Source organism: Borostomias antarcticus (assembly GCF_949987555.1).
Source record: "Borostomias antarcticus genome assembly, chromosome: 12".
Lineage (NCBI taxonomy): Eukaryota > Metazoa > Chordata > Actinopteri > Stomiiformes > Stomiidae > Borostomias > Borostomias antarcticus.
This window is the reverse complement of record NC_140245.1, coordinates 6,657,357-6,719,602: the sequence shown is the minus strand read 5'-3', so window position 1 is coordinate 6,719,602 and position 62,246 is coordinate 6,657,357. Positions and strand designations below refer to the sequence as shown.

At 44.0% G+C, this 62,246-nt stretch overlaps 5 protein-coding genes across 7 annotated transcripts; 2 read left to right on the top strand and 3 right to left on the bottom strand.

Annotated features, from left to right (window-relative positions):
* Positions 1-5,450: 5,450 nt before the first annotated feature.
* On the bottom strand, positions 5,451-11,467 carry pip4p1a (phosphatidylinositol-4,5-bisphosphate 4-phosphatase 1a). Its single transcript, XM_084447473.1, has 7 exons — positions 11,316-11,467; positions 10,192-10,385; positions 9,341-9,447; positions 8,942-9,047; positions 8,414-8,466; positions 7,967-8,057; positions 5,451-7,576 (listed from the first exon to the last, which is right to left on the bottom strand). Exons 1-7 carry the CDS (start codon positions 11,431-11,433, stop codon positions 7,433-7,435), a joined length of 813 nt encoding a protein of 270 aa, XP_084303599.1. The 5' UTR covers positions 11,434-11,467; the 3' UTR covers positions 5,451-7,432.
* A 2,322-nt stretch (positions 11,468-13,789) lies between these two features.
* Positions 13,790-15,402, bottom strand: dnaaf6 (dynein axonemal assembly factor 6; the record flags this gene model as incomplete). The annotated part of the gene is made up of 6 exons (XM_084447250.1): positions 13,790-13,922; positions 14,166-14,251; positions 14,339-14,435; positions 14,961-15,066; positions 15,144-15,216; positions 15,319-15,402. 6 exons carry the CDS (start codon positions 15,400-15,402, stop codon positions 13,790-13,792), a joined length of 579 nt encoding a protein of 192 aa, XP_084303376.1.
* Positions 15,403-16,940: 1,538 nt separating this feature from the next.
* On the bottom strand, positions 16,941-24,229 carry eif3f (eukaryotic translation initiation factor 3, subunit F). The gene is made up of 8 exons (XM_084446765.1): positions 24,110-24,229; positions 23,648-23,718; positions 23,305-23,384; positions 22,661-22,798; positions 17,977-18,068; positions 17,609-17,745; positions 17,286-17,399; positions 16,941-17,098 (listed from the first exon to the last, which is right to left on the bottom strand). Exons 1-8 carry the CDS (start codon positions 24,219-24,221, stop codon positions 17,021-17,023), a joined length of 822 nt encoding a protein of 273 aa, XP_084302891.1. The 5' UTR covers positions 24,222-24,229; the 3' UTR covers positions 16,941-17,020.
* Positions 24,230-31,162: 6,933 nt separating this feature from the next.
* Positions 31,163-35,280, top strand: kcnj9 (potassium inwardly rectifying channel subfamily J member 9; the record flags this gene model as incomplete). 3 transcript variants are annotated; one of them, XM_084446631.1, is made up of 7 exons in its annotated part: positions 31,163-31,460; positions 32,111-32,327; positions 32,905-33,106; positions 33,474-33,666; positions 34,258-34,455; positions 34,808-34,938; positions 35,011-35,280. In XM_084446631.1, 7 exons carry the CDS (start codon positions 31,163-31,165, stop codon positions 35,278-35,280), a joined length of 1,509 nt encoding a protein of 502 aa, XP_084302757.1. The 3 variants fall into 3 exon arrangements, with proteins under 3 accessions (XP_084302757.1, XP_084302759.1, XP_084302758.1); XM_084446633.1 differs by having other exon boundaries at positions 31,163-31,464; positions 32,121-32,327; XM_084446632.1 differs by having other exon boundaries at positions 31,163-31,464; positions 32,118-32,327.
* Positions 35,281-40,684: 5,404 nt separating this feature from the next.
* jcadb (junctional cadherin 5 associated b) lies at positions 40,685-53,625 on the top strand (the record flags this gene model as incomplete). Its single annotated transcript, XM_084447249.1, has 3 exons — positions 40,685-40,779; positions 46,844-47,376; positions 49,806-53,625. Coding segments are annotated over exons 2-3 (4,185 nt in total), but the record flags the coding sequence as incomplete, so codon positions are not given.
* Between the last annotated feature and the right edge of the window lie 8,621 nt (positions 53,626-62,246).

Here is a 62,246-nt window from a genome sequence, read left to right as displayed (position 1 = left end):
AATCCAGCAACTAAAGCCATTCAAATAAAATGTACTCAGAGTAGAGCCACATAATCTGAAAACAACAACCAAGAGCTAGTCAACCGATACAAGTAAGACAAGAAGCTCTCACGTCTCTCTTCCTACTCCCCATCATTTCCCACTCTCCTCTCTCCTTTACTCCCAATACCTTTCTCCTTCCCTCCAACAAACAGGCTTCTGTTGATATTGTTCAATCCCAACTCTATGCCAGCCTTGATTGGCCAGCTGTTTTGATTGACATGAAGGGCGGAGGTGGCAGGTGAGAGGCCTGACGATATCTCCCTCAGGCTTGTCCCAGGAGGAGGTGGGACAGACAAGAGGGGGGGGTGTCCTGTGGAAAGGAGAGGGTGTGACTGTGGAAACGGGAATGGCTTCGGGAGGCAGTAAGGCAGCATGAGAGAATGCGGGATTGGCTGGATAGCTGTCAATCAAAAGAGACACAAACAAAAAACACATTCACTTCAAGAAGGAGACACAGATGAAAAGTCAGGGTTAGACAAAAATAAATAAATCTTGTTCCAAATTAAGTGGCACATATTAAGCCATTAAAATGTTAATTTCCAGTCAATCAATCATATAGCTATGACCTGACAGTATGGTGTCATGATATTTGGGGGCGGTTGGGGGGGTTCTTACCTCTGTCCATCATGACCCCTCCCCCTCCCCACAGGGGGACCCCGCCATCAGAGGGGAGGAGGGGGAACGGGAAACAGGTGCTCTGGACCAGCTGAGATGGAGGGAACCATGACAATCAAGGATAAATTAATAAGAGGCATATATTGATAAACACTGGAACATTTCTGTGAAGTTGTGGAGTTCAAGAATAAACCTGAAACTTCAAGAATAAACCTCTTCTACGTAATTATGTATGATCATGCTTTCGTTTATTTCCAGATAGGTAAACTGACCTGGTGGCAAGGTGGGTATCCTGGGTAGTTAACCAGGATCAGCTTATTGAAGTTGAACTTGTAAGTGAATCTCTTCCCTTTGGTCTTATGGAGGATCCTTTTATTGTAGTAGTATCTGTCGGATTAAAGGTTTAAGTCAAGTTTATAGCTCTATAAAAATCTATGAGTGCCCTGTACTCAACCGTGCTGCTTCCACCAGGGTGCAGCCAGGGGAGGAGTAAATATTAGACACAAAATATAAGTGCTCCAGCACACACCAGGAGAGTTTGAATAGACTTCTTTAATATGTGGCAAACACGTGTGTGCTGGACCGCTTATATTTTAAGTTTATGACTTTATGTGTGTGTGTGTGTGTGTGTGTGTGTGTGTGAGAGAGAGAGAGAGAGAGAAAGAGAGAGAGAGAGAGAGAGAGAACCTGTAAATGTGTGTGCCTCATGTGTGTGCCTGTATGTGTTTGCATGTACGCAAGTGAGTGTGTGTATGTGTGTTTGTATGTTTCCCTGCATGTTTTTATTTGTTTGTTTGTTTGTTTGTTTACCTCAGGGCTCTGCTCAGCTTGTCGTAGTTCATGTGAGGTTTCCCCTTCCTCTCTCCCCACAGTCTGGCCAGCCTCTCCGGGTCCCGGATGACAAACTCCCCCCACTCCCCTCCCCATCCGATGGCCCCTCCCTCTCCCCGCCCCAGGAGCTCCAGCAGAAAGTGCCAAAGCTGCACCTGCCTTGAGCCTGGGGACCAGGCGGGCTTGTAGGCCCAATCAGGGAACAGCACTGCTAAGGAAACAGTCAACAAAGTGCGATTAGGGAACTAAGGAGGGTGATTCGAGATGCAGGCACAGCTCAAGACATGAAGAACTACACACACAGATGCACGTACATGCACATGCGTAGGCACGCTCGGGCAGACGCGCGCACACACACACACACACACACACACACACACACACACACACACTTCGAAGCTACACTTAGCACAACAGCACTTAATATGTATATATAACTTTATATTTATATATAATATACATACCTACATTCTGTAAATATATTTGTGAATATATATCAATAGACTATAAATACTCATACTTCCTTCAGACTCATACTGTATGTACAGCTATTTAACCCAACGACAGAACTTCACCTACTTCCTCTGCATCCCATCCCTTTCATGTATGTACTGTATATGCTTTTTATTTTATTGTTTCTTTATCCTTTTACCTCTATATTGCTTAATGTGTGCACAATCTAGGAGCTAATGGAAGAACATTTCACTACTCATACTGTACCTGTATGATGTACAGTAGTATGTGACAAACCTGACTTTGACTTACTGTACACACACACACACACACACACACACACACTCACACTTACTTCTGCTCCAACATGGTGAAGAGAGGGATCCTAATGAAGAATTACAGATACACTGCATCTGAAATCATCAATCATCAATGTCATTATCCATATCATCAATAGTATTTGGAAGTAAGAATCAAGAACACTGGAACAATTTTATCATAATAAAATGGGTAAATAATTTTATCATACTAAATCCAATATCGTCCAATATCAATAAAATGCTCTCTCCAGTGTTGTTGACAAATGTGTGTCACTTTTACAGACATTTCAAATAATGTTGAGACATTACTAAAGAAGGATTTATGAGTCAAAATGTATGTCATGTCGAAGAACCTGTGTGTTATTATAACAATTATTGAACATACAGGTTATTTGAATCAGAAACAAACTTATTGAAAAAGTTGTATCATCCTGTAGCCTGTAGGCCTTTCATCTTCACAGCAAAGCAAAGATTGATTGAATTACCATTGATATCCCACAATGATGTGAAAAGTAATGACAACAAAATAAAAACTTGAAAAATGGATTCATTAAAAAAGAACACACCACATTTGGTAAAATTCTACAAATATAAAGCATTTCTAACAAGATTCAATAAAAACACAAAACAATTCATAATGCCGCATCCCTTTTGGAGTTAAAGTGAGGATGGTTTTGAATTTCTTCACTCAGGATTTTCTCAACTACAAAGCGAAAATGTAATTGTTACCTCTGTAGCCGTGCTGCAGAAATGTAACTGAAGCTTCTTCAGATATGGCGCAATAATCAGTTTATCTATCAGTCCCCTTGGAGTCTGGTAAGGTTGAGGCACAGCTTGTTACAATCAAGCTTAAACTCCCATCCTCAATCTCTCTGCCTGTCTGTCTCTCTCTCACTCTCTCTCTCTCTCTCTCTCTCTCTCTCTCACACACACACACACACACACACACACACACACACACACACACACACACACACACACACACACACACACACACACACACACACACTCTCTCTCTCCACCTCCCAGCTTATTTTCACTATCTCAAGATCCAGAACTGGGACTCAATTTGATTGCCAATGAGGCTATATTTGGATGCTTCCAAATGTTATTCAACGCACAACACAAAAAAGATTGTGTATATTTCCAATGAGGGTACGAAAGATAAATGGGACTATAGGGGGTTCTGTGACAAAAACTGGGAAAATGGTGAGTTGGAAAAAGAAAGGAGAAGACAGAAGATAGCACCATTTAGGACATCATTGAAAGTAAGACAACTTGGTTTGCACACCATAGCACAACTTGACACCTCAATGGATGCCCATACTTATATAGAATATTGGCTCAAGGTGAACAAGTCAGCCTTGAGCTGTCATGAATAATGCTGGTATCCGGGAGATACACAGTCACCAGCTAAATTGAGGGCTGTAAAAATGATAGCGGTGACAAACACATTTACAGCAACACCTCCAGTAGATCAAGTTCAATTCATTCTCATCTCAGAGCACATTCAGGCCACTGCTCAGCTGGAAGAGAATGGGACACGACCGGTCTATACTTGTCTCTCTCTCTCCCTCTCTCTCTCTCTCTCTCTCTCTCCCTCCCTCCTTCTCTTTCACTCTCGCCCACTCTCTGTCTCCTCAGAAGTGATAGCTGACACCGGAGGCTTTTAATTCCAGTGTAAATACAAATACTCTTCCAGACAGCCATCAATTATGCATGCTGCTAATTGAGTTGAATGTTGTGCTTTTAGCAGCTCAGAGACCCTGGGTCACATGCAGATGACACACACACACACACACACACAGACACAAGTGACATGCACAGGCATGGGCACCGATGAGAGACACAAGATATTGATGTTGAAAAGAACAAAATGTGAAGTTTATTCACCGTGACCTTGTGTAGTATTGGGCCAATGATTGCCAGTCAGACTGAGAACAAAAAACACACACAAACCTCTGAGCTTCCTCTCCTTCTGCTATGACATTATCTTCACTGTGACAAAAAAGTGTTGCTGTATTCTGTGTGTGTGTGTGTGTGTGTGTGTGCGTGTGTGTGTGTGTGTGTGAGTGTGTGTGTGTGTTGGGGGGGATAAATCTGGATTAGGACTTCTAAAAGGACTGTTTGTTTTACTGACCGCCTACAAGCTTAATCTGTCTTCTTAGCCGTCCCTCAATCTCTTTCCCCTTCTCTCCATCCTCTCTGCCCACCCCCTCATCCTCTCTCTCTGTCCCCTCATCCTCTCTGCCCACCCCCTCATCCTCTCTCTCTGTCCCCTCGTCCTCTTTCCCTCATCACCCCTCCTTCACCTTGTTTTTCGACACAAGCAGGGAAAGCTACAAACACAAGTAAGGGTGTATGATGGTGATGGACGTCAATATGCACAACACAGGATAATGTCAAGAATCTGAGTGTTTGTGTGCTTGTGACTGTATGTGTGCGTGACAAGGACAACAATGAGTTTGACAAGATGATGGTATTGTGTCAGATGAGGGTCATGCTCCAGGTCTTAAGGGTCAAATCCTGTTATATGTAAGAGGGATGAAGGATTTGTGTATTTTTTCAAGGCCTAGTATTCAATTACATCATTGAGTCTAATAGGAACTCAGTGTGTGTGTGTGTCTGTGTGTGTGTTAACAGGACCGGATTACTGCCCAGCTATATTTCGCAAAGGGGCTAGCAGGCTATCGCTAATGCCCTCAGAGCTAAAGCCACTTAAACCCAGAAGGTTACAGGACCAGTTGTCTTTCCTCGGATGGTTTCCTCCGACTCCTCCCTCATTCTTTCCCACTCTGGGGAGCTGCGGTTTCTGAAAGGTTTCTCAATAATCCTAGTTACATCTCTTTGTGTCGAGGGGAAAAAAAATATCCGCATGGAACTAGAGATAAGAGCCCGAAAGGAGCCAAGTAGTGTGTGTGTGTGTGTTTGTAGGTCGTTATGGAAAAAATAGGAATAATACAAATAAAACATGTATTTGTTTGTAATCAACAGACAAACTGCATGTTCACATTATCATACATCATGTCTTTATTTGAGTGTAAACAAACTCTGTTCAGAGCATCAGCCAGTTTTTTATTTTTTTATTACTGGCATTAACATGATCAATATTATACAGTCATGAATAAAACATGATCATCATTATAATAAATAGCATATTTCAAAATAACTATCACAGTCTGCTACCTCAGTTCTGTCAAGCAGGCCAATCCTTTCAACAATATATGTTGAGTATGTCTTTCTGTGTGTGTGTGTGTAATATTGTCATTACTGTGGAATGTGATTTGTGGTAGAAATATGCTCAAATAAGTGTGTGCATGTAAGGTTAAGAATTGGACAATCTCTCATCCAAAGGCTTGATGGGTTAGTAATAATCAATCAATCATTAAACTAGCAGGTGAAGGGTTAAAAAAATAATCCATTTAACATAAACAAATAAAAGTTATCCAGGAACCCCATAGTGTTATGCACCACAGTGCAACATATCTGCTTAGTTATAGATCTTAAACAGACAACAAATATATTTACAATCAAACATAAAAACATTGTACAAAAAACTATTACCACATTTGGAACCACAGACAAGTGAATGTTAATCCGTTAGATTGTTTGAATATGCATGTACTGTGTAGGCATTCACTTCAATTACTTTTTCCACTGACATTGACTACGCTCACAAAGCGCCATCTTTGTTCTTTCTTTGTTTCTTTTGCTAGTTTGAAATGACGCTCCTCCCCTCAAAGAAGGAAAGTGGCTTCCATTAATGGAATATCACAGTCAGATTTGTTATGGCCCTACATCTTAAGGGAAGTAAAGCCAAATTAGAACGCTAGTTATCTACTGACGGCTATCGGTTAAGTTTGAGGATGTAAACAGAAGGCCTAGGGCGAGAGATAGGCAGGTTTACGAATGGTTAGTCTCAACGCCAGACCCATGAGAGTTCTTTCGCTGATACACTACGTAAGCTACGTTACTGCATGCTGCAAGTCTCTCTATGGATCTGGGACACTTCATGCAAAAATCTGATGCTCAAATCCTGGCAATTCATTGGTTTCGCAGGAATCCCCGCGACACCAATCAGTAAAGACTTTCGCGATCAGGCGTTCCCACCTCCCATAGATATGCCCCGCCCATCTAACCTGGGCTAGCATCTCTCATTTGCTGCTATGACCTGTCACTCTTTCAATTTTGAACCGTCGATACGTGCTCAGAATACCAGCTTGTGCGGCGAAGTGGCACAGACTCTATTATGTAGCAGCGATTCAATGTAATATTTGAGTCTGGAGAGAGACTAACAAGTGTTAAATATTAAGGTTCAGTTCAGAAAAGGGTAAGGAAAATGAAAAAGTTGCGCTTTTGCTGGGAATAGAACTCAGGGCGCCCAAAACCAAAGGCAAATCTTTTATATTCTCACTGATCCTCCCCAACCAGAACCCTTCTGAATGAAAGTCTCAAAATGTTTTGGTATGTTTGAGTATAAAGTGATAATGAGAAGGTGTGTGCGTGGCGTGTGTGTAAATGAGACTGAATATTTCTCTCCCAACTCTTTTTTAAGGCTTCCAAGCTGCTTTGGATCAAAGACAGTCCTGCAGATATGCAGCACAAACATCAACTTAAAAACATCCGACTCGCTTCACTCTGATGATGCCCTGTTTGAGGTTCAAAGGGGATACACCTTACACAGGCCAGTTTAAGCGTTATCTGACTTCATTTCATCATGCTCAAAATAATTTGTGGTACCAAAATGCCCAGATTAAAGCAATTTTCAATCAGGATTAGGGAGCTGTCTCATCTGAAATGAGGCCAATGTCATCAGACTTTCAAACAAGCCATGCCCTTATATGGGTTGCCCGTGGAGCGACATTTAAAACTAGGGGAAAAGCGAATTAAAAATGTTTAAATGAACTGCAACTCCTACTGGCCACAGTTACATATACACACATCATTATTAGTAATGTAACTGTCAAGCTACCACCATTTTGGCAGCATATATCAATCTCCATCCAGATTGGAAAAAACATTGAACAATGACTAAAAGCGGAGATGGGAAGGAGGGGAACTTCTTTCTAGGGGTTTAATTTTCAATTAAATAAATATGTTTTTTTTTCCCGTTTTCTTAAAAGCCATATTTCCTCCCATTCATCTGGGGTCCTGTGTGTGTGTGTGTTTGTCTATGTGAAGTTCTGCAGGGGCTCGCTGACACGCATGCAGGCCCAGTAGAAGGCCCGGCCCAGGGTGAGCAGGACCAGCAGGATCAGGAAGGCCCAGGAGGCGTAGATCCCCTTGTAGTCCTGGGCCTTGATCCATGTGCCGGCCTAGAGGGGGAGAGAGAGTGAAGGCACATGTTAGGGAACATGGTAACAGTGTACCGCCATGGGTAGTGTGTTGCACTTCCAGAGTGCACACCTTGTTTATTCAGTAGCTTGGTACTAGTGTAAGCTGTTTGAGGGAGTCACAAACAAAATGTGTATCCCAAGAAGTATAGAAAATAACTAAATCTTGAGGAGGTACACAAAACGCTCCTTGAAGTAGTTGACGGAGGTATACAAAACGCTCTTTGAAGTAGTTGACGTTCGTGTGCAGATTTCTGACCATTGCAACTTTCTTACACCAGTCAGTCTTCCAAGTCCAGTCACTGTCTTCTTTAGTCCAGTCAGCACAACAGTGAAAATGGCGGTTCAGTTTTCAGTATGAAGCTTCCTTACCATCAGCCCTGCAGTGGAGATGCCGAAGAGCAGGCATAGTAGAAAACACCACAAGCTCCGCCTCCGGGGGTACCTTTGACCAATCGAGGAGCTGGGGGGTCAAACGGGAGGAGGGAGCAAGTTGTTATTTAACAGCCACAGGCTGAGCAGAGATGCTGGCTGTTGCATGCGAGTTAAGGAGCTTATCATGAAGACTACTGCAGGGGCACAGAGCTCACGGTGTAGGAATCTGACACTGAGCATAGTTCAAAGGAATACCTACGGCTCTCCAACATAAATACCGACGGTAGAAAAGAGCCTTGTTACATGATTTGATTTTAAACAAGCAGAACCCATTTCCATGGTCTCAGTAACAGTATATTGACAGTAAGGCTACCGAGACAGAGAGACAGAGACAGAGGGATGGACAGTATGAGCCGGAAGATGCACGGGACAAAAGACACTCACACTTTCCTGCAGTGAGGGCATCTGGCGAGCGTCCGGTCAGTAAATTCTGTCCACTGAAACATTGGAAAGAACGTTCAGAAAACGCCACCCTGATGATGATGGAACACTTAGGGGAAATGTGATATCAGTTCATCAGGCTGATCATAACCAGACTAAAATAGCCCTGCTGCCAGACTAAGCAATATCCCAACACGATTAAAATCCACTATAGCTTCACGGTAGCCTAGCTACCCCAGGTGAATTAAAAGCCTTGACAGGATAGATAAGTGTAAACCAAGCAGTTGTACGTGTACTGTGATAAATTAGAATATATCAGTTGATCTGGAGCTAGATTACGACACACAGAAATAGGCTGGAGCATTACATTTTAAGACAACAAAACAGTTGTGTACATTATACTGTGGGGGATGGTACAGTCATGTTTCATATGGCAATATTTAAGTCAGCAGGCCTGTATGTTTAGAGTAATAAAGAAAAGAAAAGAAAAACTCGCGTGGGGCAGTGTTCTTTGTGGGATGAGGGTCGTACCAGGAAAGTGTTGCTGCAATGTCCACAGGAGACCCTCGCTCCGGCAGGCTGGGGGTCCGGGCTGGCCGGACCGGGGTGAACTGGACCCAGGTTTATTATCCTCTTACTGAGGAGACACAAACACACACACATACGCGCGCACGCACACACACACACACACACACACCTTAGCTTACAAGGCCTTATTCCTTAGTTTACGACAAACTGTGCCACAGTGTAAGAAAACAATTGTGAATGATTGTCTCCTCTGCTTAAAATTCTAATCCCCCCCCTTATTTCTCTCTCCTTGTGGCCTTTCACATTCTCCCTTTCTACCCTTCTCTCTCTCTCGTCTTCATCTACCTCACATCGGCCTGCCTCTACCTCCTCCTCCTCCTCACTCTCCCGCTGGTCTCTCACCAGTACGGCCGGGGGCAGGCGATCCTCTGGGAGGTGACTTTGCAGATGAGCAGACAGTTGCAGGGGCAGCGGACGTATTTCTTCCCCGCCGGCGCGTTCTTTATGGGCTGCAGGGGGAGCCAGAGAGCAGCAGGGGGAGGACACACACAGTACATGAAAAGAGTGGAATGTGAGACGTTTTAAGTGTTAATGTCATCGGAATATCATGATCTATTTGATAAATACCCCGCATGTATTGGACTCTGAAGTGCTGTACGGTGCATTTCAAGAACAGTTTTGTGCCGTACAGTGTAACTGTCTTGAATAAGGCACACTCTGGCGAGGTTTATGAAACTGTTTTTGCTTTGATATTGTCATTTTTGGATCTATCTGCATGTACAGGTGGTATGTGGGGCTATATGGTTGTGACACATTTTCTTTATTTGTTGTCTAATATTTGACTATGTGAGCTGGGAAAAGCATTTCTTCATTGAGGACAATACAACTAATCTAATATCAATCAGGGTATTCTAATAATCAGTGTCCTCCACTTGCCTAAACAATTGTAATCAATGAATTCATCACTGTCACAAAAAAGGGGGTGTGGCGTTTCTTTCCATTATTAGCCATCAGTGGCTACTCCGGAGTAGGCCTAGCCACTCCTACAGCACGTGAGTGAGTTGTGTGTGATGCTACAATGCCGCTATGCTCCAACACTTGACTGTTTGTTGGCCAGACAATGGCAATAATGACACACAGCAGGTGTGTAACTACATTATGGTCAAAATACGGGCTGAATGTGTGTTACGCCAAATGTGCGTCGCTAGCTAGTAACAACACAGACGTGAGCGAGCGAGGTGCGCGGGACCCACCGTAGCCTCGTTACACACGCCGCACTTCACCACGTGCTGGTGGATCTTCCCCTCCACAGAGATCAGGCTCTGGCACACCCGGCAGCTGATGACGGGGGCGCTGCCGCTCTCGGGGGAGGTGAGGGGGGAATATGGAGGGGGGTCCTCCCCCAGGAGCACTGAGGGCTGGGTGGGGCTAGGGAACGGAGGGAAACCTGGGGGGACAGAAAGAGGAGAGAGAGAGAGAGAGATGTAACAACAATCTGTTTACAGTCACAAGAGTCAAAGTAACAGTCACAAGAGTTGTATTCAATGAACCACCAGTCTTAAAAGTGTGTTTTTAACCTCTTATATTAGGCTTAACAAGAAAATAAGATTAAGCCTCAAGTACAACTGAAAGGAATTTCTTTTCTTATTTTTAAGCTGCAGGAAGAGGCTTAGGCTACAGTGTGACGACCTGATCCATGGTAGTGGGAAAGCAGCATTTAGCTAGCCCAGGCCTGCTGTAGCTACTGTAAACAAGGAGGTATTAAGGTAGACTGAACATGATGCCACACTGCTGCTGTCATTTGGGAACACTATAGCTACCTCTCCTGATGCACTCTGCGCCGTCTTGGCCATACCAAGTGCCAATCAGATCAGGTGCTTTTAGGCAATGGGGTGGCTAGCTACTGCTAGCTAGATGTATCCTAGCGTACATTACTAACCTTAGCTGCTGCCGACTGCTAGCAGCTGAAACGTTTTACAGAGCCCGTGAGACTCCATCCACAGTGAGATACATCACGAAAGTGCTAACGTTAGCTAACCGGCTGCTGGCATCAGATCTAGCTAGCTAGCTATCAGTTAGCAGCAAGCTAGCAATCCCAAGATTTATCCCCCTTGGCTTGAGTTGAGCCTCCCCTGGTGCACAACACACAAGTGAATTATGGCCATAATATCATATCATGGTTGCTATAAGCTTCATTCGACAGCCAGACATCAATGCATGTTTTATATCCATCTAGCTAGATAACTAATGTTGGCTAGCTGCAAGACACAAAAGGCCAAATCTTTGTCAAATCTAGCTAGGTAGCTATAGCTAACATTAGCTTGTTGCTAAGTGGATGCAATATGAGGCTAGGGTGGAGAGCACTATGGATACTCACTTTGTGGTTTATTGGGCAAACCATAGGGAGGTGCGCCTGGAGACACTCCGCCGTTACCGCTGCCAAGAGCACCATCTCCCAGATCTGACAGTAACGGGGATCTCTCGCCGTCCGCCATACCGAGAGCAAGGCGTGGGGAACAGGACGGTAGGACCGTGCTATTCAACGATATGGAGTCCGCTGTGTATTGTGACGGAAACGCATGCGTTACAGGAGATCAGGAGATCACACCGTTCGATGCTGCGGTAACGTGTGCACGCCACGCCCACGCCCCCTCCCACACACACGCTCCCAAATTGGTTGTCAAATTATGAGTAACTTTTAATATAAAACAAAAAGTACGTTTTAAAGTGAGATAATAGAAGACGACAATTAAAATGTAAATAAGCGTCAGATTTCACCTTTGCACTAAAAAAGGTTCTCCAGCATCTCCTACTCAACTTTTACACCTTCTGTAGGATACTCTTTTAACTACTGTAGCCTATTTAACACGTTTTCCTCACGGATTTCAACAAAGGATTATAATATGATAAATCAAATTATAGCCCTGCAGTGTTTTGCCTTTCTTAAAGGGATGGGTTGGAGCTGGAAAAATGCAATGTCATAGGCTACAGTGATTTGGATGTAAGGCCTGATAGTCTTAAAGCTCCACTGCCACAGTAAAGCCTACAAATATACAAAATAGGGGGTGTTTAGAAGATACATTTGATGTCACAATTTTGCTCCCACTTCACAGGGTTAAAAGGGCCTACTCAGATTGAAATGAATGTTGTGATCTTAAATATTCTGAAAATTCCACTATCTCTATGATGATGATTATGACATCACAATGCTACCTGCATCCATTATGGCTTACCAACATTCCTTACATCATTCATCCTACTAAAACATGATAAACTTGAATGTGCTATTTTGCAGTGTAAACAAAGGTATTTAGTCAGAACTCAAAGTTGCTGTGATGACCAATCAGAATGAATGGCCCCGCTTGTTTACTGTATGTGCTGAAATCATGAATAGGTTGCTGCCAAGGGTCACGCTCAATTGCTAGATTGCACGAGACAGATACTAAACAGCAAACTAACAGCTGCTAAATTAAGGATGGATCGTCTGAGTACAGTACAGATGTGTTTTTTGAGTGTCGCCCTATGGGAGTTTCCCATGTAAAGCTTCCCCACCAGTCAAGTCAATGGGACCCAAAAACAGGGTTTTGATGAAAATTGTACAACCTAGAAATGTAATTTAGCAAAACATTTATTTTACTAGTCTACACTTAAATGGATCTTAACACTTAAATGGATCTTAACATGATTCAGGCATCTTGTCATTTTGAGTCATTTGCAGCTACTGTAGTGTGTGAAGTTTTATTCAGAAATATGTTGAAAAAGCCGAGTACAAAGCTATTGAAATTGTCAATTTGCATTGAGAGGCAATTAACTCTTAATATAGGGGGATGGCCCTACGAATTATATATTAATAATAAATTCTCGAAAGCTGCAGGAAAAATACATGAATAGGTAGCAAGAATAAACTTTAAAATGTTATTATACAGGCCTACATTAAATGCACAAGAGTTATTCAGGTTTAATTAAAACAATTTTACATGACAAGATAAAAAAAAAAAGTTAAAAAAAAGTGTGAACCTTATGCTTAAAGGACAATGCTCGTTTTTGACAACCTGGACCTTATTTATGACATATTATAAGACGTTTGACTCACCGAGATCACTTTGGTGTAGTTCGGAGGCCTGTAGAAGAAATGTAAAATCCAGCGCGAGCCAGTATATCCATGTAATGGCGGTGATCGGGGCAACGAGAATGCAGCTTCTAAAAATCTATTTTCTGCCGCAAAACGGTTGTTTTCATCAATCTGTCTGGATGAATCGCTAGTTGTGCTTACATAGAGCATAACTGTTGTGGTTTTCACATGCCATGATCTTTAGAAACGTCTTTCGAAACGAAATAGCTTCCTCACTTGCTCCAGCACTAATGCGCACAGCGCGCAATCGTTGCTCCAGCACGCTGTGCGCATGCGTGCTGGAGCAAGTGAGGAAGCTATTTCGTGTCTAACGACGTTTCTAAAGATCATATTACAGAGGCATGGGAAATACCACAACAGGCCTATGCTCTGTATGTAAGCACAACTAGCGATTCATCCAGACAGATTGATGAAAACAACCGTTTTGCGGCAGAAAATAGATTTTTAGAAGCTGCATTCTCGTTGCCCCGATCACTGCCATTACATGGATATACTGGCTCGCGCTGGATTTTACATTTCTTCTACAGGCCTCCGAACTACGCCAAAGTGATCTCGGTGAGTCAAACGTCTTATAATATGTCGTAAATAAGGTCCAGGTTGTCAAAAACGAGCATTGTCCTTTAAGACCTGTGAAAGAACAGATCACAGTGGCTCTTGCAGTTAACATACCGTACCTCACCTCTAAAGGGCAGGTATAGAAGGTAAAGGCAGGATTCTCTCTATCTCTGCTGGTTGATACAGTCCATGAGGCGGTTCATGAGGAGGGTGACCTCAAGCTCCTCTCGTTCGCTGAAGAACTCGGCCTTTCCCTCCTGGCTGTGGACGGGGTGAGGTAGATGTAGACCTAGTTTACTGTAAGGAAGGTGGGAAGGGTTTGATGGGTTGAATAGAACACAAGAGAAAGAGAGAGAGAAAGAACAAGCTGGAGTGTTTTTGTCAATGGTGACCGCGGCCTTTACACAAAACAATTCATAAAGAAGAAAAAAACAGTTAACAGAGTTAAGTAGAGACGGTAGAGAGAGTCGGTGGTTCAGCACAGAGTGATGGAACTGTGGGCAGATGGTTGGATGACAGAAAATGTTAAAGGGATCTTACTATTTTGGTGTTCGCAGATCGAGAAATTTCTCCTTCACCTCAAGGACGACATCTGTTGCTTTGGTGTCGGGCAGCCTTATTTTCACCTGATGGGCAATCATTCTGGACTTTATTTAGGTGGTTGATATGATAATACAGCAAATGTGATCAGTGTATTATGTCTGTCTGGTTACCAGCATGCCCTCGCAGCACATGGAGGAGGGGTCCTTTCTGCTCATCCCCAGAAATAGGTCCTCTGTCCCCACATTCTGCTTCAGTATTATTTCATACCTGCGCCATACACACACACACACACACGCACAGCGTTTGGTTGAGCCTTTAAATTTGAAATTTCTCATCTTCATTCACATGACCCCTGCAGATCAGTTTTGCTCAGAGCAGTCCACTGTTTTCCAGAGGAGGATGCGACGCATCTACTTTGATGGCTTGTTCTTGTGTTTAGACTAAGTTTGAGTTCAAATCAAATTATTTAAACTTAAATCCCTCCCTGGAATATATGGGGTGATGCTGCACAGGGAATCTGCCTGGATCCAGAGGAATTAGTTATTTAACAGACTATCCCTCTGTCAATTTTAGAAGCATTTTTGATTGGCTGTCAATATGGCTGTCCTAAAATCACTCAAAGTTAACCTAAACCCAGACAAAATGCAATATTTTGTATAGTTCTCTCATTTTTATATAGTAGTTTATCGCTGGATTACATTCATTCAAATTACATGTAACAATTTTTATAGTCCAGAATCAGAATCATTACCGTGTGGACGACCCAGAATGATTGAGACCATAATTACTTACTCAGGCTGAGGACGTGGATCAGTCAGGTCATCATACTGTCCCCCCTCTGACACCTCATCCTCACTCCAGATGTCCTTGCTATTCTTCTGAGAATACGCCGATGTTGCTAAATGAATACAGACTGTTAGTGAAGAGACCTAAACCAGTCAGACTTACTCAGCACCTGAAAGTCATATGCCTTACCTTCTGTGGTGGCCTTGGATAAGTGAGAGGGTCCAATGTGTCCAGGGCCCATGTTGGCAATGGACTTCACATTCTGTTGGATAAAATAGTAATATTACACCCTGACCCACCACTACATGATCTGCTAGGACAAAGACTGATAAGAAGGCAATGTATTTTTCACAATAAAGCTTACTTTGCAATCATCTTCATCGTCATCGTCCTGTGTTCTTAGCAAGGCAGAGAGCGCCTGCAAGTTCTGAAACGACGACACATCCATTTTCAGGACAAGAACGAATCGCTGACACTCCTGCTTCTTCTAACAGAGAAAAGTGTACAAAGCGAAGCAGGAGCACATTATATAACTCGCTACTTAAATCTGTAGTATAGTTGAAACTGTATTTAAACAAAACAGTAACTAAAGAAGTGGTTGATTTTCCAGCCACATGTCCCCGGGCAATGTTTTGTTGCCGTTTCCCGGGAAACACTCACCTTTTCGGGTACCATAGAAACCAATTCGTTTGTCTCACGTGACCTACAACGATCGATCGAAAATACTGCTGATGATCATACGCAGGTATTAACATTGTGATGTCATAATAACCATAGTACCTGGTGAACAGGAAACCAAATTATATATTTTTTTACGTTGTAAAAAAAACTTTTCTAAGATTAGATTAAGATCTAAGTATAGTACATATGTCATTTAATAGGCCAGGTCATACTACATTTAATAGGTCATATTTGGGTTATTTTCTGATAATCAAATGTATGAATTAAAATGTTAATCATATTTTTGTATTAATACATTGCAATGATTTGATGATGGAACACTGAATCCTATAGAATAAACATAAATACTGTATCTTTCTAGCTATTTTCTTTTTATTCTATTGTGGAACACTGAATCCTATAGAATTAGCACACATACTGTATCTTTCAAACTATTTTCTTCTTATTCTGCTTATGTTTGGGAAACAATGGACTATTGGTCTCGAGTCTCAATCCGGGTCTTCTTCTTGTGTTCAAATGGATCTTGGTCTTGTCACGGTCTTGTCTGGGTCTCCCAAGGTTTGGTTCTTGGTCTCCAGAGTTCCAGTCTTGACACCATCTCTGCGATTGTCTCGACAATGAAATGAGGAACCTTGAATATTGCTTCACCATTACAAGTATAGCTCACTGGAGAATACTGTTTATCTCTGTGGTCATCCAATGTTTCAGTCTGTCACGATAAAGGTCAAATATGCTACAAATGCATAGCTGAACACCACCCCAGTTTAGGTGAGCACAGTACTATTAGGTATGACACATTAAATCACTATACATAGGTGTCATTTGTTTCTATAAAGACAAACAAAAAAACAACTTACACTACACACAGATCACAGGGGAGTAACCACACTGTGGATAAACTGATAATATTCCTAAAAGCCCCATAGCAAACATACTTACATGCACCTTGGTCATTGACCCATGCTGCAGTATATCCTGCTGGTTGACGCTCATAAGCATTTTCACAATCACTTTCTCTAGATTATATAACATTCTTACATTAATCATTTTGCAGATGCTTTTATCCAAAGCGACTTACAATTGCACTTCATGTCAGAAGTCAGTGTACTATTATTCGCCAGAACTCATAAGTGCATCTCCTTTCTAAGCAAGTGACTAAGAGCATAATCTAATGCTATATTTATCCTCGTTCCAAATCATTCTAATTATGCCTTGCAATTCCAATTATGCCTAGCAGAATCCTTACAAATTACAATGAAAGTATTCCAATCAATGTACATTTGATTAAAATAAATCACCAACAAGTGGCTCTATAACACCTTTATTCATTTGGGCCCCCACAAAAGTGTACAAAATTAAATATCAACCAAAAATGTCCAAGACGCTCAGAGCACCACCAGCTTCTCATTAAGGGCGATCTGTGCTTGTGTGAGGTTGGACAGATAGGTCACCATCAACAGGTCCTGCAAGAGAGAAAGAGAATGAATCAACTATGTGAATGTAGGAAAGCACCGAGAGATACCAGTTTATATCCTGAAAAGAGGGAGAGACAAGGGGAGAACAGGAAAGGACGTAGGAGGTGGGCTTCCACCGTTCGCTGTGATAAGACAGGCAGACATGAAAGAATTATCCCCATCAAACAGAACTTACATTGATGTTGGAATTGAGCATGGTCTCAAAGTCCTCGGCTGTGATCTTGGGCACCTTGTTGATCAGGTCCATCAGGTAACGTCCAACGCTGTTGTCTGCTGTCACCTTTCCAGACTGTGAAACGAATAGAAAAGCCACCAGCCACAATTAGAAACAGAATCGCCCTGTATTCATGAAGTACTGTACATATACACACACAAGGAATTTGTTATGGTGAAACAAGCTAGGTCAGCAACACGCAATAAACGATGTCCAAGCTGGCAGAGACAACATGACCCATTAGGTAGCAGGCACTATTATATCCAAGTATTATTAAAACTCACAAGAACATCCTCAATGTAGGCCAACACAGTAGTCAGCATATCCTGTACTCTGGCGGCGGCCCCGCCCACTTGGGAGAGGTCAGAGGTCAGACCCTTGCTGTGGCTGGGAGAATCTCTCGTCCTCTGGAGGAGGTCCACTGGAATTAACAAATCAACATCACAATGAGGAAAATCTGTGGGCCCTAAGATGCTCACAGGGGGCACTCCCAGAGGGCACTAAGATGCAAACTGATTTTTGAGATCGGTTGGACAACTATGTGGTATTTGGTAATCGCATACCGTCAATGCTCTGAAAGCTGTGTACATACGGCTGAATCATATTTGTCTAGAACCGCGGTAATAGATTGTTGGGAGAAGAATGAACTTACCGCCGATCCTCTCTGTGTCATAGTAGACATACTTCACACTCAGTGGGGTGAACATCACGCCGACCGTCTTCCCCGGCACCCCCATCTGAGCACTGTCAGGAGATACATATTAAGCGTTCACTGACACACTCAGAGCAACTGTGATGTAATTCTCCAATGTTTCTAATATCAGGGACAGTACTCAAATGCCTCAACATGCCTGTTTACACAATACAAAATGACTGAAAGTTGATCATATTTTAGATTTGCTCAACATTTCATTACAACTCTGCAGGTAGGTTCTAACGCTGTGTGTCGACCAACGATCAGTATGCAGCTAAACAGCTGTTAGAGTGCACTGGGAGAGCTTGGCTAGGGTACCAACACATTTTCCATTTCAAAATTCCATACTTTTCCAGACTTCTCGGTATATTTTTCAGTCCATATTTGACATCTGATGACAAATATGCTATTATGCTGTCAAATAATTGCCAGAAATGTTTAGCTACGCACTATAGCTCATACAAATCAATTAACACCAAAACCAGAGAAGTCCGATGCACAGCATTTTATTCAAGCTGAAATGCTAAAACAGTGCAATAAAGAACCTGTAACCCCCTCCAGACAGTAACAGAAGGGATGATCATGTACAATTCACCCCTCTAGACAGTAACAGAAGGGATGATCATGTACAATTCACCCCCTACAGACAGCAACAGAAGGGATGATCATGTACAATTTACCCCTCTAGAGAGTAACAGAAGGGATGATCATGTACAATTTACCCCTCTAGACAGTAACAGAAGGGATGATCATGTACAATTTACCCCTCTAGACAGTAACAGAAGGGATGATCATGTACAATTCACCCCTCTAGAGATTAACAGAAGGGATGATCATGTACAATTCACCCCTCTAGAGATTAACAGAAGGGATGATCATGTACAATTCACCCCTCCAGACAGTAACAGAAGGGATGATCATGTACAATTCACCCCTCTAGAGAGTAACAGAAGGGATGATCATGTACAATTCACCCCTCTAGAGGGTAACAGAAGGGATGATCATGTACAATTCACCCCTCTAGAGGGTAACAGAAGGGATGATCATGTACAATTTACCCCTCTAGACAGTAAAAGGGATGATCATGTACAATTCACCCCTCTAGACAGTAACAGAAGGGATGATCATGTACAATTCACCAGGGAACTAAAGAGAACTTAAGTCCATTGAATTTGCTTCACGGGCTGTTAGATGGAATAAAACAACACATACTTGTAAACAAAATTGTGGTATATTGACCACACTATTCTATGTTGCTAAATTACCCCTCTGCACACAGTCAAGTTCAGGTACATATGTGGCGCATGCGCAGTGATGTGTGAGTTGTTGATGAAGAACCATGAGTAAAAGAGTAGACTGCAATGGCTGTCCGCCTTGTTCCTCTAGCTAATAGAGCTAGGATGTCACAAAAATCCTACATTAAAATATTGTATTTTGAGACCTTAACATACATAAAATCTAAATGTAAAATCACCAAAAGTTAAGAACTCTCCCACTAACTTATTCTTACCCTGAAACCCCACTTGCTCTCTAAAAATACAAAGTGCTGTGGGAGCGACTAGAGGTCAACTTCAACAAGGTTTCTTCATCTCACTGATGTTTTTTTCCATGTCTTTGTCGCATTTCATTAGCTCTTGTTCTTTATCTTTTGCAGCTTTCTTGAGGGCATTTGATTTGGCAAGCACAGAGATCTTGTCAGTGGCTTCTGCTTCAACTGTGAGCTCATCCGCAGATAACAGAAGTGCATTTATACTGGTCTGAAGCTTTCTTCTCTTCATCTTGAGTTGGTCCACCTCTTCCTGTACTACGTTCCGTTTCTGTGTTTGTTGTGTCTCCTTTTCCTCATCAAGGTATGTGTGATATCTCCGTCTTGCACAGCCAGCAGACGGTAGTAATTCTACACCTCCATCATCGAGTCCACCCTTACCTTCTCCATCACCACCTGGTTCCCCGCCGCTTCAGTCAAGGACAAGACTCATTTGCGGCGGGTGATGCGCTCGGCGGAGAGGGTGATCGGCTGCGCCCTGCCCTCCCTCCAGGCCCCGTCCTCCCTCCAGGCCCCGCCCTCCTTCCAGGCCCTGCATGATTCCAGGGCGCTGAAGTGGGCCAGAAAGATCCAGAACCTTTTGGATGATTTCCCACAGTTCTTTGAATGGATGCTCTTTGGCCAGCTGTGCGTGGAAGAAGGTATGTAGTCTGGAGTGAGCACCAGTGGGCCGCTGTGAGGCGTCCTCACTAGTTTTGCAGATCACAGTGACGTCCCTGAGCTGGTTGAGGATTGTGTCACACTTGTTCTCTCTGACCTGTCCAGCTCTGGACCTTGTTGCAGTCTTTCACAAACCGGTGGCTATATTTGTACAAATGTTAATGTGAGCACACTTTAATGGCAATGGCACCCCTGACCTTGTTACCGTATGTTAAATTAGGCTACTATTAAGACCGCAGATGTTGTTTGCATTGGTCAACATTGGTCCAAAAAAACACAGAATAATGTAAAACACTGCAAATAAAAATAAATTGAAATAACAATAGGCCTCCAGGTCTTTCTTTGGGGAGGAGGACTATGCCGTCATCTCAAGATAAGCTGGAGCCATACTGGACCCTCAACCGCTTATCCTGTGAAGACCCACTTCTGTGGTGGCGCGGAAAAGCCCAACACTTCCAAAGTAGGCTACCAGCTTGGAATTCGCTACCTTAGTTTCCACTAACTTGTAACATTCAAAGCAATCACCTAATATTATTGCAATTATTACATCAGTTGTGTAGTGGTCAGCTCAAATGAAACTATTTTGCAGTATCAACGCATTTTTTTGCCTATTTTTTGCACAATTATTACGTATTTTTATTTACACTGTTTATATGCATTATTTGTGATTCAGCAATGGATGAAAGATGAATGAAAGATTGAAAAGATTGCTCGTGTTTCCTCCAACGCAGAAAAAGACTCATTCTCTCCGTTTCTCAGAGCTGTCTCTGCCTGGCGTGCGTGTCTATGTTACGCAACACCTGCTCCAAGAGCGAGTGAGACAGATATCTCTTCTGAACATTAGGAATAGCAAAATGCTTCTTAGACGAATAGGTCTATATTAAACCCATTGCAAGTTACAAACGGGATTGTAGAGATAAATGGTGAAAGATAACGTTTATATAGCCCATCAAAGCTTTCCAAGTTCTTCCGATCCTCTCACTTTTTGTAACGGGAATGGCTCACAAGGGCTTTTTGCATAATCAACCAATCGTTGCACTTCTGAGTAAAACACCACGCACATCTGTCTTGCCTATCTTTTCACTGTGGCATCAAGATTTTAGGGGATTATTACTAAGTTACATTTTGCCATACGGATGAAAGATCAATAGTATCAACTAGGCTACATTCCGTTACACCGCTATTAAAAAGATTAACATTATTACAGACACAGGTCAATATAAAAAGAAAACGATACAATACGGGCTAGACTAGTTGTAGTCGATTACAAAACCACTGTCTAGTGGTCAGTGAAAATAGTCACTGCGCAACACATGAATGAAAGCAGATCCAGCTTATAAAAAACATTTACAATCCTCAATAACAGAGTTTTAAGCAAGAGTTTTAAATTCCCTGAAGGGCACTAAAACAACAAGGCGAAGTGAACTTTGTAGCATGTTCCATGCCTCTGGAGCTGAATAGGACAAAGCAGACTGGCCTATCTCTGTAAGGGCCCTGGGTGCTTTAAGATGCATCCACCTAGTGGATCATAGCTGGGCTACTGAGGTAGAGGGGGAGTTTGCCTATCTATAATAGATTTGTTATATTATAGCATGGGATGGTGTGAGATTTTGATGGTATAACTAAAATGTGTTATTATTGTGTGTGTGTGTGTGTGTATATTGTATAAAATATACACACACAACATACATTCACAAAATGTAGGCCATTTTATTCTCAAATAAACAGCCTAGAATATTTGTGAGGGCACATCAAGGCAATGTGACTTTAATGTAGGTTGTCTGGCCAAACTTATCGGTTACTGTAAACTAGCGGTTTTAAATCAATGAATGGAGAAGAGGCTTCACACTCCCATAAAGGAAGCATTGTCTGTGTTCGATAACTTGAGCTTGATAATTTGGTAGATGCTTTTGTGAAGTAGAGAGCTTTGTCCCAGTCCAAGCCCCATGTTTCTGCGACCCTCCTAAGTCAAGATATGGTTGTTTAGTCGTTTAAGTCATGGGAGGAAGACTTTCATTTTGCGAATGCAAACATTGCGAACACCGCATGTGAATGTGTTACTAGCGAATACAGAGAAACGGACTCACAAATGCTCCCAATTAGATTTCGAAGTCGCACAGATTACATTTCTGGAGCATATGCAACTAAAACGGTCACAATTTTGATGGCCCTGAGGCCATCAAGGATATAGCAGTGTGATGTGATACTGATCAGAGACCGACACTGGTGGAGTTTTTAGAGTACATAAGCTGACATCACAAAGCCTCGAGGGAACACATTGATGACATGACATTTTCAAATTATATTCTAAGCAACTCCTACTTTGTGGGCTTTCACACTGTGGCAGCAATAGACCTTCATGCCACTAAACTGCTGGGTGAAATTGAGACGCGAACATGAGGGGAAAAAAGAGCAATAAAATGAAAGAGAGGTCACCTGACATAAGCGCGGATGTTCATCTTGCCGCTCTGCAGGGCCGTGTCCAGAGTCAGGTGAATGGGATTCTGGGCCTCCCGGCTATAGTATTCATGAATCAGCACAGAGTGCTCTGTGATGTCAAAGCCTGTGGCATACCTATTACCAGGAAGAAATAGAATGTTACTGATAGAGCAGTAAGGGTGTCCACCGACAAGCTGTATTTTAGAGCTGGCACCGTAATGAGCTCTAGGGCGCTATAGAGACGAGGGCTGTGTTCCAAGTGATTTTTAGCACTATGGCACCATGAGCTTTAGACTTTTTTTGCAGTTGAAAAACTTTTTGGGCTAGAGTGCAGGCTGTAAAAGGCTGTTCTGACAAAGAGGACGGTTGGTTTTGGGGCAAAACCGCAGATACAGCAAACGTTGGCACTAGCTAACATTAGCTAGCTATCGTAACTTGGCTAGTTAATCTGCAGTCTCCAAAAACACAACACTCGTTGATAACGTAGGTGTAAAACATGGGTAGCTTAGCCAGCTCTAAACTCCAGCTCTAGTGTGCTCTACGCAGCTGTAAGCTTGCCGCTGTTCAGCTACATACAGCTTGCCGGTGGACACACACCCTAAAACATCATGCCACATTACTGGATAGGGGGAGACACTCACCAACCAATGATGACCTCACTGGGTGACACCCTCTTATGGAGCTCGTACATGTTCTTGGCAAACTCCATGTCCACAGCGACCTGTCGGCAAACAGGGGACAATACACATCAGTGTGCTGCTAGATAGCTAAAATACCACCAGTGTGTATACACAACAATTTTTAACAGGAATGCAATCTTTTTTCTTTTTAAAACTAAGATGACACTTTATTCACTTTCAGCACTTTGAGGTTGTTTCACAATGAAAAGTGCTTTATAAATAAAATGATTTATTATTGATGATTATTATTATTCACTAAATTGACAATTAACAGGCAAATAAGTTTCAATCTGTAGTTACTTACCTCGTCCTCAGACTCATTGTGGGGTACGGAGAAACAGTTGGTCACTTCAACAGAGTGCTTCTCAATGGTACCTTGGTAGGAGGGAGAGCAGATGGGCCTTTAGCAATCATGACATCTGGACACAGTTTCCAACCATAGCTTGCTAACGTTAGCAAATTACAGTTGTTAGTTAGCTAGCTAATTATAATCAAATAAAACAATAATGGCCAGAGAATGCTAAACCCACATCTAACCACGTGCTTTAGCCGTCTGATAATAGTGTTTGTGGTGGAAAAGGGTTTCAGTTTGTGTGATGCTAGTCTGAGCTATTAGCTAACTTTAAGTAGCCTAGTTTGCAACCCATGCTGAATTGAACATGCTAACGTGCGCTTACGTTAGCTGGCATGCTAGTACGAGGCAGACGCATCCATTTCTGTCTCTGGCCACCCTTCAAATACTACAATTCGGGGATGTTTGACTTACCAAGCAAGGTTCCAATCACACGACTAGCCCCTTCGTTCCTCCGCTCGTAAGAGTCGCCAATTGAGGCGAGAACGACAGGGTGGATTTTCACCACTGGCCCGTACACCGACATCTTGGAAAAGGAGGATTTTTCGTCTCGCGTTGGCTCATTGGTAAGTGACAATAGGTGAAAGCTCTCTACCGCCACCCTCAGTATTGGGGTACAACCATGGGTACAACACGAATGCAACAATAAAGCCCCAGCCAGTCAGTTTTATTTGTGCTCCATACATAGTGGTACAACGAGTAGTGAAATGTTCTTCTAGCTCCTAGATTGTGCACACGTTAAGCAATATAGAGCGGTAAAAAAGAGTAAAAGGCGAAATCATGTACAGTATTATGTAGGCTATCAAGATACAAGGTAGCCTACAGAGTAGCTCCTATACCTTGGGGGAGTCTACGAGGTTGTGCATTGGGTTAGATAGGAAGTATGGGCATATACACTATATTCCCAAAAGTATTCACTCACCCATCCAACAGATGACAGAGCGGGGTCACCGGATGTTGAGGCGCATAGTGCACAGAGGTCACCAACTTTCTGCAGAGTCAATCGCTACAGACCTCCAAACTTCATATGGCCTTAAGATTAGCTCAAGAACAGTGCGTAGAGAGCTTCATGGAATGGGTTTCCATGGCCGAGCAGCTGCATCCAAGCATTGTGCCAAGTGTGAAGGTGGAGGGGGGATTATGGTGTGGGATTGTTTTTCAGGAGCTGGGCTTGGCCCCTTAGTTCCAGTGAAAGGAATTCTGAATGCTTCAGCATACCAAGAGATTCTGGACAATTCCATGCTCCCAACTTTGTGGGAACAGTTTGGGGATGGCCCCTTCCTGTTCCAACATGACTGCGCACCAGTGCACAAAGGTCCATAAAGACATGGATGAGCGAGTTTGGTGTGGAAGAACTTGACTGGCCTGACCAGAGTCCTGACCTCAACCCGATAGAACACATTTGGGATGAATTAGAGCGGAGACTGCGAGCCAGGCCTTCTCGTCCAACATCAGTGTCTGACCTCACAAATGCACTTCTGGAAGAATGGTCAAAAATTCCTATAAAGACACTCCTTAACCTTGTGGAAAGCCTTCCCAGAAGAGTTGAAGCTGTTATAGCTGCAAAGGGTGGTCTGATGTCATATTAAACCCTATGGATTAAGAATGGGATGTCACTTAAATTCATATGCGTGTAAAGGCAGATGATCGAATACTTTTGGCAATATAGTGTAAATGCATAGAGTCTACTGATGTGTATCACAGTACAGAATGTAGATATGTATATTTTACAGAGTATAAACATAGGGTGCATTTGTGCTGAGTGTGGCTACTGAATTTAGTCCAGAGTTCATCGTCTTCATTCAAGATCCTGATGGTCTGAGGGAAGAAACTCCTTCTGGCCTCTGGTTGGTTTTAAGTACGCGGTACCCTACTAACACAGTCGTTGCAGCAACGTTGCATTATGTTGCTGAAAATCCGCGAGGATGTCGCCAGCACGTTTCCACCACTTTCTGGAGATGGGACATATGTTGTGACACTGTCACCAGGATGTCCCATGCAACATAACCACTAACATCACTGATACTGGACATACTGTGCTGGGTGACTTTTCCCAACATCCATGTTTTTGTCACTCACTTACAGTAACAGTCTTTATAACAAAACAAGGAAACACTTGGCAACTTAACATCCAGTAACATAACAGGGGAAAACTGCAATAAATCACATTTCCAGGTCCATTCTATTTATGCAACAAATTATTTGTCAACACAAAATAGAAGAGCATCTGACACACTTTCTGCTCAAAATGTATTTTCAACCAATTAGAATTTAATATTTTGCTCTTTACATGTTATGAAAAACCACCCTAACTCACTTAAAGTATAAGCCCATTCATACAATGTATAAGGCTTTTTTGTTTTAACTGATACATGAATTTAATATAAACTATACCAATCAGGGAACAGCAAACCAAAGGCTACAGGTGGGAATAATGAATAAGGCGGTATAACACCTGCCATTGCCATGTTACAAACAGCATACAAATACTGTATGAAAACAACCTAGCCAGGCAGACTGACCAACAAGCTGAGGGACAGACATACGGACAGAAACAGACAGATAAGATAACACTTTATTGATCCTTCAGGGGAAATAAGACTTTTCAGCAGTAGAAATAAAATAGAGAAAGGTTGGAAAGAGACAAACACTAGATACAGAATAATAAGACAGCATAAAAAAGGGTTATCAGGGACTATACATCCATATACATATATACATACATATATACATACATACATACATACATACATACATATATACATACATACATACATACATACATACATACATACATACATAAACACACACAGACACACACACACACACACACACACACACACACACCCACCCAGGCTGTCTAGGTATATCTAGTAATACTCATGTATACATATAGCACACCTCAATGACACATGGAACGCTCAGGCACTGTTGTATAATCTCATGGCTGCTGGCACAAAGGAACGTCTGAACAGCTCCGTATTGCACCTGGGTGGGATGAGCCAGTGGCTGAAAGTGCTCCCCATCTATCACAGCTCGTCATAGAGGGGATGGGAGGGATTGTCTAGGATAGACTTCAGTTTGTCCCTCATCCTACTCTCTGCCATAGACTCCAGGCTGTCCATTTGTTGCTCCACAATGGAGCCAGCCCTCCTCACCAGCTTGTTCAGCTTGTTTGACTCCCCAGACTTGATGCTGCCTCCCCAGCAGGTGACAGCAAAGAACAGTGTGCTGGCTACGACAGACAATCTCCTGACCCTGTACTCCTCGTCGTCTGCCCTGATGCAGCCCACGATAGAGGAGTCATCCGAGAACTTCTGGAGGTGGCACGCTCCAGAGTTGTGGCTGAAGTCGGAGGTGTAGAGGGTGAACAGGAAAGGGGACATGACTGTTCCTTGTATGCATCTACAAGAATTATTCTGTCCAATGTACTTCTCATCCTGTTGAGTTGGAGATGCACCCCATAGGGTGTGCTCTCGGGACGGGCAGGTGCTTAATGTGCCCTGTGTCTTGACTGAACATGCCAAAGCAGCTTTGTGCACCAGCCACCTGAGATCTCAGGCACACTCACGCTCACACACACACACACACAGACATACTCCAGCCCTGGGCTCGGATCCCCTCCCCCTCCCCCTAACCCGGGTCCGTATCCTTTTCCTACCCCCACCCTACCCCAACCCCTGCCTCTATCTGGGCCCAGGCACACTCACGCACACACAGACACACACCAGTGTTTGCCATACCTCTCCCATGATGCTCCTTTCTTGCTCTGAAAATGTAATTTAATGTAATTTATTGCTCTATAAATGTTCTTTGCCGTTAGACAAATATATTCCAGGAGCTTGCTCCAGGTTGCCTGTTTTAATACCTGCTTTTATGGCTCTGTGTGCTACTAATCCTGTTCTGCCTCCCCTCTCCCTAGTGCCTCTCTCTCTCTCCCTCCTATCTTCTAACCAGGTCCAGTGAATGCCCCACTGTCACCAGCAGACCACCCTGAGTCCGATAGATACCCCTGTGTCTGCTGTGGATGTCGTAGCATTTAGTTAACACACACACACACGTACACACAGACATACACCAGTTCACTTCCGGCTTTAGGCCTGGGCCCAGTCCCCCTTCCCCTCACCCTAACCCGGGTCCGTTTCCTTTTCCTACCCCCACCCTACCCCTGACCCCTGCCTCTACCTGGACCCAGGCACATTCACACACACACAGACATACACCAGTCCTGGGCTCAGATCCCCCTCCCTTCACCCTAACCCGGGTCCGTTTCCCATTCCTACCACATCCCTACCCCTACCCCTGCCTCTATCTGGGCCCAGGCACATTCACGCACACACAGACATACACCAGTGTTTGCCATGTCTCTCCTATGATGTTTTTAAGCCTCTCTTACTCTGAAAATGTAATTTAATGTAATTTATTGCTTTATAAATGTTCTTAGCCAGTAGACAAACATACTCCAGGAGCTTGCTCGATCGCCTTGTTGAGAGGGGTCAGGGAAGAATTTTTACAGCTCACTTATCTGGCCCCCGGCTGATGCTGGTTTTTTGCTTCCCTCTGGAATATGTAGAGGTGGGTCGTATGCCCACCTCCCTTGTTCTCTATAAAGCGCATTGTGTTGCCTCTGGGTATGAAATGCGCTATACAAATAAAGCTTTGATTGATTGATTGATTGAATTAGAACATTTAGTTCTCTTAGAACATTTCAAGACTGGTTGAGGTAATTACACTTGGGGAGTGCATGCTTTGAATTATTCATCTCTCTCTCTGTCTCTCTCTCTCCCTCTCTCTCGCTTTATGTAGGCAATTGTAGCCTATTTGTTTTTGTTTTGGAATATTGTGTTGTAGGCTACTATTTAGCTGTCTCCTACTGTGTTGAAATGCTGGGATCTGAGCTGCTGATTGTTTGGATGTGTGCTGTAGTCTTTTAACTGTGTTGGTTTTCAATTAACTGTAATTCATTTTCAGCCCCTGATGAGTAAATAAGAATGTGTTCTTAATGGCTTTGCCTGGTTAAATAAAATAAAATGTATAATAATAATGATAATAATAACGATACTACTACTACTACTAATAATAATAATAATAATAATAGGCCTAGTAATAATAATAATAATATTGTTGTAATTATAATAATAATAATAATAATAATAATAATTAATAATATTATTGTATATGTAAAATTGTCGCTTCCAATGTAACTAATGTGAATCATAATACATAGGCTACATATTCTATTGATCTGTAGCCTATTTTCAGGATTCAAATGCTATAAAGCCGGATGTAGTCTATTTATAGCCTAGCCTTTCCTAGCATTACATTACACAACATAGGCTATGGAATCTACAAAAATCCATCTAAATTGTCTGCTCTCACGTTTGTTATAATAGTCTCGGTTTGGCTGAACAAAATGTACTAGGGTGGCTTGTGTGGGTTAATGACGGTACAATCCTCTCGGCCACTGTCGCTCCGAGTCGAACACCTGCGCAGCTGCCGGTGATTCAGTTCGTCAGATGCAGAACGATGCTGTTCTACATGGTGATCGGCTGTCGAATTTCCTCCATCTTAACTTCTCAGGAAAGGAAAGTAAAATATCATAATTATCTTCAATAAGAGGCTTTCGACTGTTTTATTGCACGATCAGAGGGGATTTTCACGCGTTTTTTGCCAACTGGGCGGCTCGGGTTGACGGGTATTGTGTTTTTGTTTCCTGGAGAAGAGGACCAGATGGATGAGCAGGACTGATGCTGCGGTCGGGGCTCTGTTACAGCAGAAATGTGTTGTCAATCGTGGTTTCCCTCTTGGACGATCGACTAGGCCTATCTGAGTTCTTATGAATAAGCAGCTGTCCAAGATAAAGAATTAAGGATCCTCAAGGTGCGAGAGAAAACCACAGGTAGGCTAAAAAGATCGGAAGTGTTTAATTCAGCTATTTCATACCGGCTCAGTCGTGTCTATCCTTCCTGATTCAATCCGCGTCATCTTGAAAAGTCATCTATCTTAGACTTTTGCGTTAATGTTTTCCCCGGTAACCCATTAGGTTTGGGCTGTATAGGTGGCCTATGGACTCAATTTTACAATGGAAAAGAAGCAGGCTATACATTGAGGATAAAATAAATTACACTCAGTTGTGTGTGTAAGCTATTGCATGTGATTATGCAAGGTTTCTGCAAATTTGAAAATACAGTTGACAACAAACTGACAGTATGAAGACAGTGATAGTCAGGCTAGCTAATAAGCAGGCATGAGTACACGCAGGCACACGCACGCGCATTTGCGTGGAAACCTGGCATACGCATTTAAAACACCTTCCCTTGGCATGGAAATCTGACTCAGACTGAGAGGGGCAGAGATGTGTGACTGTGATCTGACACTAGCTTACTCCCTAGGAGCAGATTCACAGGCTATAGGTGATGCCCTTCACCCTGTCACCTCCCTCTCTCACAGGAGAAACACAATCTGTTACCTGGCACTGCAATTATACACAGCTTTTATCATTGCTCCTGGTGGAAAACCTGGATAGAATTTGATTCGATCGGTGAGTACAGTCACAAACTGGTAGTTAGACAGTAGATGCGAGCCTCTGGACATTCATGGTTATATTTCGGAAAACTATACACTCTAGACTCCTCGGATGCACCCTCCAGTCATTCCGATCCTCCATGCATCTGGAGCTCGCCAGTACTTTCTGCCCCTGCGCCTTTCTTAAATACGTCCACGTACATTTGTGAGGGACGTCTTTGTGACTGATGGCCGTGTTTTGGCTCCCACAGCACTAGTTTGCTGGCTGGCAGCTCCTGGCTCCTGCCAGAGACCGGTCAGTCTCATTCTCCCAGCTGATACTTTCTCTCTCACCCTTAGTGACCGCCCATACAGATGATTGTTAGTAGCATGCTTGTTCTTGTTCATGTTAAGTACTTAAGTACTGTAAGCAGCATTCTGCTGTAGCACCCATCTAGGGACTTCGGCAGGGCGAGCTTCAGGGTCCAGCGTTCACAGCTAGGAGAACAGACTCATCAACATTAGATTGATCAACAGATAGTAGCTGCTGGCATTGAATGATTTGGATATCCAGGTGGATACTGTGTGTTTTCCCTTCTATGAAGCCCCTTTAGAGAATAGAAATGGAAAGGAAAGGTGGATGCCTTTCAATAACTGGAAACATATACACAAATCAATGAGGAGAACTGACGCTGCCTGCAATGAATTATAACCTTATAGTTATAACCTTAATCATAATGAGACTTTTTATGTCTTCTCTCTTCCAGGACCAAGCATATAGAAGCAGAGGATACGATCAATAGCCATTACCTAGTCAGCCATAGGGAAGATATCAATAACACTATAATACACTCGCACACACACACACACCCACACACACACACACACACACACACACACACACACACACACACACACACACACACACACACACGCACACACACACACACGCACTCATTCCCAATGGCACTGGAGAACTCCTCCTTCTCCTCACGGCCGGAGTTCCTTTCTCTCCCCGTGGCGGAGAAAGGGGAGGAGCCTGTGGAGGCGGCCCCCGAGGTAACCGCGGCCACCGCCGGAGCGTTTGACGTCTCCGAGGACCTGGGACATGTGGTCACCACGGACACTACGCCGCCACCCGATCCCACCGTGAAGGTGAACCGATCGTTTCAGTCCAAGCTGGCAGAGAGGGAGGCCAACGCCAACGTGCATGTAAAGAAGATTCAGGGCCCGGAGAAAGAGAGAAGCCGGTTTGGCTGGGGTGAGTGAGGTCTTAACTATCTGTCCAACGCTGTCCTCTTTGGCATTGAGAATTCCTTGGATCAGGGATAGTACACTATCTATCTTGAGTTGGGGGAGAGAGGCTACTGACTTAACTACTTTAAATCAGCTTAATGGCTGAATTAACTGCTTTAAGTGTCTGTGGCCAAGATTGGATAAAGATCGCCTGACGTCTTTTGAACACTTAACTCTGACAGGAGGGAGCCGACTCCCCTGGAGATATCAAGTTATTAAGCAGCGGCTTTGTGTCCTCTCTCTCCCTCCCTTAACACTCACGCGTTGGATACTGACTGAACACGCAGACTTCCTAACACCCCTGCTCACTTGTGAGTCCTGTAATAGGCTCTGCTCTGAGTAATAACACCGCTCAGTTCTTGCGTTCTCCCACTCAACGGCTTAGGACGTTCTCACAACCTCCTCTTTCTCACTGTTATTCACTCTCTTTAGAAACCTCTCCTGCCTTCTCTTCTTTCTGCTCTCTCTATTTCAATTCCCCTCCTGTCTCCTGTCCTCTCTCCTTTTCTTACACCCTTCACTTCTAGCCTTCTTCCCCCGCGCGGCTCATTCCCCTGACCTCCCCCCGCGCCCGACCGCTTGACCTTTGACCTCGTCTCTCTCTCTCTCCCCCAGCCCGCAGCAGGCGGCGCAAGCGCCAGCGCTACGTGGAGAAGAACGGGCGCTGCAACGTGCAGCACGGCAACATGCGCGAGACCTACCGCTACCTGACCGACATCTTCACCACGCTGGTGGACCTCAACTGGCGCTGCTCGCTCTTCGTCTTCGTCATGGCCTACGCCGTCACCTGGCTGTTCTTCGGCGCCATCTGGTACCTGATAGCCTACCTCAGGTGAGGAGCAGGTGTGGGAGAGAGGGATTCGAGATTCAAGATTCCTTTATTTCAGTCAGTACAGTCACGGTGAAATGTTGCTGCCGACTCCAAGATTATGCTCAATACGGAAAACTCCAGTACTCAATTTACACATTAAAATGTACAAATTACACAATAAGGACCATTTCTATACATTATAAAGATAAAGGTAAGATAAGATTGAAGGAAGCTAGAATGCAGGTTAATGTATTACCTCTCCAAATGACGAGACTGGTTCTTTGTAGCGGCAGGCTTGGTTTGTCTGGACTGTCCTCCCACCTCTATTCCCCTCACCCCAACTCTGTCTTTATACCTCTCTCCTTCTCTCTCTCTCTCTCTCTCTCTCTCTCTCTCCTTCTCTCTCTCTCCTTCTCTCTCTCTCTCTCCTTCTCTCTCTCTCCTTCTCTCTCCTCTCTCTCTCCTCTCTCGCTCTCTCTCTCTCTCCTCTCTCTTTCTCTCTCCTTCTCTCTCTCTCTCCTCTCTCTCTCTCTCTCTCTCTCTCTCTCTCCATCCTTCATTTTCTCGTTCATTCCGCGCTTCCCTCCACCCTCCCCAGGGGGGACCTGGAGCACCTCGAGGACGAGACGTGGACGCCGTGCGTCAACAACGTCAACGGCTTCATCTCCGCCTTCCTGTTCTCCATCGAGACGGAGACCACCATCGGCTACGGCCATCGCGTCATCACAGACCAGTGTCCAGTCGGCACCATGCTACTGCTGCTGCAGGCCATACTGGGATCCATGGTCAATGCCTTCATGGTGAGAGTCGCTGATGTTAGTCGTCCATTCAGTCACTGTTTACATTGTCACAGATTTTTTTTAAAAGAAGAAAAAAGAAGAAAGGATTAAGCAGAGCGCACAATACATTCAAGATGGGCACAGGTCTGTTTCCATCTGTGACCCTTCTCTCTCTCTCTCTCTCTCCCTCTCTCTCTCTCTCTCTCTCTCTCTCTCCCTCTCTCTCTCTCTCTCTCTCTCTCTCCCCTTCTGTGCAATGTCCCCCTGGGATTGATAAAGTACATTACTACTGCTCACTCACTCATTCTCTGCCTGTCTTTCTCTCTCTCTCTCTCTCTCTTTCAATCCAATTCACTCTGTCTCTCCCCACGCCGTCCCCTCCACCCAGGTGGGCTGCATGTTTGTGAAGATCTCCCAGCCCAACAAGCGCGCGGAGACGCTGGTGTTCTCCAAGCACGCCGTCATCTCGCTGAGGGACGACCGGCTGTGTCTCATGTTCCGCGTGGGCGACCTGCGCAGCTCACACATCGTGGGCGCCAACATGAGGGCCAAGCTCATTAAGTCCAAACAGACTCAGGAGGGTGAGATTGGTGCACCAACTGCACACGCACTTGCCCTGTGGAACTTTAACTATATTAAATGGATAGAAGGGCTACTGTATATATAACAGTATACATACAGGTGCATCCCAAAAAAATTTTATATTGTGAAAAAGCTCATTATTTTCTGTGATTTCATTCAAAAAGATAAACTTTCATGTATTGTAGATCCATTACACAAAGTGAAATAATTCAAGCCTTTTTTGTTTTAATCTTTCTGATTGTACAGTATGTTCAGCATGTTCATTTATACACTCAATACTTACAGGCTCCTTTTGCACAAATTTCTGCATCAATGTGGAGCGTGGCATGGAGGCAATCAGCCTTGAAATATTTTATAGTGTAATGAATCTATAATATATGAAAGTTCACTTTTTGTATGAAATTACAGAAAATAATGAACTTTCCACAATATTCTAATTTTCTGAGATACACCTGTACAGTATATGCACTATCCACACTCCTGGATATCTGATCTATTGGACAACTAAATAGAATTGTCCAAAAACTATACAGTACAACTTAACCATTATTACTGACACCATTATTACTGACTTCTCTCCCCTGCTTCAGGTGAGTTCATCCCTCTGGACCAGACAGATATCAGCGTGGGCTTTGAGACGGGCGACGACCGCCTGTTCCTGGTGTCCCCGCTGGTCATCTCCCACGAGATCGACGCCCGCTCGCCCTTCTGGGGCTTGTCCCAGGGTCAGCTGGAGAAGGACGACTTTGAGATCGTGGTCATCCTGGAGGGGATGGTGGAGGCTACCGGTTGGTCAAGGGTTAATGACTGGGCTCCGTGTTTGTCCGATCTCATCTTGAATCAAATGGAGAATGAATAGGGGTGGTGGTGGGCTCAGAATGTTCAGTAAATCAGTAAATTATATAAATTATATAAATTATTTATATGGTGGTCTGTCAAAGGCCTGGTTCCAGTGCAGAGCGTTGCAAATTGGAAGAGTAGATGTACTGCCCACTCTGGCATGCTTAGTTACAGTGATCAAAGGGGTTGGGCCTTAGGGATTTAAGAGATCTTACAGATCTTGTGTATGTGTGTGTGCATGTGTGCGTGTGTGTGTGTGTGTGTGTGTGTGTGTGTGTGTGTGCACGTGGGTGTGTCCAGGTATGACCTGCCAGGCGCGGAGCTCCTACTTAGCTGAGGAGGTGCAGTGGGGCCACAGGTTCAGCCCGATGATGTCCCTGGCTGAGGGCTTCTTTGATATCGACTACGGTGCCTTCCATCACACTTTTGAGGTAAAAACCTTCTAGATGACATCTTGTTTTTGATGAGGCATAAACCTGATCCTATACGGCTCTCATCCTCAGGTGGACACGCCTTCGTGCTCAGCACAAGATCTCTCATTGGCCGCAGCTCGACTGGAAGCTCACCTGTATTGGTCAATCTCCAGCAGGCTAGACGAAGAGCCTGCTCTGACCAGCCAGTCAGGGAAGCATCTCGACAGCCGCTCAGCAAATGGGAAAGGAGGGGTGGGACCAGTGTTTATCGTCGGGGAAATTACAGGAATCCAAGAGCAATCAGGACTAGCAGAGTTGAATGGCAGTGTCACCACTGACCAATCAGAATCAGAGGCCTAGAGTGCAGAGTGTTTATCAAGCCACGAGAGGGATCACTACCGGATAGATACTGTACTGTATATGAGAACAGCTTTCCCAAGGGAGTAATGAGCAGTTTATTTAGTTTCAACTTAATTTCTTAGTTTCAATTGAGAAATTATTAAATCTCTCAGTGACATTTTCTCTTTATTTCTGCACTGATATTTGAAGATCACGATTGTGTGTTATTTCTGTTGTTCTTGTTAAAAGACACCTATGCCTGTATACATAGCGTTACGTGTTGGTCATATTCTATTCAACCGCATAAGGTATGTTAGATATTTTTAAGGAATGTCCAATGTCCAGAGAAAGTGAGATGGAGAAGAGTATGTTGGATGTCAATGAAGGAAAGAGGGATGTACGGTATAGAGCCAACGTTTGGATTGTTCACTTGTGTTTTCTTTCAACTTAGCTTGAATATAGCTGGGTGATATTGAGGAATATATTGAAATTGTAGCACCGCTGAAACATTAATGAATTGAAGATGGTAGTATGGTATATAAAATGTCAATGAAGCAGGCATAAGACATCCATTTAGGTGTTATTACCATAATTGCTTCCACCCCAGTGACAGCGCAGGGTGAGAGGTATACCAGTAATGTTTTCGGTGGCGTGCGTGCGTGTGTGTGTGCATTTTTTAGCAGGATTACGCAAAAACTACCAAACCGATTTTTATGAAACTTGGTGAAGTGGTATCATGGGCCACCTTAGAACCCATTCAATTTTGTAGCAGATCCGATTCACGGGCTGGATCCACAAATGAAAACAAAACTTGAAAACAGAACAAAGCCAGCTACATGTGAGGGTGCTAGAGACACAGGGTTTGGACTGGGGTGTGCGGGATAGAGCCCGGAGTGCACCACAATGCCCCCGCTGGCTTTGACCCGAGGGGGGCGTCACAGAGCCGGCCAAATACAGCCACCCATTCACCTCCAGTCATTTTTACCTCCACCCCAGTGAATCGGAAGCCGCCCCAAACACGGCCCGGACGGCCATACACCTCCAACTCGGTGGGGGGGTGTAGCATGGGCCAATTTAGAACCCATTCAATTTTGCCGTGCACAGAGCCATGAAATGCATTCAGGGGCGGAGGTCTGTGCTCTCTGAGCACCATTGACATCTTCAATTGTACTTGCGAGCATGCGCGCACGCACACACATGCACGTAACATGGACATAAATAGAGTATTCATCCAAAATCTTTGAGATAAAGCAAAGCATTCTGCCTATTGGAAATGTTTCTGTGCGTTTTCACATAGGAAGTGTGTAGCACAAATTAAATATTTTTTCTTTTACTGACTCATAGGAAAAAGCACAGCTCTGTCCTTTCTTTAACCTCCTGCTTTTGCTGCTGTGTACATAGTATATGCATTTCTACTTAATGATTTTAATATTTAATATTACATCAATTATTAGAATTAATAAACTATATTCCACACCAGTTGTGACTTATCTGTTGTTATTGTGAAATTAATTTGCATTTGTCTGATATATCTCTATAAACAGTAGAAAATATTAAAATGAATAACTGAATGTTCTTCAGCATAGGACAAACTCAGAAAAACAGAGAAAATCATGTCACTGACTACAGTACAGTCCACAATCACAGTAAGAGACATGCAGGGCAGAGAGTCCCTCAAAAGCAAATCCTCTCCAAGTCCCTATTCCATCCACAAGGTGGCGATGCAGATCCATGACTGCACAGCAAGTCACAGCCCGTAGTGAGGGCTCCCCTCTGTCTCCTAGGCAACAGGGGTCAGGGACATGGAGAGGACAGGAAGGGAGAGCGGGAGCTGGACCAGGGAGAAGATCAAAGACCCGGTGACGTCTGGGGACCCAACCCGTCACCGGGAGATAGGAACTGGGCTCCTATTTCTGCCTTCAACCCATGGATGTATTAATAGAACCCAATTGGTTCAACCCAATTGTTCCGTTTTAGACCCGTATCTTTGAGGGAGGCTCATTGTGTTTGCCTGTCAAAATGGTGGGGATTACTGTAGAATTAAAAAGCAGAGCCTCAATGTACTGAGAAATGCGTTGCAATTTGCTGCCATACAGTTAGATACAATCTGAGAAAATGAGGAACTGTCTCATCAACTGAAGGTGAACTGTCTCATCAGCCTATAGTCATGATTTAACTCAGGCTCATGGTAATTGGGCCCCCTTTAAGCTTAGGTGGTGGAAACTATATGCCTTTACTGTAAGTATAGCCCATAGCCTAATAAATTGTATTTAGTACTCTTGCTTCTCTTTAGATTATGCTGCAATCAAGAAAGAGGTTGTGGCACACATTCCATTCAGAAATTAAAGGTCAAGTGTCAGTGATGTGGTTTGTAGTGTTTGCAGTGTTTCCTTGTTCCATTATCTGCCATTCATGAGCACTGTTTTCTGTTTTTAATGAGATGCCCCCCCCTCCCCCCGCCGCCTTTTAAAAATATATTTATTTAATATGTCAAATATATGTATTTCATATATTGCACTGTATTTTGTTTGTACGTTATTTTGTATTTGCACTGTTTTTTGTATTACATTTGCACGTCATGTCTCTGCACTGTCCTGTCCTGTCGTGCACCCTGTCCTATGCCGTCTGCAGCGCATGCCATTACCCTATCGACATATTCCTATAGTATGTGTGGGGAACCATACTGTATACTGTACAGTACATGGCCAACAAAACAGATCTTGAATCTTGTAAAAGTAACTCATACTGGAAAAGAAAAATGCATTTACAGCTGTCGCAGCAGTTGGATAAAATAGCTTGCCTGTCAAATGCTTGTGACAGGTAAGCTACGTTTATGAAATGTACTATACGTTTAAAATGGTTTTGTGGAGATGGTTTGTATGAAAAGTGGAATATTGTGCCTATTGGTACAAAGGCAGTCAAATATCTCATCTGGGGTGATGGGTGGATTCAAATTAATTTTCTCTGACAAGTAAACCACTACCATGCCCCCCCTCCAGCCCACTATCTCCCCTCAAATAGCTGATCTCCTAGGAATGCAAGTCACAGCATTCCAGCTACAGTAGGAGCAGGACTGATGCCTACTGTATTAGTTGGTATGCCATTTGTCCTATTAGGTTAGAGTAAAATGTGATCCTGTGTAAATGTAGGCAAACATTATCCCATTTGTATCGTACAGGACATTCACCATTCAAAAATGCTAGTTTTACATAGTGGTACTAAATGTTGCACACATATATTGAAAGGATTTAATGTGAGAGAAATTGGGCAAACTTACTAGATGTTAAGGTATTAAAGTACATTTTACCTCAGATATTTGATTAACATGTATTACTTATTATAAAATCTGCTTCGAAATAGTTCTAAACTTTCTCTGTTGTCTGAGTCCACTGAACCCCATGGTTTCACCACCAAATCTTGGTGGTCTTATTCTTGTTGGAATAAAATCAAAATGAGAACGACTATCCACCTTAAATATGGAAAAGCCTGACACTACTACATTATTTCGAGATGACAGTATTAGACAACAACCTTCTAAGTGATCTTTCGGGCTTTTCACTGTCAACAATTTCACTTGTAATTTTCCCCTGCAATTTAATTTGATCTATTATGTATATTATCTATCAATCCGCTGTACCTTTCCCACTGCTACTGTACTTTTTCCACTACTGAAACCCCAAAGTATTATCTCATCTTATCTTATCTTATCTTATCTTAACTATCATCTGTTTTTCTCAATAACTCCCCCAGTGAGAGTATATCCATCAGGGGTCATTCAGTACTAAAGCCTTCTATGACCAGAGTAGGCCCATTGAGGTAGACCTGAGTGGAGTTTAAGCCAGGGGAATAACTACGACCAGCCATGGATAGCTGACCATGTGCCCCATGGCAGGATATGGTAACGACAGAACAGGTTTCCCTTCTAATAGTGTTCTCCAAATACAGTGGAAAGAATGACTTTTCCAGGCCCATGTGATAGTCATTTGCTGTCCAGCCCTCTTTCACCGCCTAGTATACTCTGAAGTAGATAAAACAGCAGAGATAGCAAGTATGCAGGACTGGCAGTAGCTGCTATCAGACTGGGCGTCAGACACGCTGGTGTCTTACATTCCATTCAGGGGGGCAACAGGAGCTATTGTCATCACTTCCACGCGATGGTGCTGGTGGTTCTGAGGGGCTCAGTCCCAGTGTGTGTCCACCATCACTCATAACACGGGCTTCCTCCCTGCGCCGTGTGTCACAGTTGGCGCTGGAAGGCCTGAGTCCAGCACATTTAATTAGCCAAGCTGTCTTGGCATTGGTCTGAGGGGGAGGATGACGAGTTATCACCAAACACCAAGGGCAAGTCTCAGCCCTCTGACATACATTTTAATACTCAGCACTGAGGAAGCGTGCATGTCTGTAGGCAATCTGTGGTCAGCTTCTTCTTGGTGGTTTTGTCATTTGCCATTGAGATAATGTTTTCAGTATACTATAAGGACAAGCTTTTGGAGCTTTAAGTATAAACTGAGCTCAAATTTCACCAATCAAACTCGGCACGACTGAGAACTGGCATGAATAGACACCCCGAACTGAGGGACTTCTTGTGCTTTCTATATTGTTTGGATAGATTTATAGATTTATGAATATTAAGCAACATTTATCAACTTATCGTCATACACTGCTGGACCGCACAACGATAGACCTACCTTTATTCAGGTAAAATAACTTCTAAGATGTATGTGCATGTTTGTGTATGTATGTATGTATGTATGTATGTATGTATGTATGTATGTATGTATGTATGTGGGTACAGTTGCAAAGTATATTATATGTATGTACATATGCATGCATGTTATATACATATGCATGCATGTTATATGGATGTTATACTGCATGTATAGTAGTAGCCTGTGTATGTATGTGTCTGATCTCAGGTCCTTTGACTTGCCAACGCATATGACAACCTTACATAAACACAGCTTTAGCCAGTTATGCCACCAAAAACCTAGCGATTTGATGGCGCAGGTGGGCAATACTTATAGGCCTACTGAGGAGTGAGTTTAACCAGTTCAACTTGGTTATACCTAAGTATGTATGTATGTATGTATGTATGTATGTATGTATGTATGTATGTATGTATGTATGTATGTATGTATGTATGTATGTATGTATGTATGTATGTTTGTATGTATGTATGTATGTATGTATGTATGTATGTAGCCTATGTATGTATGTATGTAGCCTATATATCTGCACGCCCTATAGGCTTTAAACATGAAACAGAATGGAAACAGCTTGAAACAGAATGGAAACAGCTTGAATTTGCTGCCTTTAAAAAAACAAACTTCTTAGACAGTTTGGAAGAAACCATTGTGAAACCCCTCTGCCGAGTCCACAGTCTAGTGACAAGAACCCACTCCAACCAGCGCGTCTCTCCCTATCGCAATAGGCATGCTCAGCAGAAGGTCTGTGCGGTGCTCTCAGCGACTGAAGCTGGGCGCAGGGGAACTGCGACGGCCGCGCCAAGCATCCTCCCAGGTACGTCTCTGCCATGCAACGCCTTTAAAACGATTCCGACAGATCAGACATCCCTGTTCCAATTTTTCCTGTCGATAACATGTATTTCAAGGGAGGTTGCCTGTTTTTATTTAATTATTTTTTACCTCACGTAGCATATACGGTAGCGCAGGGCAGTGGGTCTTAGTAAACACAGTCGGCTAAGACGCATCTGCAAAACCTTATAATTAACCGCGCTTAAACTTGTACACGCAGAAATGTTGTGCCCTTCGATTGATCAGTATTGAACCGCGGTGGGTTACGAGTTATGAATATGTATTTGATGATATGATCGGTGCATTTTCGGGGAGACGTAAAATTGCAATGGGGTTATGATTTGGCTACCGTTCGTCAAAATGACCGCGTTCACTACATTTTCAACTTACAATGTGTGCAAGTATAGATTTTGTTGGTAGCTGCCGTAGGCTGCTGCAAAAGCATGTATGGTGTGCAAAATCTGATTTGAAAAATCATTCCTAACAGACAATTGTATGTAGGGTGTAGCATATAACACTGCAGTATGGGCTTCTACAGTATAGTAGGTCATACCTCATACTGTTGGCTATATCAGCAGCTATCAAACAGAAATAATATCTTATTGATAGAGAGATGCAAGGGATAGACCTGCACGTCGGTATAAATCTGTTTAAAATGATCAACCATTCATTGAATATAATGCTCTAATCACCTATGAAAAACAAGCCCTGTGGTGTTTTCAATCAAATTAATTGATGAATTAGCACAAGGTCCACGGCGCTACCAACTCACAATTCAACTCAAATAGCAAGTGCAAACAGTAAAGAGGAGTCACCTATATCTCCTATGAAATGCCATGTTCTGCCTCTCAACAGCCAAGTACTGGCTTAGCTAGGGGTGGTGCTGCTGCTAGCGTGTTACAGTGCCCACTACCTGTGCATGCAGGCTTTGAGCAGCGGGGGCCTCCCTCTCTCTCTCAGCCCAGGGGCGGAGAGGAGCTCTCAGGTCAACGGCTGCACGCTGGGGTCAATTCCATTTCACTTCATTCAATTTATGCAGCCCAAGATTACTATTAAACTAAAAAAGAATTAAAAGCAGTGACTTTATGGGTTTATTCTGTATGTTCTGTAGTTTCAGTTAGTGCTATTATATCACTGTTAGAAATTACCTTACAGTTCTCGAGTTGACAGAAAAATAGCCTAGGCCTACTGTTAATTGAAAATAAATTGATGTTCTCCTGCATGCTGCTTGTAAATTGTTAGTTTACTACTTTTCTCTATCACTCTATCACTGTTGAGGAGAGTAGGGTGCACTCTTCTGTAACCTATTTTATTGAAACTTTCTATACCATGGTATAGTGGGCTTGGGGTGGGGGTGGGAGTGGTAGGGGGCAGAATAGATGGAGTCACAGCCTTTTTTCATACAAACCCCTATCTCACATTCTTTGCACACAGACACAAAGCTCTTTAAGGCAACATTCAGTGCTAGTTTTGAACTCGCAACCTCCTGTTCAGCAGGGCTCTGTGCTACCCTCTACAACAAACATGTTGACATATGAGTAATGGCTTTAACAATGTCATTGCAGTGGTCCACAATAAATCAAAAAAACTTTTTCATCATCCTAATGTTTGTGAACCTTTGACCACAAAACCAAGACCCTGGCAGTGCAGTCCTACAAACCTTTGGAGAAATACGGGAATTTACGGTAATTTAGTAAATCTAGTCTTTGTTTTTTGCTGTTTATACTATTTATATTACAGTTAAATAATATAAAAATTGTGATGACAATAATGGATTACGTTTTACAGATTAGAGTTTGATTTATTGCTGTATATAATTGTCTTGCATTTAAGGAATTGCAGTCACTGTCACAAGTAGGAACCAAGTGTCCCACAGTAATGTGTTGTAGTATCCCTTCCAGTGATGACCTTGCTTAACAGGTAGCCTACTGCTTGACCTTTTGGTCTAGTTAGTTTGATGTCCTCATAAGTCATGTTGTAGTCTGCTCTCCACAGTGTCCATTAACAGAAACCATATTTTTCAGAATCAGAATGAACCAGCTTCTCAGAATCAGAATAAGAATTTGTTTTATTGCCATTATAGTTTTTCAACATACTAGGAATTTGCTTTTGGGCAGTGTTTGGAGACAACACTGGACAGGGTGCAGGGACGAGACAGGGCAGTGCAAAGACAGGACAGTGCAAAGAGCAAGTACAAAATACTAGAGCAAAATAAGATAATATAAAAAACAATATACATAGTGTAGTGCGGTCAGTGTGTATACAATGAGTGTGTAAAGTGTAATGTGTATGTATAGTGTGTATAGTGTGTGCAGTGTGATACTGTTTGTGAGTGCAGTGCGTCCTCTATGGAGTGGTCACTCGGTGGTCATGTGTTAAGTGACTCAACGGTGGCGATGTCGGGGGCGGGGCAGCGGCGGAAGGGGGCGGAGTCAGGGGGACACAAGCCTTGTTGAAGAGGCTGATGGCCGTGGGGAAGAAGCTGTCTCTGCGGTGTGTGGTCATGGTCCTGATGGACTGCAGCCTCCTGCCTGAGGGGAGTGACACGAAGAGATTGCGGGCCGGGGTGGGAGGGGGTCGGCCGCAATCTTCCCGGCCCGCTTCAGGGTCCTGGAGTTGGGCAGAACCAGGAGGGAGGGCAGGTCGCAGCAGATCACCTTCTCGGTGGATCAGATGACATGCCGCAGTTTGGCCCTGTCTTTGGCCAGATGGTGATGGAGGAGGTGAGGATGGGTTCGATGATGGAGGTGTAGAAGAGCACTGTGATTTTCTTTGGTTGTCCGAATTTCATTCTCCTCCTCCTCAGAAAGTACTCATTCTCCAGGTTTTTTGCCAAAGTCCTTGTGGATGAGAGGCCTAATGTACATTTTGTGTGTTACCAGAAGTTGTTCAGGATGTCTTTTGCATTTTGACTCAACAGGACTGCAGTATTGAATTGAAGTTGATCTTAAGACTTGACTTAACTCTTGATGTTCCATAGACTGTACAGTGCTAACCACATTTGCTTGCTTGAACTAGATTGACTGAAATGATAAGTAAATTCACCCTGCTCATGTTTGCTTCTTGAAAGTGTGGACTGATTGTGGTATCGTAGAGTTTTTTCCTTCGTTTTTTTCTGAGATACTTCTTTCTCAATATTGGTTAAATGTTAGTCTGGTCTATTGCACAGCATAATTTACTGGCTACAATGATGTTAAAAGTGATAGACAACTCATTGAAAATAGATAACTCATTGAGGACATGGAGCATCCACAAAACATACAATGCTATCAAGTAATAAACACTAAGGTCAACTTGAGATCAAGAACATTTGGCGGAATGCAAAAAGAGCATACTCAAGAGCATGCTGAGATTGTTTTGGATATGCTGTATTTATATCACAAATGAAAGATAATTCTTATGATTGTGAGAAATTAAGATGTTGAGTGTGAATTAAAACGTTCAGTCGCTCCACCCTACGGGGTTGTTTGATCCCCCATGCTGTTACAGTGCAGTACATGAAAGACTTGCGGCAGTTGTGCAGATACAGAATGTGCTTACATTCTGATCAAAAAGAGAGAAGAAAGTGTCACAAGTGAAGTCGTTTGACAAACAGTATGAGTACAGTACATGCCTGTATGGCACATATCCTTTGAAATTAAATTATGTTACCCTCATGTAATTTACATGAACATGTCATTTTCTGACACAGTACCATATAATCCACTTCATCTGCTTGCGTTGGTATTCGCTGAGCACATGGCAAGTATTTCATCTCTTTGACCCTTTGGCGCTGAAACTTGAGTTGTGTTTACTTTATAATCCTCATGTTTTAGTTCCCTTTTAAACACGTCAAGACTCATTGCTCAAAACATTTGAAATTGTGAGAATCTGCCTATATGGACTAAATGAATCTACAATCAATGAGGTAGCCTAGCATAGACCAATAGGCCTCTTTGCTCAATTTCCCAGCCTGTTTTCTACTTCCCAGTGCTGTTTAGAGGATAATACACACACACACACACACACACACACACACACGCACACACACACACACACACACACACACACACACACACACACACACACACACACACACACACACACACACAGAGGCAGTGGTGGTAATCTGTTTAGAACAAGCAGACTAATGATGTGGCAGTGTGAGACATTATTGTAAACTGTACTGTTCTTTCAAATACTTGAGGTGAGCTAGTGGTCACTATGAATTGAGTCACAAAATGTGCAACTCCTGCCATAACAGGAAAGATAAATCGACTTTACATCAAGTATATCAAAAAAAGAATTTTTATTCGTATTTTTAAATCGAATGCTTTTTTGATTTGGGCGTGGTTGGGTGAAATAGACCTGTTGCCATGCAGGATATGGATTTAAGAGAGAGCGTCCTTGCATTTGTTATTGAATAAGGGGCGACAAAGACAAACATTTCATATGATAATCAGTTCTTAGGGATAGCTCACATGAATTAGACATGTCCTTAACTTCTGTCAATGCTCAACTTATGGAGGACAACCTTGTAGTTTTCTCAGAATAAGTGGGAAACTTGTTTACTCACATGAGTCAGCAGCTTTAGATAGCCTGTTAGATGTTTGTTTACGAGGTAAAAGCAAAATCCCCACAGTAGAGACTTAATATCGCTTTTTACTCGACCTTTCAAGTCCAAACTTGATTAGGTAGAATGCTAATATGCTCAAAGTCTTTGATCACTCCATTTCTGTATTATAAGCCATGCCACTGTCATCTTGAGGCAGCATGAATATGTGATGGTCACTAATTAATATATAAGAGAAGCTGGGCTGTTTACAAACACACGCACGCACGCGCGCACGCACACACACACACACACACACACACACACACACACACACACACACACACACACAGTATTGCATAGAAATCTCTCAAAATAACTTTGGGTACTGTATCAAGCTTCTATGAACATATTTGAATACATGTTTTCAGTTTCAGTGTCTATCACCCATTTCTAACATTATTCAGGTAAAATTATGAAGTAAATTACACTGAAAGCACATTTAGAAAGATGAGGCAACACGTATTCAAACCATAAAACATACTTGAGACTTTGTTGTCTGTTTATAGCAGCCCCTGCTGTGGTAAAGTGGAAATGGATTGATTTTGGCTTGTAATGAGTCAGCCACAGAAAGGATCATCAATTCAAGAAATATTGAAAGGAATGCGTTGTGGCGCCCTAGAAAAAAACATCACACACCACATGGTTACAAAAATTTGTACACATTTTCACACAATATAGCACATACTGTTTCATGGAGGCAGAATGAAGTGAGTTACAAAATTCACATAGTGTAACAATAATTTGTCCTATACATTGAAGGTTCTGAATAGTCTGAATGTAGGTGATGCAGGGTTTTGGTGGCTGATACACACTGCAGAGGTTTTAGATTTTTTTTCTGTTCATGCAGACTATGGAGTCAAACCTGTTGCTAGGACTGTTTTAACATGTCCAAAAATAACGGTCACTACGTTAGCCTTGTATTAGATAACACAATGTTATCAGCATGTTACTCTATATGTGAACTGCAGTAATCTAACTTGTGGTAGCCAGACCTAGTCTCCACTCCACTTAAGAACTAAGACTGACCCCTCTTATCTAATTAGCCTACAGCAAAGTCTTGTTTTTAATACAATCAGTTTTATGGGACCTCAAAAAGATACACAAAACATGACAGTGTCTGAGCAAGGCGAAGGAAGGGTATGAGCCGAGGACATGAGGGATGGTGGGAATATTATCAGTGGATCTCTCCATAGCCTCCAAAGTGCTGATACGCTGTCTGTGAAGGTATGATCTACACTCAGTTTCACCCTTTCTTTCTTTCTTTCTTTCTTTCTTTCTTTCCTTCCTTCCTACCTTCCTTCCTACCTTCCTTCCTTCCTTCCTTCCTTCCTTCCTTCCTTCCTTCCTTCCTTCCTTCCTTCCTTCCTTCCTTCCTTCCTTCCTTCCTTCCTTCCTTCCTTCCTTCCTTCCTTCCTTCCTTCCTTCCTTTCTCTCCCCTGATCTCCCCTTCTCCCAGTGATGGCCTCTGCTGAGCAGCTGTGCTCCAGCTTCCACCAGCACTGCGCATAAGGAAACACACCTTCGCCCTCCTGCCAAGACCAGAGTGAGCGAGAGAGAGAGTGAGAGAGCGAGAGAAAGAGAGAGTGAGAGAGAGAGAGAGAGAGAGAGAGAGAGAGACACCACCATGTACAGCGTGGAGGACCTCCTCATTTCGCATGGATACAAACTGCCCAAAGCTGGCCCCGCCTCCTCCTCATCCTCCACGTCCGTCGCCGCCGCCGCCGCCACCACCGCCACCACCGCCTCTGCCGCACCTTATGACAAGCGCTACGCGGACTGCCACCGCGACGCCGCTGAGAGCAGGCCCGGCCGCGGGTCGCTGAACGGATACGAGGCGGAGCGCGGCGCCTGCGTCTACGGCAGCAGACAGGCGCTGGCTCTGGCCAAGGGATACCCCGCCGACAGCGAGAGCCAGAGGAGAAAAGAAGCCGGCAGCGGTAACCTAGGCGACGCGCAGCCCCTGGGCGATTCTCTCGCCACGGATAGCGGGTGAGTTTTCTCCTCCTCCCTGCCTCTCCCTTTTTGAGATCCCCGTACCCCCCTCCTTCCTCTTTTTTTCTCTCCGCGCCGGGCCCCTTGGCGTTGCATGCAAAGCCGAGCCACTCTGCACTGCGCAGGTTTTTTTTGTGTTTTTTTTTCCTTTCTCCCTCCCTCTCCCCCCCCTTTTCTCCCTTCCAGAACTGCAGATACACTGTGGCTGCAGCAGCCACCGCTGCCTTATGCTGCGATATGAGTAGGAATTATGGAAAGATGCCTTCTGCGCCGTTGACTTAGCATTATACAATGTGAATCCACGCTTAAAAGACATTACCGGTCCTTCCGTTCAGTCCGGGCCATCCACCACCACCACCACCGTCACCAACAGAAGCACCGCCGCCTCGACTGTCTCCACAACATGGTCAGCCGGGGACTCTTTGTGGAGACAGCAGCACAGACTGCGCTAAGAAAGGACCGTACACGCCTCAAGACAGGAGTAAACAGTGAGGCAGGCGCACTGAATCGCACATGCCCTTCACTCAGCCCTTAATGTAAGCGTGTTGCTGGGCAAACTTTCCGAGGGCCCCCTATCCATTCTCACGTACAGTAGGCTATGAGGAACATCCTTGATATTCACTCGAATTATCCGGGATGTTATACATACTGACACATTTTCAGAGTCTCGCTAATGGGGCAAACATGCATTTTGTGATTTTCTGGGTTATTTTACCCACATGGAAAGGCCCGTTTTATCATAACTGTGGTTGTAGGTTTTGTCAGGGAAAGCTATGTCCAAGTGTAACTGCAGACATGTAGACGTTCAGATGCATCACGCAGCCTGAAAGGCCAATCCAGCTATTTGATGTTGAATTCATACAGAGATAATCAGTAAAACAACGACTCTATTTACGTTGGAAATGTGCTTTATTACTTGATAATGGCAAGTTCTATGTGACGTTTTACTTGTCATCATACAATACCCGATCTTTCATCAAGTGTTTGTCAGTTTCAGTTTACTTATTATTTGATACCCAAAGGTAGATTTGGCTTGCAGTTGAGTCAGTCGTACAACCCAGGACAATACGCAATTCTACACAATTAAACACCTTGATGAGAAAAAGTTTCCTTTAATCCTGAATTGGAGCTGACTGTAGCACAGTTTGTATTATGTTGCCATCTTAACAAGCCGCTGAATTGAATTGATTGGACTGTGTGGCTAGAAAAGCGCCAGGGTCCTCTATGCCTGTGCTCAGTTCAGTGGAACTCATGAAGTCAAGACTCCTGTTCAGACTTGAAGAGCAGAGCATGTTACCAGCTTTCAGAATTAAGGTCAGCGTGTGTTTTAGTAATATGCAGATCATATTGCAGCAGCCGCACAATTTCACGGTATCTTCAAGGGAGTTGTGAGCCGCTGACTCAAGCACTTCTGTCAGATATGCCCCCCCCCACCAAGCCCCAACCCCACCTTCTGGGTTGCACTGGAGAGGGAGACTGTTTTTTTTTCCCATTCCCAAAGCCCAAACACAAGGTGGACTTGGATCTTTGGCAGACATACAGCAGTACATTTAAAATGTCACGACTACTACTAAGTTCCAACGCTCAAAGGTCAATACTACTGTATGTCATCAGAGTGAAAGATAGCACGGAGGTTTCTGAGGGGCTCTCAGATAAAAACCTATTCCTCTTTTCACGTTCTCTTTGATCTTCCTTTGGTAGAGTCCGATGTAATGTCAGAGATTAGGTTGCAGGTCACGCGAAGGTCAGCAGACATTGTAATTAAATAAGGGGGTATGTTGAACTTTATTGGTTAGGTTACAAGCTTAAAGGCATAACAACCTAAAATACTCAAAGAAATGTTCTTTTTGAGTGCCCACATTAAGATCAACACAGTTTTGCTGCGGTGTGCAAATACAAACAAGTTTGAAACCGACCAACCAATTCTCATCCAGCTTTTCAATGTTACAATCTGTTTATGAAATTCATTAAGTTTTGCTGCTTTCATTTTAAGATCTATGGGTTTGACTATACACTCTTTAATTTAAAACTATGCTCTGAAACACCCCCACCTGTGGGATGGGAGGGTAAATTCAGTTTAGGCCCCACACTCCCAAATAAGGCTGTACTGTAGAAGAACACCCCCGTGTCACTGATTCAACTGACTCAATACGTGAGCATGGTTTCAACCAGGTGTGGCCACACCTCTATTGGAGGAGGCACCCTCAGCTCATTCAAGCTGCATTTTCTCTAAAGCTGTGGTGTCAACACGACACAGCATTTTAGAAATTGCTGCAGCGGAGCCAAACAGCAGTCTGCAAAGACACGGTTTCCACAGGGGTCTTCATTGACTGGTCCCTCTTGATTTATCATAGCAATTTCAGTGCTTTAAATCCCACATCTGATTGTTTGATGTTTTTTCTAAGCTTTTCTCCTGTATCTCTCAGGTTCTACGATGCTCCCAGCCTGACCTATTCAGAGCAGCTGCTGAGCCATGATGAGAGGGACGTGTCCTACTGGAGGAGGAGGGGCCAGGACTTCAGTGTCCTCCTGGACTACGCCGATGGCAGGGAGCTGAGGGCGTCGGCCGGGTCTTGGAGGCCGCAGGCCCTGATCGCAGCTGAGGAGCACAGGGAGAGGCAGCAGCAGCTATGGGAGGACCTCTCCTGGCTGAGGGACCCGGACTGTGGCCCCGGACAGTTGAGGGTGACCGGGGAGCGGAAATGCCAGAGCCTTGGGACCGAGGAGTGGAAGCCTGCCGTGGGGCTTGGGAGGCAGCTGTCCGACGGGGAGGGCGAAAGGTGGGCCCTGGAGCAGCACCGCCTCAGGGCCACAGAGGGCGCTGTGCTCCCCAGAACCAAAGGGAAGTCCCAGTCACTCCCCCGAGTGCTGTCACCGGATGGGACTGAGCATACAGAAGTGGTCCCATCCAGACCGGGCCAGCTTGACAGACAGAGAGTGAACAGCACTGTCTTCTCTGGGCCTTACAGTAGGTATTACTACAGTGCTGCCGTTGGCAGGGACCGCTGGGGCAGGGGCTGGCCAAGTGGCCATGTTGCACTTTTACCAAAGCCCAGGTTCAGCAGGCCTGTCAAGCCTCCATCATATGAGATTCACCAGCAGACCAGGGGTAGCTCAGAGATGATTGCCACAGATCAGGGGTCCAAACAAAAAGACAGACCAATCTATTATTACCCAAGGGGCGGAGAACTGCAGAGACAAGACTATTTCGCACAACACTCTACCATCTTTGGAATGGAGCCCCCTGGTTACATCCCGCCCCCTTCATATAAAAGAGCCCCAATCCCAAGGGGAGGTCCAATTAACCGCAACGAATTGACCAACTACCAGTATAAATGGAGGGGGGAGGTTGTGCAGGTGCCTGCAAGCTCAGAGGCAGCAAGGTGGTTCTCCAGACAAACCGGAGGCTCGTGGCTGGAACATTACGGGGATAGAGGTGTGGCCTATCGGAAACAGGTTCATCCTGGATACATCGAGGAGCATCCAGGACATGTTCGTTATTTACCATTCGATGACCCGCGAGTGAGACAAATCTCAGGAGGGCCTGGCGGAAATTCTCTCACTGACTCGGACAAGATCCGAAACATCAACAAAGAGATTCCCTGCGCTAAGGTTTTAGGACAATCTTCACATGATAGTGCCTTTCCCCCCCCCCAGGGGCTATCTCTCAATACCGACGGCCGCAAGACATCTCTCAACGACAACGACGGCAGTAATCGATGGTGCAACAGGGGCATAAACAAAGGAAGTGATGCTGTAGCTTCCGAGCAAAGCTGTGCTAACTATCCCGCAGCATTCCAAGTTCGTCAACCTCCTCCACCGCCTCCGCAGAGCAAGCCTGTGGACCAGGGTGTGGCAGAAACTGGGACTCAAGTCAAAAAGAATGAGCCGGAACCAGAGAAAGAAAAACCCAAGAGCATAAAGAAGAAACTGAATGAGACGATATTCTGTCTGGTGTCTGTTCCCACTCCCCTGGCGGCTAGTGGGACATCCCGCGATCAGAATAACAATGACGAGAAACCACCAGACCCAGTGGAAAGTCCCAGCGAGAACAAAACTGGCCACTTAACAAACCAAAGTCTCCAAAGCACATCTTCAGCCGAGGCTGAGCTGCAAGCACTAACCGGTAGCATAGCAAGCAGCATAACAAGCAGCAGAGCGAGCAGCAAAGTCGTGAAAAGAGTCCCCTGTAGGCCCCCTAAGATAAACCATTACAAAGAGCTGAAATTATCGGGTTCCTGGCCTGCCAACCAGTACCGGGACCAGGAGACGCAAACTAGCCCAGAGGCTCGAAAGCCTGCTCCTCCAGGCCCTGAAAACAAGGAAGCACAAGAGCCTGTTCCCTCTGGCTCCGACGTCGCCCCAGACGGCAGTGTGGGCAGCACTGCATTCAGCTGTCCCATAATGGGAGTGAAGAGCCTGAAACCGTCCAGCAACAGCGCCTTTTCCCGGACGTCCACTTTCTCCAGCCAGCTGAACAAGAGCACGGCTCAGATTTCAGCACCACCCTCAGGAAACGTGGAGGAGGCCAAACCAGCAGCAGCGACCGGCAGCGGTGGTCAGGAGGCCTTCGGGCAGTTCCTGCTGAAGCCTGTCAGCCGACGCCCATGGGACGCCATTGAGGAGCTAGAGACCATCAATAAAGAGCTCCAGAATCAGCAGCAGCAGCAGCAGCAGCAGCAGAGCAGCAAAGGACCCAGTGTGGACCAGTGCATCGAGGATCTGAACGAAGCTTACAAAGACATCCTGGAGCTAGGCACTGCCAGCAATAAAGTCCCCAATGACTCTGTGCAAATCCCGGAGCGTATCAAGATCAGGCTGTCGGGGGAGCCCCTCAACAAACCCAGCAGTCTGAGACGCAGCATGGAGAGTTGGTCGGTGTCTGTCGACCCAGAGTACAGGGAGGTCAAGAGCGCCTTCTCCCGACCTGCGGCCAAGTCGGTAACCTTCAGCAAGCAGCTTAGGGAGGAGCTGCCTGTCCCACCACGGGAAACAGGCTTCAGAGAATACAGGGTCATTCCAAACCTCTCACACAGGAGGAACAGCGACGGCAGGACGGTCAAGCTCGACCTCCCGGACGAGCCTATCGAGATGCCATTATGTGACTTCAGCCCCACAATGCACACCACAGCAGCTGAGGTCCCCTGGGCGGACCGACAGCCCATGCAGGATGCGTCCACCCTCACGAGCCCCCCCGATTACGAGGACATATGTCAGACTTTGCGGCAGTCCCGAGACTCAGCGGAGGCCAAAGCAGGCAAATCAAAACCCGGGACCGGTGACGCGCACCCTCTCCAGGGCAATCGTGTTGACTCGGAGGAGGAATGCCCCATTTGTAAAAGAGAGAGTGAGAGTCAGATGAGACAAATCCCAATGCCTCCGCTTCATGAGGAGGACTGCTCGGAGCTGACTAATCAGAACGGCGTGACTGATGACAACAGTGCCGCACAATGCGCTGCTTTGGAAAACATAGCGGAGGGCGGAGACACACAGGGACGCACCGATCCTGGCTCAAATCAATCAGATCCGGATCTGTGCCCTGATAGGGGGGAGCAGCCGCCATTGACCGATGAAGATGTGGGCGGTACTATGAAAACCGACTCTGCTCCGGCCGAGATCCCCGACAGTTCAAATGAGGCAAAATCTGCGGAGGGCATTCCAGAGAGCGAATCTATAGAGGAGAGGGCAGCCAGGATACTAGGGATTGATGTGCCTGTAGCGTCCTTGGTCACAGCAGAGCAGGGTGTCAGCAAGCCAGCAACAGAAGAGATCGAATCAACAGAGAGTGAACCAGCGACTGGAGATGTGCCTGAAAGCAGTACAGACAAACCGACCTCTCATGCGAAAGCACGTGAGGAGCCAGACTCTCGGTCCACAAAGTCTGCTGATAGGCAGGACCCGGAGAAGAACCAGCAGGCCATCTTAGAACCCAGGAGTGTTTTGCGGACCCATTTGGGTCGAGACCACCCCGGGATACCGGAGTTCCCACCGGACAGACTGCCGCTCTCTGTCCCCCTTAACCCTGACCGCAGGCTGTCTCTCAGCATGGAAGGAGAGAGGAGGAGCCGAGGCCCCTCGCAGCGAATCGAGGCCCTGCAGGACAAGCTGGTCGCCTCCCCCAATCGGGTGGCCATAGAGCGCCTGGCGCGGATGAAGGAGGTGGACTCTGTCTCCCGCATGAGGCGCCTCAGCATCAGGAGCACAGACTCTGGGGAGGGGGAGGGGGAGGGGGAGGGGGAGGGGGAGGGAGAAGGGGGAGCCAAAGGCGGTCCAGGAGATGACTCCCCTCCTCAGATAAATACAGTGGACGATCCAGAGGTCACCCATACACCGCCGGTCTCTATAGAGACAGTGTTGCAAGATGAGGATGAGGCGCCAACTCTCTCAGGTATGTTAATCGAAAGGAGTCATTTTTTATTTAATACGAAAGGTGATTAGAGATCAGAGTTATTAATCAACTCTTATTTACTTCTTTTTTTTTTTTACATTATCCATTATTCATAATCGTTGTAAATGTTGCTTTTTTGTTTAAGACTTTGGTTTCAAACTCTGATGTTTATGGTTAAACAGTTGGATTTAATTTTTTAATTCAATTGAAAACAGCACAACAGTATTACCACAAATGTACGTGTTTAGACACTTCAGAGATTTGTGTACTGCACCATAAGAAGTAAGGCTTTAGCTATGGCGTCATTACATTGCCAGAATTTGCACGTGCAGTCATGCAAGCTCAAAACTAAAACTACATCAAGTGCACACGGAATGGTTTTGCGTTACTTGAACAAGGAACATTAGCATGGAGTCACAACAAAATGAAGAGAGGGCAATGTTGACAAAGTGAATAACACCACTGTAATGACGCCATATTTAATTGCCCACAAACTCACCACAATCCTCAACTGTAAAGAAATGCAGTGTTACCCCTTGGCTCCACTGCATCCGTCAGTGTCAACTGTCGGTGTCCGTCAAAAATCAAGAAATGAACCTCGGCGATTCTCTAACATCGGACGCAGGCATCGAACGCAATGCAATGGCCGCAGTGGAGCCGCTGTCATTAATTACAATGGATTCATTTCCTTAGTGTCTGATGGTTGATGGTTGACGGTTCATCTCTTGATTTTTTGTCGGTAGAATGTCGACACTGACGGTCGACGCTGACGGCCGCAGCAGAGCCAAGGGGCTACTCAGAACATTTCCAATTTTAAAAGACACCAACTTATTTTCCGTCTCTAAACTCAGTTTCCCCCCCTTTTCATCCCAGAGGCCCACGACCCGAGCCAAGTGGAGGGAGTGTAGAGAGATCGGCCCATCATCTCCATCTGAGGTTTTAGCTCCAACACTGTGACCTGGCTGCCCACTAGAATGCCTTCATCTCATCCCAACACAGAAATGGCCTTCTTGTCCGACAAGAGCATTGTGTACAACACCCTCACCTTGGGCACCGTTGAGTACTAAGAGTGCTGTTCCACTGCCAAACGGGAGGTGTCCCCCCACCTAGGGGCAGCTTCCAACTACCCCCACCCCACCCCGTCACCCACACCCCCACTCCAAACACACGTTCCTCACCCCACCTCTTAACCTTCCCAGACCCATCCTCTAATTGGGTTATTACTCGTCAATCTTCTTGTAGCGGCTTGTCCTTTCTACTCTATCCTCCCAGATGCTTTTTTTTTTTCATTGGCAGACATTATGCAATTCTGTCATGCGTATAAAACTTCAAAATAGTGAAGTCAGTCCAGTCATTATTGGCATACTGTATCATTCTGTTTGTTCACGGGCGAGTTGTTTCGATATGAATGTAAGCACTTATGTATTACAACATGTAGACATAGGAGAGTAGTTGCTGTTCTGTTTCGTTCAGAGTCGATTACACCAAAATAATTGCGTTTTGATTGTTATGGAGAGGTGAGAAATGTATAAAGATGGACAACATGTCTTTTGGCTCAAGAACTGTTTTTGCTTTGAGGTCAGCTGATCAATCAATCAGTCTATTATTTGAATACATCGTGCCCTTTTTCATCGCTCTCAGCACACAGTAACCATCGCCCATAAAGCTCTTCAATGAAGAGTGACTATACTGTATATGGCATAATGATAAATCAGTGATGTATTCGGCAACTTATTGGTTCTACTAATTGGGGGAAGCTGCCTTCTGCATCCAGATGTGCATATAGGCTGGATAAGGTGAACTATTGGGTTAGTTTAATGTTAAATCTGGTGTATAGCTCCATTTCCAAGGTAATTCCAGGAAGCAATAATGGTATGGAGTGTATAGTATGAGGTGCAACTTTTTAAGGGGAGTTACAGTATATGGACATAGTACACCTATCAGATCGAGCAATATTGTTGTACAAACAGCTCAAGGGATTAGTAGAGCTGGGAACCATTGTCAGGAATTTCATTGTGAATCAGTCTACATTCTAATCATCCCATAGTAAGGTCAGAGTATGGGTGTGAGTGGGAGCTTTTCCATTATAGATATTATCAATGTTCATACATCATGTGTATCAAAGAGGCTACATTTCACTGAATATTTATTTTTGTTATCATTGAATTGTTAATCAGTTTGCATAATGTATAAAATAAAGTATATTTTAAATATTTTAAGAGATATTTTGTATTTAACCATGCCATTTTTTTCTCCACACGAGTTGAAAGTATCATGTCTGTACAGAATCATAATGAGAGTATATAATTTTCTAGTGCTTTAAAACAGAGTGATATTCAGTAAAGGATGACCCTGTGGTGTGCCTTGACCACACAATTCTGTTAAGTGAAAGACAGGGTTCATCGACGCAAGTCTCTTGACTTGATGAGAAAGTCTGATCGTGCCATGAATTCCTATTCAATAGTGCTTTTCACACGATGTAAGAGAAAAGAGTTGTTATCAGATGCTCATTGTGATTTTTGATACATCTGTTATATTCTCATGTTAACAGTCAGGTGTGCTTTGTCTTATTTTTGTCTTTGTATGTCTTCCAAGCCAAATCATGTACTGTTTTGTCGCTGATCCACATCAACATGTTTAGAAATAAAATCTGGAAATGCATTATTTTATCCATGCAACAAAACATTTCTTTCTGTTTCTTTCCGCAGTATGTTTGAGTAGACTGCTTTGAATGGTATAGTTAGTAAAGATATAATGCATTAATAAATGTAAACATCTACAGCTAATCTGTTCTGCTATTTGTTCAAGGTGAACACATCACTGTTCAATCATACAGTTTTATCACTAACTGTGATGTAGCATTATTGCAGTTGTAGCATTTAATGGACTTGGAACTTTGTCTTAAGCTTAGTATTTCTGACTGACATATTTACTGTATATTTGGAATAATTAATCATGTCGCCTTATTATGTGTGCATTACATTATACTTAAGGCAATGCCAAATAATTACGTACTAAGCACTGTTTCCTATTTTACTGTAGTTTCTACAAACAACCTATCATTCTGCCATCCCTAAATCCAGAGCGGTGCAGTCACAGCTGCTGCAGTGTCTACTCTTCACTCTCTACTCTGTAAGGTCACTGAATCTGAGCTGTGTACGACATCCAACATTACAAACAAACAAAAACACTTGTAAAGCAGTCCCACATGAAAAGGGTTCGGGCATAGGTGAGAGAATTCACTACTAACTCCACAGTCACATGAAGGACAAGCAGGTGTTAATCCACATTTACAGATCCACCTAAATATAATTTAGCTGATTTATGCTCGACAGCAGTGGGAGCCTTTAAAGAAGTCAACTGCCCCTAGCTCACAAAAAATATATATTTGGGTACATAAATCCCCATTAATTGGCATGCCAGGTACAGTACACTGCAACTACTGTAGTTGTCATTGGACTTTTTGTACTACAGGTTATGTGCAACATGAATAATTATGCACACTTGTTGTAATATCTTCTATTTTCATATGAGATTTAAGTGCTTTTTGTATTCACTGACATGTTTTTCTTCCTTGCATGAAATGCAAGAGAGAGGAGGAAAAGAGGTTTTTGCATACAATATATTTGCATTTGGTACTCCAGTAGTCTAATCAATGGGCAACCATTATCTTTCATAATTTGATTTATGGAACTATGCCAAGTATTTAAAAGCTATTTTTAGAGTAATTCAAACGGGAGCTCATTCATTTCTTTTTAGTTAAGGCATACATGTACCTTTGTATGGATGAATATGAGCATAATACATAGTCATATGGTTGTGCTATTGTTGTATTATACTGCAGTCTGATTCATAAATAAAGTCTTTGCATGAAGGTTTGTGTTTGTGATCAATTAGAAATTTTGTCTCTTCGTTTAGCAGTTCAGATTGATGTGTTGGATCAAATTATTCATCCTCACATTCTTCACATTCTGTATTAGGCTATTTGCTGGAAGTTTATTATGCTGGTTGCTGAAAAGAAACCCCATACAAAACTCATAAATACAAAATCAATTTCAGAATACACTTGTTCTCACCTGTTCAAGTCTAGATCGGTAATGTGATGAAGGCTGAAGTAAAGTAAATATTTACCTCCTTGAAAATGCTAGGTCATTTTTTGATGTTATAAATATGCAGCTAGCACAGGTTTCTCCACCTGAGGGTAGCAGTATGTAAATACATTCGTGGTCTCAGCAAGCTGGTCTGGTCACATGCTCCTTTCTGTCCCTGGATCTGAGTTACAATCATGTTTATGTGTGTGTTTGTTTGTGTGTGTGTGTGTTTGTTTGTGTGTGTGTGTGTGTTTGTGTGTGTGTGTGTGTGTGTGTGAAAGAAAGAGTGAGAGAGAATGAGACAGGAAAAGAGAGAAACACTGTGTGAGACAGAGAAAGAGATAGAGAGAGAGAGAGAGAGAGAGAGAGAGAGAGAGAGGGGAGGAAGCTTACACACATCCATAGGCTACTTGCTGGTAATTTCTGCCCAATTACCCTGCCAGACTGTCACACTGAGCTGTGCCTGTTGGATGAACGCGTTGGCACGGTGATTTGGGAATGAAACCTGGTAAAACCCTCACAGCACATTTCTGTGTAGCTTGGAGGATATCCATCCAACCATCTTTCTTTCCTGCTAAAGTGTGCCATTACCAAGAACAAGTGCTCTGTCTCACAGACACCAGGAAAACAGTACTGGCCATATAACACTTTCAGCTCATGGGACAATGAAGAGACTGATTGATTGATTGATTGATTGATTAATTGGTTGATTGATTCAAAAAGTCAGTTGTTTGTTTAGGGTCTCTTTTGACCAAAGATTTAGTTTAATCTTTCAAGATTCCACAGAATATAAAAAGGAAAACGAACAACAGCACCAGCATACAAGTTATTCATTACATAGAATTATAATGAAATCAGTGGATATGTAATACACGTTTTAAGAACTTGATGATAATATCTTAAGTTGTTCAGGCATTTACAGTCCTAAAACTGTATGCCTGCCTGCCTGCCCAGCTCTAACTCTGGCCTGAAGCTGTGTAGCCCATACATCCTCTCTGTTCCTTGTGTTGAGGGGGAGACAGTGAAAGAGACTAGATGGTGTTATTAAATCATGCTTTTGTGAAATAAAATCAATGAGCTGATATTTGTTAGTTCATTTATCATTGAGCATTTCAATGCAATGCGAGGGACAAGTGAGGATGGAAGCAATTCTGACGAGTGACACCTGAAGGACAAGCAAGCCCATTTAGATCAAAGTATTCATATTATTAATAATATAAAATATAAATATTTTGTTTAAACAAGACCAAAGTCAAACCTTTTTGAAGGAAACCTTTTCTTGATGGAAGCTGTCTCAGAGTGCTCTGCCAAGAGTAAATTGTCCTCAAGTAGTCCTGAAATAAGCAGTCTCATGTTTGACTTGCAATATAACCTTTGCTCACAATGCATGCTTAAGTGGGTGTTATACTGTATGTTGCATTGTGTGTGGTGTTATAGCTGTCATCAGCCAATAGATGGCGACAAGTGTTTATAAATCACTTACTGTAACACTGTAAGGGTGTATGCACACACGCAAACACACACACACACACACACACACACACATACATACACACACACACACACACACGCACACACACACACACACACACACACACTGTGTGGGAATGGGGGAACCTAAAACCCTGCCCTGTTCTGTGAACCTGCCCCTGCGCCTCATCTCCATCAGCTGACTGAGGGAGGGAGCATGGAGCACATGCCTGTTGTTGCTCAAAATACAGGGGATGGCTAACTAGAGGTTTGTCTGTCTGTCTGTCTGTCTGTCTGTCTGTCTGTCTGTCTGTCTGTCTGTCTGTCTGTCTGTCTGTCTGTCTGAACCTGGTGCCATGTCTGAACTTGGTGCCATGTCTGCTGTCTGCTGCTTCTCTGAGCACACACTAAACACACTCGCATACGTCATGAGCACACACACACACACACACACACACACACACACACACACACACACACACACACACACACACGCATGCATGCATGCACACAAAAGATTATATCCATGGCAAAACGTCTTGGTGGGCCCCACATTGACATACTGCAGGTTGTGCAGAAGTTCGCTGGAATTCTGGTTAGTAGGGCTACCTGATGATAAACGTGCAAAGTGTTTCCCACTTGAAATATTGTTTGAGAGATTTCCTTCACTCTTGCCATTTATGGAGGGCCATTGGCGAGGGCTTTCATAAATATTTACCCAGCATATGACCACGCTCGGACATTTGTAATCAGAGACCTGATGATACAGGAGGAGACATCTTTTCATGTGCATCTCACATATCTACTGCAGTCTGCAGCCATGAAATACCAGTGTCAGGTTCATGGTCAACTATACACTAAAACGGAGGCGTGGCTGTTTTGTGTAGAAGGTTTGTTCCTGCAAGAGCCATGCATGTATAGATATATTTCTGAATGTCACTTTGTTGAACAGCATAACTTCTTGTTTGCTAAGTGACCTTTCAGCCCTCAAACTTGTCGTATTGACTGGTGCACACGCCTTGACTGGTGCACACCGACAGATCACAGCTTTGGATTGTTGTCCTAACAGCTGATTAAACTCCCCCTCTCTCCTTCTCTCTCTGATTCTCTCTGTCTCCTTTTCTCTTTCTCCCTCCCTCTCTCTCTCTCTCTCTCTCTCTCTCTCCCTCTCTTTCCCTGGCTATTTATGGCAGATTCCCCTCTATCAAAGCTCCTCTCTTCAGCCCATACATGGTTGCTGCAGGATGAGGTTACCCAAGACGCTTTTGGCCTAGTGGCGGAAGCGTGTGCACACGGCTCTCGCTGTCAGTCGGAGCTGTCAGGCCCCGTGGGCCCTGACAATGTTAGCCAGAATGAACATTTTGGAAATCCCAGGAGGTACGGCCAGCGAATGAATCAGCAAACTGCTTTTTAGAGTCCGTCCCAGGAACTCAACTTTTGGAAACTGAGCTACTTTTTTATTTTTATTTTTTGGCTCCCCTGTTTATTATTACGCCCCCCCCCCCCTTCCTCCTTCACTCCTTCTCTCCTCTCTCGTTCTCCTTTCCATCCTGGGCTGGTTGATTTGGCTCCATGCTAGCAGAGCTGTGGGAAAGTACCGTCTATATTTGTCAGCGACTGAGGCGGAATCTTCTCTATCTGGTGGATAAGACTGGATCCTAGTGGTGCTCCTCTGGGAAGGTACAGCGCCCCCCCAAAAACACACACACACACACACACACACACACACACACACACACACACACACACACACCTCACCCCATCTCCATCTCTCCCAACACCTGCACCTCCTGCCCTCCGTGACTCCGACCGCTCTCCCAGGACAAGTAAATACTTTCTTGTGAACTTTACACCTCAGGGAAGATAGACCTCTCCGTTGTGGTGTTCAACTCCACCAGCTGTCCCGTGCTTGGATGTGGATGGTAGTTGGACCCGGGGCAAAGTAGGTGCAGAACTTTATTCTCTGTGTCTCTGTTGATAACCTCCCTCTGTTATTCATCCGTCTGGAGGGTTATTGTTTGACTTCGAGATCAGCTGTAGCATTACCACCTGCTCTGCGTATTAGTGTTGGGTTCCATGCCCTTCGACCATCATTTGAGTGCCATATTGAGATTTCGCACCTCCATTTGAGAGCTGAGGCTCATCCATAAGGAGATGGGTTCTAACCTCGGGCTTATTCTCAATGAATGCAGACCTCAGACCCATCTGCTATACTGTCAACCACAACCTATCCACACACTCCCAGTCAAGAGTCAGGCCTATGACATCAACAGTAACTTGCTGCTTCGCTGGAGCTGTTATCACCTCCATAATCTCTGGAAAAATGTGACAGCCACTGGAGGTTTGGTCCTTATGTCTGCAGTCCTCAAAACGCGCTAGAGGGCAAAATGCGTGTTATTGTTGTGAAGAACCCACTCAATATAACAAACAACAGTTTTACGATCACTAAATAGTCATATTTTGTTTTATATCCTACAGTATGAGAAGTGTGAATAGCTCTGAATCTGTGAATCCCTTTTTCTCTGCTTAGTGATTTCAGGTATTACAACATTCACAGACGTTTATCTTATTCAAATATTTGCAGATTTAAATGAATGGCACATCATTTGAAAGCTTACAATTTACACTTTCATATTCAGTAAAAAACTGAAAAATGACCTTGCAGACATTAGGACCAAACTTCCAGCGGCTGTCACAAATAGTCCCAGTATTTCCCCTGGCTCCCACTATAACACTGTAAAACCACAGCACATGAGAAAAGTGATGTCTGAACTATAGATCAGGCAAAGAACACAAAGTGTACAGCAGGATTTGAGGAGAACAGCCTACGGTCCATGTTACCACTGTGTATTATTCTACGGGGAAGAAGAGAAGTTATCCTTGCTTTGTTCCAGAATGACTCCTTCAGGAAATGTACT

Excerpts from the sequence above, each read along its gene's own strand:
- pip4p1a (XM_084447473.1), bottom strand. The coding sequence starts at position 11,433 with ATGGCGGACGGCGAGAGATCCCCGTTACTGTCAGATCTGGGAGATGGT. Across the intron at positions 10,386-11,315 it reads TTTGCCCAATAAACCACAAA|GTTTCCCTCCGTTCCCTAGC; the intron begins GTGAGTATCCAT and ends CTGTCCCCCCAG. Across the intron at positions 7,577-7,966 it reads TCTCCACTGCAGGGCTGATG|GCCGGCACATGGATCAAGGC; the intron begins GTAAGGAAGCTT and ends CTCCCCCTCTAG.
- eif3f (XM_084446765.1), bottom strand. The coding sequence starts at position 24,221 with ATGTCGGTGTACGGGCCAGTGGTGAAAATCCACCCTGTCGTTCTCGCC. Across the intron at positions 22,799-23,304 it reads AGTGAGGTCATCATTGGTTG|GTATGCCACAGGCTTTGACA; the intron begins GTGAGTGTCTCC and ends TCCTGGTAATAG. Across the intron at positions 18,069-22,660 it reads AACATCCGCGCTTATGTCAG|TGCTCAGATGGGGGTGCCGG; the intron begins GTGACCTCTCTT and ends ATCTCCTGACAG.